Genomic DNA, 61,310 nt, shown 5'->3' with positions numbered 1-61,310 from the left:
TTTAAGAGGCAGACAGCGAACCTGGGTTCAGTATTAGTTTCAAATTGCACCTTCCATCCTCTAAGTAATCTCTAGCCTCCACCACCCTCTCTGTGATGCAGTGCTGACTGCATCCTAAGAGGCAGGCCCTACACTGGTCTGAGGCAAATGGTGGCTTGGCTCATATGTCCTTAAGGCTTCTAGTCCTTCTCTATTCCTTACTCCTTTCTGTGTTCTACTCCTGCTCCACCCCTGCCCCACTTCTTTGGCACCTGGTGCTATTAGGCTGTCAGATTCAACTACCTGAGCCTAGTCTTCCATTATTGCAGTGGTTCTCAACCTTCCTAATGCCGCGAACCATTAATACAGTTCCTCATGTTGTGACCCCCAACCATAAAATTATTTTCGTTGCTACTTCATAACTGTAATTTTGCTACTGTTATGAATCGTGATGTAAATATCTGATATGCAGGATGTATTTTCATTGTTACAAATTGAACATAATTAAGGCATAGTGAGTAATCACAAAAACAATATGTAATTATATGTGTGTTTTCTGATGGTCTTAGGCGACCCCTGTGAAAGGGTCGTTCGACCCCCAAAGGGGTTGCGACCCACAGGTTGAGAACCGCTGCATTATTGGGAGAAGGTCACCTGCAGGAAAGTTTCAAAAAGAAAAGCACATTTTCCCATGATATGTAATTGATATTTCTAGAAATAAATTCTGGAAACAGAGTAAATGTTTATCACTTCGTTAATAAAAAGTGCTTCATCCTGTTAAATGCGAGACAACAGGTCCTAAGTGGAGCCAATGATACTGTTAGGGGCAGAAAGAGAATATTGGGGACAAGCTATTATAAGAAATATTAACCATGCTATGTTAACTGTGATTGTTTTGTTCTAATTAAAGAGAGCACATTCTAGCCTGGGTGAAAGTTGCACAAGGGACCTGGGAGCTCACCTGGAAATGCAGCCCATGCTCTCCATCCAGGAGCTGCCTATTATCATGGAAAGATTAACAACCTTGGTGCAGAAACCACAGGCCCTTTGCATACCTGCAGGCCTTTGTTAACCCCTAGCCTGCATTACCTATAAACTGTCCATTTTGCATCCCATTCTTATCCCTTTTTGCCTACTTCCCCTTGTAATCTTTGTTCTTCCACTGAATATAAGCAGTTGACTTACGATGGGGGGCAGAACAATTTTTGTGGATGACCTGCTGCTCTCCCTTATTGCCGGCAATATTGGAATAAACGCTCATATATGATTCAACCCTGTGTCTGCTAAATTGGCTCAACTAGTGACAGGCAGCCTGGACCCATTAATTGTTTGGTACTATACTCATTTCCACATCACCAAGCTGAGACATAATTACAGTTTCTGCACTCCCAGAAACAGAATCTTCAAACAGTCAACCAGGAATCTCGAATCAGCACTACTTAGGTAACCTGGCTATTAGACACCTGCCAGCCCCCCAAAGAAAGTAATCTTGCATATCCAGTCCCCTTTTTGTGTGTAATAAAACTTCCATGTTCCCGCTCCCTTCTGCCTTAGAAAATCTTTCATTTTCTACAGCTCCTCTTTTTTATCTGCCAGATTGGATGCTGCCAGATGTGAATCGATTTTTGCTCAGATAAACTGTTAACATTTTTATATGCCTCAGTTTATGTTTTTAACAATCCTTTTTCAGTCCGTCATTAACAAGAATGAACTAGCTTTATATTGTGAAGGTGTTATCAGTGGAAGTGGGATGCTTGGGTATGGCTGGAATAAGAATTTCTGGAGGTCCCCATGGGAGGATGAGATATTGTAGGAAGCGATATTTCTGTGGAACTACACCCCTGAGTTTCCAAGGTCCCAAACCCCCCTTGTCCCACAAAGGAAGAAGCGTAGCTTCAGCTTCAAGCAGGGCTAGAATCAGAGCCAGTGTCCAGAGTTCCCTTTCCATGTCTGCACCCTCTATTACAGCATCAGGCTAGCTTAGCTTGTGTTCCCCGCTGCAGTCCATAGTCCATGTGGGGTCCTCATGGCCATGGGCCATGCAGCAATGGAGGGAACATGGGCAGGAGCAACGCCAAAGGAACCAGAGAGCCAAGAGTGAGCCAAGAGCGTAGAGCCAAGAGAGAGAACCCCTTTGTTTGGGAGATTTTGCATCCCATTCTTATCCCTTTTTGCCTACTTCCCCTTGTAATCTTCCCCAGATTTTCACGGGTTTGCAATGGCCCTGACCCCTCCAGCCAACTATCTTTGCTCCCAGATGTGACTGACAGACACCCTCCCTTTATTGCACATGCACCCCAACTTTTTTGTACATGCACCCATCTTCCCTTTGTTGGACCCCTTCTCCCAGTGATGAGTGGGAAATGGGCCAGTGGTTCTTTGGGGAGTGTAAAGTTGCAGCTTCCTGAAACTGCGCAAATGACATGCCTATAATGTCTCATCTCTCTTTTGCCCCTTTCCTGTTATTAATAACTAACTAATTACAAGGTACTAAAGGGCCCAAAATTCTACCACCCTGAAACTGCTGTTTTGGGATATTGATTTTGGGCTGTTTATTAGACTCAGAAAGAACCTTGGACCCTTCCTTCTTTTCTGTTGAAGAGATTCAGAGAAACTGACCTCATAGCTTTAATTACGGTAAACTAGAGGCTTCAAGGAGGTGCCTGCTGGCTAAGTACCCACTGTTTCTGAGTCACTCAGCAAGGATTGTCCCGCTCTTCTCACTTGTGAAATCCAATACTTCATTTCCCCTTTTTTCCTCCTTTGTCCAAAATGTCATAGCTAATGGTGCCTCACTGTCTTGGGGAAATTACAGATTTATCATGTCTATGTGATTTCCCCATGCACATGTATTAAACTTTGATTTTCTCCTGCTAATTTATTTCTGTTAATTTGGTTATTAGCCCAGCTAGAAGAACATAGAAGGTGGGAGAAAGCTATTAATATTTTTTACGCTGCACAATTGGAAGTCTTGAGGAATTTTCAAGATCTGTTATTAAGCGAGAAAAACTAAATTTAAGAAAGTACACACACGCGTGCGTGCATACACACACACACACACACACACACACACGGTGACCAATTTTCCCTAGATGCATGCGTATCTGTATAAAGTTAAATGAGCATAAAGAAAAGTGTGGGAAGATACATTTCAAGCTATTAATTAATACAGTTAACTTGTGTTGGTGGCAAAAGCGGCACCAGTTGTTAGCTGTGATTGGACCTGGGTTCAGATCTTGAATTCTGGCTAAGAGAAGGATTCAGAGCCAAGACTCAAATTATAGAGAAAGTTTATTTAGAAAATCACAGAGGTAGGACAAATGAGACAGCTAGGAGTGAGCTCAGGAAACAAGTTACAGGGGCAAAAGATGGGTCCTTGAGCTTAGGAGAAAGAAAGCAAAGTACACTTTAAGATTTGAGCAAGAGTGTTCTAGAGAGGGAGAACACACTGGGTGCTTGGTCGGAGGGGTTTTATCTGGAGGTCTCTGGGAAGGATCTTAATAGAATATTCATCAGCTTTCGGGTGTGTCCTTGTGGTCTCCACTGACTGGTCAGTGCCAGGTCAGGGGGTCATTTGTCAATGCAGCTGTCCTGATGTCAGTCATGACATCACTTGTCCTGTTTTATTGCTTTTTGGAGCCTGCAGCTTTGAAACACAACTGAGATGTACTTGATGAACGTCATTGTGATGAGGGTTTAACGCTTAAGGGCTGATCTCTGACTTCCTTGTTTTGGTCCCCCTCTAAGAGGGCGGAGGGTCTAACTCACATAACTAGCAAAATGCCAAAGGAGAAAAAGGCCCTGGAAAGGTCTGAACCACATAACCAGACATATGAAAGGTCAGGGCTCTAAACTACATGACCAGTGATATTCAAGGGGAGGAGAGTTCACCCTGGAGACCAAGGCTTTCCACCCTGGTAACCTTCTGTACCTGGCCTCTTGTCCTTGCTCTGCTCTTCTTTGTTTAACTGCCTACTGTACTTGGTATGAAATGAGAGCCTTGAGGAAAAGCAATGAAAAAAAACTTCGCAAAAAAAAAAATGATTCAGGTTAGCCATAGCATGTGTACTATTTTAATTTTAATTCTCTGGGGGCTAAGAAAAACTAATAGTTTCCTCAGACCTTCTCAGTTCTTTTAGCTGGGCTAATCAAATTTCAGAGACAGATTGACAGGAGAAAATAAAAATTGTAATACATGTGCATAGGGAATTCACATCAACATGAATATCCATCCCAAAGACAGTGAAGCAACATTGGGTATATAAGACATTATGGTCCAGGGAGAAAAAGCGGGGGGCAAGGGGGAGAGTGTGGGGAGACTGTAAGTGAGAATGGGCAGTTTACAGAAGTTGAGGAAGAGCAGAATAAATTTAGCAGGAAAGTTCTTTCTAGGCAACTGAGAAACAAGGGACACAGGGTTATCTAAGGGGCCTGCGCACTGCTGGGGTGAAGATTCTTAAGGTGATTAAGCCAAGGCTCCTTTCCTGAAGCGGGTTTTTCTGTCTATATCTCTTGGGCAGAACAAGCAGGGAGGGCTGAAGGTTCTTTCTGAGTCTTTTCTTTCTTAATACGCAGCTTGAAATCAATATCCCAAAAAGCAGCTTTCAGGTAGAAAATCTTGGTTCCCTTCTGTCCCACTTGTATAAATTATATATTCTGTGTGGCTGCATGTCTCTGTGTGTATATATGTACATAGTGGATAAAAACGGGCCACATACTCAACCTGAGAAGCTCAGGGAAGGCCGGCATGATGGCCCTACCAACTCAGAGACCAAAACCATGCAAGATGCTCTGAACATAGAAATTCCTAACTAAGAGCAAATCTTGATGGGTAGTCACAACCTAGGCCTGTAACTTCCTTGACAAAGACCAATCTTTATGAGAGCACAGAAACCCTCATTGTTATCTTGTTTCCTACACACCATCCCTATGTGTTGTAAATGTTAATTATTAGCTATCCAGTATCCACCAATGTAAAAGAAGTTGTATCTCCCCACTTCACTCCTTATTCAGTCCTGCAGACTTCCCAGCTTTGCTTTCTCCCGCCCCCTTAATCTACCACTAATGGATTTCATGTAACCCTCTTTACATCTCCTCCTTTGATTCTAATGTATAAAATAACCTGTAAAACTGCCATTCTCCGGAACATTTTCTCAATCTGTTGAGATTTTGCTTCCTGGTAATTGTCAATTTGGTTCAAATAAACTCATATATATGTTCTCCAGGTTTGGACATTTCTTACATCAACACATATGTACACATACTAGTATATCTGTGTATATATAAATCTAGGTTTTCCCATATGTTTTCTGCCTTTTATATTATGGTTAGACCTCGCTCAAAACTAAAGTGATAAAATTATTTTATCCTTATTTTCTCGGGGGAGGGGGGGCTTTATTTCATTTTACACTTATATTTTTAGTCCATCTGGAGTTTATTCCCATATAAGTTGTAAGGTGTGTGTGTGTGTGGGGAGGGGGTAGTAAAATATTATTTTTGAACAACTAGCCAGCCAGTAGACTGTGAAAATAAAATGTCCTCTAATGTTTTAAAAGAAATAGTAGTGTGTTAGCAGGCTTGGTTAGTGGCACATTAGTGCAAGCATGGACTTAGAATGTGACTGTGGCACCCGAAGGGGGTAGTTCAAGCTCTTCTGCAGGCAGCAATGGTAGAACAGGGCCAGTGGCCTGTCTGTGCCTGCAGCTGCTCTGAGCCATGACAATAACTGCTGTTCACAGTGGCTCTGCAATTTCTGAATTTGCCAAGATGGGAAGAAGTTTACAGATTTTTATTAGATTTTCAAAAAATAGCCCTCTCCTTTGGCTTTCGCAATCCCCTCTCTTAGAAATCTGGAGACACAGACACACGCTTCCTTGACTGCAGAGTGGCACTACCCAGGACCTATCTCAGGGGCCTCTCTCTATGAACAAGCAGCGTATCTGAAGTGAAGGTGCTTGTGCCTTCCAACACCTCTGGCTCACTGTCTTCCCAGGTGGACTTCTCGGAAGTGGGCAGCAGCTGCCCTCACCCCACCCTTTGTTTGATTCTTTTTTTTTCTTTTATAGACTTTATTTCCCTCCTATAAGTATGTGCATTTCTTGAGCTTATCCAGGGAGAGGAACATTGAAAGTGACTCTCTGATGGGAGCATTTCAGACATTGTGGTACCAGCTTTTGGTAGGATCTTCTGACTCCTCAGATCCAGTGAAAGAATGGGTTCTTCATGGAGAATCAGAAAGGCAGGTGAGGAGACACAGCCATCTCTCTTCATAATCAACAGAGTGGTGGTGAGGAGCCTGTACCCTGAATTTAAGAATTTGGCTTCGGTGATTATAGGGCTCACAAATCCAAACTCTGTAGGGCAGTTCTACAGGCTAGAAATTCAGGAAGAGTTGATGTTGCAGTATTGAGTCTGAATTTTGCCAGGCATTGGGTTGACATGCAGGTAGGGTTTTGCCTAAAACTGGGTGCCAGGGCCTTAGGTCCCCACATGAGTGACCACAGACCACATCTTCCCAACAGAAGTCAGAGCCATCTCCCAGCTCTCTGAAGTCCTTGACACCAAAACCTCCTCCATGACCATCCTATCTGGTTTGGCTCAGAGGATAGAGCGCCAGCCTGCGACCTGAAGGGAACCAGGTTTGATTCCTCAAGGGCACTTACCTCGGTTGCAGGATCCTTCCCATCTAGGACCTGATCAGGTTGCGTGCAAGAGTCAGCCAATTGATGTGTTTCTCTCATATCGCTATTTCTGTCTATCTCTGGTAGTAGCCCTCTTCCTGGTACAAGTACTCTTTCTAATAGAAATTTACTTTATAAGTTTAGATTTATCCTACAAATGGAGAAATTTGTACTTTTTATACAATTAAGGGGAAGTTAAGAGCATTTCCTGAGTCTGATGGTTTTGATTGCCTTCAGCTCAAACTAACCCACATACCAAAGTGGCATATTTTGGGGTGGCATGTTTTTAACTCATTTAATAGTAATAATAAGCTTTTCCTTATTGCAAAATTACCTCTCCTTCTCAGCATATAAAGAAATACATTCTACATATATTAAAGAAGTAGCTATAACACTTTAAAAATCATAGAAGAAACTGATAATATTTTAATAATCCTGGGGGGCAGAGAAGCCTTCTGAAGTATGACACAATACCCAGAATCAAAAAAAGAAAAGGTTGAGAGATTTAATTAGGTAAAAGCAAAATGCTGCAGTATGACAAAAGGTATCAGAAAAATGTTATTAAAAAGCAACAATCAAGCAGAAAATATTGGCAATGTAAGAAAATCAGAAAATAATTGCTTCCCATTGCACTAATTAAATTATAACAGAGACAATGCTTCTTAATCACTAGGAGGGTATATCTATTTGTCATCTATCTTAATATCTTCATTTTCCCTCATTTAGTAACATAATTTGTATCCATTTACATATTCTTAAGTATGTTTCTGGAATGTAATTGTTAGCACCCCCCAGAGTTCCACTGTGCGGACTGGGGTATGTGAGCTGCAGTTGCTGCAGTGGCAGTGCTTTGGAGGAAGTAAGCTGAACAGCTTCTCAGTGACCCTCCCTCATCCTTCCTCCACTCTGTGACACTAGCTCCTTTACATTGGACAAACATTTATGAAGTGGTAGAGCCAAATTATTAGCCTACGTGGTATACTGGTGTCTCTTGATCTAGTACTGCTTACTTCTCTTAGTTCAGTTTTAACAAAACCTTTCTCCTTTTTCTTCTTTTTAAAGCAGATGGAAAAACATGCCATAATATGAAACCAGTAAATGTGTGAAAACTTTATGACTGATTTTCTCAAATAAGCAGCTTTCACAATAAGTATATATGTCATCCCTCTTGTCAATAGATATTTTCATAAACGAACAGGAAACTGAGTTTGACATGTAATCAAATATACTAACCCCTCTTCTGATACCTTTACATAATACTTCAATTTACAGAGATTAGCAGATAAAAATAATTTTAAGAGTAGTTTCTTATTTGTAGATTTTGTGAAAGTCTTTTTTATTATAGCAAATATTAAAATTTATTAAACAAATAAAATGAATTAAAATTATTTTATTTGAGTTTATTTCAAATTAGAGCCTGGTGCACAAAAATTTGTGCACTCGGCATCGGGGGTGGGGGTGGGGGTGGGGTCCCTCAGCCCGGCCTGTGCCCTCTCGCAGTCTGGGACCCCTTGGGAGATAACGACCTGCTGGCTTAGGCCTGCTCCCGGGTGGCAGAGGGCATGCCCAGTCCCTAGGTGCAGCCCCAGGTCGGGCTAAGAGCTGGGCTGATTGGGGAGTTGGGGCACCGCCCCCTGTCATGCACAGAGCAGGGCAGATCGAGAGGTTGCGGCGCCACCCCCTGTCACGCACAAAGCAGGGCCAATCGGGGTTGGGGTGCTGCCCCCTGTCACTCACAGAGCAGGGCCCATCAGGGGGGTTGGGGCTCCATACCCTGTCATGCACAGAGCAGGGTCGATCAGGGGGTTGGGGAGCTCCCCCCTGTCACTCACAGAGTAGGGCCAATAGGGGAGTTGGGGCACCGCCCCCTGTCAAACACAGAGCAGGCCGGATCAGGGGGTTGGGGCGCCGCACCCTGTCACACTCAGGGCATGGCCGATGGGGAGGTAATGGCTCTACCCCGTCACACACAGAGCAGGGCCCATAGGGGGCCGGGGGGTTGGGGCGCTGCACTCTGTCACACACAGAGCCGCAGGGCGATCAGGGGTTTTGGGCGCTGCCCCCTGTCACGCTGATCCCAGTGCCGGGAGGCCTTGCAGCTCCGCTGATCCCGGTGCTGGGTGGCATATTACCCTTTTACTATATAGGATAGAGGCCTGGTGCATGGGTGGGAGCCAGCTGGTTTGCCCTGAAGGGTGTCCTGGATCAGGAAAGGGGTCCCGCTTGGGTGCCTGGCCAGCCTGGGTGAAGGGCTGATGGCTGTTTGCAGCTGGTCACACCCCCTTTAGCGTGGGGGTCCCCATTGGGGTGCCTGGCCAGTCTGGGTGAGGGGCTGAGGGTTGTTTTCAGGCTGGCGGGTGACTGAAGCACCCAACTCCTTTTTTCTTTTTTTTTTATTCTGGGTCAGCTTTAGCTCTGAGGCTTGGCTCCACCCCTGAGGACTCGGCTGCTGAAAGCAGGTATCTCGTTTGTTTGGGTTCTATAATCTAAAAACTGTTTCAACTCCAGCTCTGAGATCCTGGCTGGCTGAAAGCAGGTTTCTGGGGTTTTGTTTAGCTTCTATATTTGTAACAATGTTTCAGACTGCAAGCTCAGAAGCCAGCAGCTGCAGGTGGGGAACGTTGGCTTCCTCCGTCACTGAAGCAAGCAAGCCTCCTGTTCTCTTCAAGCTGCCTGGCTGCCGGCCGCCATCTTGGCTGGCAGTTAATTTGCATATTGCCCTGATTAGCCAATGGGAAGGGTAGCAGAGATACGGCTAATTACCATGTTTCTCTTTTATTAGATAGGATAATTTTTTCAAATAAAATGTTAAAATTTTTACATTTGTAACATGTTAATTGAAAAACAATTAGGTTGATTTAATGAAATTAAAATGCATTTTAAAACAATATTTTAACATTTTCATAAGTTTATGGCATAGTAATAAATTCTTGTGATTAAAAAGTAATTTTCTCTGCAGAGGTTCCTCTTGTCTATCCTTCATGATTTTTACATTGCATATACAATGTGCACTCTTTACTTTTCATGTGAAATAAAATAATGCATTTTAAGAGAGTTTTAATTCTGTGAAAAGGTTCAATCATCTAAAGAATGCACATTTAGATGTGGCCCCTCTAACAAATAGTCAGAAATAACGTGCTAAAATAGATGTGTTTATAAATGAGTCCTTGTTCAGAACAGAACCTTTTTCGAATTTAGCGAAGACATTTGGATAACATTACTCATTTCAGCTCTTTTCCCAATGGCAAAGAGAATGACTTTGGGCAGCTCCGTTTTTAATATACTGCCAATCACCAGAGGCAATGCCTGACAATTAGGAAATCTCATTGCTTTTGACTCAGAAAAGGAAAGGCATACTTTCCAGTTTATAAATATTTGGCTTATTATTGCATGGGAAACAAACAGATTTTGTGAGGCAATATTATTTATGTCAAATACATTCTTCTAGTAGGTTGGTAAACAGACATCTTCTGTCTACAGATCAGTGATAGTTATAGCAGACCTCTCTTAGGTACAGGCAGCTGTTAAGCTGTAATTGTACCTACAACTAATTCAAGCACTGACTTGGGCATTTACATTTGTTCTTAACCTTAGTCCAGAGAGAAATCACTCACTCCATCATGAATTTCCCTTCAATGAAGTCTAGCCTCCCTGGAGAAAGCCTGCCATGGAAGGTGTGGCCTTCTCAAACATCAGTGCATAGAGACTGCTTTGTGCAGACATGATCATTGATGCACAACAAATAAAATTAATGCAACTAACCCAAATTATTATTTATTTCTGGCACTGGAATTCCCTTCCCAGAAGTAGAAACCCTAATTCTATAAAGTATGAGAAGTACACCATTTCAAAGCAAAACTCACAATGTACACAAAGCATTGCTTTAGATGAAAGATCGCAGCTGCAGAGGGGAAATGATAGCTAGTTGCCATGGTTACCAAGGCTCTGATTCAGGCACCATATGCCCCCTGGTGTTCTCAGCCTGAAAAAGCAGGTCTGTGGTGTCCTAGTTTGGAGATGGAGGTTTTTTTGTTTGTTTGTGGTGTGTTTTTTTGTGTGTGTTTTTTGGCTGTTTTTTCTTTATTGATTAAGGTATTAAATATGTGTCCTTATCAGCCCATTGCCCTCCTACCTCCCCTCCCCCACTCATGTTGTCACCCCCCTGGTGTCTGTGTCCATTGGTTAGACTTATATGCATACATATAAGTCCTTTGGTTGATCTCTCCCCCTTACCCCCGCCCTCCCTTACCTTCCCTCGTTAGATGGTCTGATTGATGCTTCGTAGTTTCCCAGGGGAACAGTACTGGCCTTAGGTGTGAGGCAGTATTTGTACTGGTTTACCTGGTGATAGAAAGAAGATTATAGAGCTACAGCCTTATTAGTTGGGGAAAGGAAACAGACATCTTTCTCCCCTTTTAAAAATTATTATTTTTCTCCATAGAAACACTGCTATATGAGCATTCATTCTCAAAGATCATTCTTTATCCTGCTTCTAGTCAAATATGCTACCCAAATATGTTAGGTCATGCAATATTACAATATCAACAAACTCAAAATGTTGGGTACAGTGATTCAGAATTTTATATTATACCAATGCTCAGGCATCCAGAATCTTTAGTACCCTTATCTCCCTCTAAAAGTACTATATGGCAAGTAACAGCAGTATGACTTTATTTTAATGTTGAATTGTGTCCAAATTTAAATAGATATTACAAATCTATACTAATTTTTATACTGTTCCACAATGGAAGATAGAGATTCTGGGTACTTGCCTTGGGATCCTTGAGAATGTTCATAGTCATTTGGTTGTTGTCATTATGCAGAGGTAAGTAAATACACAGCATATTGTATATGATAATATCATAAAAATTTTAGCCCTTACTGTATTTTGGGGGACTCCATGTTTGATTTTTATAATTATGGTAAAGATACCAATGAGCTTTACATATTGCTAGTGATTCAACTTTGAAATAAACACTTTATGTTAACCTTCTCTCCAGTTTTGAGAAATATTAAAAAATGATGACTGATTTCATACTAATGACTTTGCCGTTCAAAATTATAGTATACTAGAGGCCCGGTGCACAAAAATTTGTGCACTCCGGGGGGAGAAGGGGTCCCTCAGCCCGGCCTGTGCCCTCTCGCAGTCTGGGACCCCTCGGGGATAATGACCTGCTGGCTTAGGCCTGCTCCCGGGTGGCAGAGGGCAGGCCCAATCCCTAGGTGCAGCCCCTGGTCGGACTCAGAGCAGGGCCAATTGGGGAGTTGGGGCACCATCCCCTGTCATGCACAGAGCAGGGCGGACCGGGAGGTTGCAATGCCACCCCTAGTCATGCGCAGAGCAGGGCCGATCAGGGGGTTGGAGCGCTGCCCCCTGTCACACACAGAGCAGGGCCGATCAGGGGGGTTGGGGAGCTCCCCCCTGTCACGCACAGAGCAGGGCCAATCAGGGGGTTGAGGATCTCCCCCCTGTCACTCACAGGGTAGGGCCGATAGGGGAGTTGGGGCACCGCCCCCTGTCACACACAGAGCAGGGTGGATTAGGAGGTTAGAGCGCCGCCCTCTATCACCCACAGAGCAGGGTCGATCAGGGGGTTGGGGCGCCACCACTGTCACACTCAGGGCAGGGCCGATGGGGAGGTTATGGCTCTACCCCGTCACACACAGAGCAGGGCCCATGTGTGTGTGTGTGGGGGGGGGGGGCGGTTGGGGCGCCGCACCCTGTCTCACACAGAGCAGGGCCGATCAGGGGGTTGGGGCGCCTTCCCCTGTCATGAACAGAGCAGGGCGGATAGGGAGGTTGTGGCCCCGCCCCCTGTCACACACAGAGCCACAGGGCGATCAGCGGGTTTGGTCGCTGCCCCCTGTCACGCTGCTCCAGGGGCCAGGAGGCCTCACAGCTCCGCTGATACCGGTGCTGGGTGGCATATTACCCTTTTACTATATAGAATAGAGGCCTGGTGCATGGGTGGGGGCCGGCTGGTTTGCCCTGAAGGGTGTCCTGGATCAGGGTGGGGGTCCCCACTGGGGTGCCTGGCCAGCCTGGATGTGAGGATGATAGCTGTTTGCAGCTGGTCACACCCCCTTCAGGGTGGGGGTCTCCACTGGGGTGCCTGGGCAGTCTGGGTGAGGGGCTGAGGGCCGTTTTCAGGCTGGCGGGTGACTGAAGCTCCCAACCTGTCCTTTTTTTCTTTTTTTTTTTTATTCTGGGCCAGCTTTAGCTCTGAGGCTTGGCTCCAGCTCTGAGGCCTCGGCTGCTGAAAGCAGGTATCTGGTTTGTTTGGGTTCTATAATGGTAACACTGTTGTGGTCCTGCTAACTCCAGCTCTGAGATCCCGGCTGGCTGAAAGCAGGGATCTGCATTTGTTCTATAATTGAAACAATGTTGCAGTCCTGCTGGCTGAAGCCTGGCTGGCTGAAAGCAGGTTTCTGAGGTTTTGTTTAGCTTCTATATTTGTAACAATGTTTCTTAAACTGCAAGCTCAGAGGCCGGCTAGGCAGGTGGGGAACGTTGGCTTCCTCTGTCACTGAAGCAAGCAAGCCTCCTGTTCACTTCAAGCTGCCTGGCTGCCGGCCGCCATCTTGGCTGGCAGTTAATTTGCATATCATCCTGATTGGCCAATGGGAAGGGTAGCGGAGGTACGGCTAATTACCATGTTTCTCTATTATTACATAGGATGTTATTTTGCTGTCATTTTTAACAGTGCTGTGAAAAATAATTATCCACATTAAATAAACAAGCTGGTTAAAATATATGAAAATAATTGTTACCCTTGACAACTATTCTAGTATTGTGTCACAGGTTTCAATATTGTGCAGTTAAAAATAAATCTGATCTAGAGATTTCTATAATACAGATGGGGCAAAATAGGTTTACAGTTGTGAGTACACAAAACAGAGTTTATTCTTGTATTATTATTTAATAAATGTTTTATTATTATTATTATTTTTTTAATATATTTTATTGATTTTTTACAGAGAGGAAGGGAGAGAGATAGTCAGAAACATCGATGAGAGAGAAACATCGATCAGCTGCCTCCTGCACATCCCCCACTAGGGATGTGCCCGCAACCCAGGTACATGCCCTTGACCGGAATCGAACCTGGGACCTTTCAGTCCGCAGACCGACGCTCTATCCATTGAGCTAAACCGGTTTTGGCAATGTTTTATTATTTTTAAAAAAATATATTTTATTGATTTTTTACCAAGAGGAAAGGAGAGAGATAGAGGGTTAGAAACATCGATGAGAGAGAAACATTGATCAGCTGCCCCCTACACCTCTCCCACTGGGGATGTGCCCACAACCCAGGTACATGCCCTTGACCAGAATCGAACCTGGGACCCTTCAGTCTGCAGGCCGATGCTCTATCCACTGAGCCAAACCAGTTTTGGCTGTTTTATTATTTTTCATACAAACAACTGTAAATGTACTTTTAACCCACACTGTATTTAGTATTTTTAAATTTGGTGTTCATCAAGACAGTTTCATTGTTCTAATAATTGACTTCGTAATAAATAAATGTTACAAATTTGAATCTGTAAACTGCATTATGTCCATTGATATATTTGGGGTCCCAAATGCAATTTTTTTTGCCAAATGCGTTCTGGTGCTAAAAACAAGTCTGAGAATCACAGACTTGATAACGTCAGGCCCTTAGTCAAATACCTTTTTGAAGAGAATTGACATGGTCTCAGTAGACAGATCAATTGAAGGAATTTCAGGTAATTGAGCCTCCCTTCTGATCCAGGTAGAAGTACCAGTAGTTTTAATCACCCCCAAAAGAAAATCCATTAGGATTCACTTCCCATTTCCCCCAATCTCCCAACCACCAATGTACTTTCTGTCTTTGTGAATTTGCCAATTCTGGCTATTTCCTATACTAGTAAATGGAATCACATAATATATGGTCTTTTGGGAGTAGCTTCTAAGCATAATGTTTTTGTTTTTAAATATATTTTTATTGATTTCAGAGAGGAAGGGAAGGGGAGAAAGAGATAGAAACATCAATGATGAGAGAGAATCATTGATTGACTGCCTCCTCAAGCCCACAATCCAGGCATGTGCCCTGACTAGGAATAGAAACACGACCTCCTGGTTCATAGGTTGATGCTCAACCACTGCGCTACTCCAGCTGGGCACTTTAAGTCTTCTAAAAAGGAGCCTAAATGGGTTAGTTTTCCATTAAATGCAACAAGATAAGATTATGACATTAGGAATAAGCACATTTTAATTTATTCAAGAAAGACTTGCCCTGCCTGGTGTGGCTTGATTAGAGTGTTGTTCCATGTACTGAAGGGTCTTGGTTGTACTCCTGGTCAGGGCACATATCCAGGTTGCAGATTCCATCCCTGGTCAGGACGCATGTGGGAAGCAACTGATAGATGTTTCTTTCTCACATCCATGTTTCTCTCTCATATCCATCCATCTCTCTCTCTCTCTCTCTCTCTCTCTCTCTCTCTCTCTCTCTCTCTCTCAAGAAAGGCTTGTGTTAGCAGGGTTTATTGACACTTTGGCCCAGAAGATAACTCTTTGTTGTGGGAACTGTCCTATGTAGGATGTTTCGCAGCATTCCTGCGTTCCTGGCCTCTACCTAATGTCAGTATGACCTCCCCCACCTCCCACTAGTTATGGAAACCAAAAACATCTCCAGACATTGCCAAATGTACCCCAGGGGAGGGTGGGACAAAATGGCCCCTGTTAAGAACCACTATTTAAAGATTGAACCACTCACCCAAAAAGGCTGTTCTAATATTAGATGATAAAAGTTTATAACATAGAATTGTAAGTCCATCATATCCAACTCAGTACTTTAAAGTAGAATGTGTCTTGTCACAATCCCAGGAAATACTAAAAACATTGATGCTATCTGAGTTCCGCATGGTTAAAAGAATATAAAAGCTAGGGGGGAAAAATGCTCTAACACTAGAAATTAAAATAGGACAGCAACGCTTGTAAATAAGTATTAATCAAAGAAGAAAGCAAAACCAAAATTGAGAATGTCTAGAAAATAACAAAATTTGTTTGTAAAACAGTGCTCAGAAGAAAATTTATTATAATCAAGGTATAATATTCTTAAGAAAAAACAAAGCAAACAAACAAAAATCAGTGGGATAGATATTCAAACTAAAGTTAGAAGTCTATAGAAAAACTAAGAAAAATAGACAAGAAATAAGTAAAATAAAACAAGATATTAATGAATTAGGAAGCAGAAAAACAGTAGAATTAATCAATGATTCCCCCCCCACCACCACCACCTCTTGGGAAATTTGTTGTAAGTGAAATCCAGAAACAAGCAAAAATGACTTACTAAACCACTAATTAATTAACAGGAAAAACAACACATAGACATACAAAATAGGAATGAAAAGGGGGAAATAACCACAGGTTTAGGAAAATTAAAGTAATCACAAAAGTACACGCATATAGGAGAGCTTAGAGACTTTTGTTTACTGATATAGCCCAACTGCCTAGGATAGAGCCTAGCAGAGTGGCACACAAAAAAACTTGTTGACTAAATGAACAAATATATTTACATTTCCTAAACTATATGATATTGATACATTTCAATAAGATAAATTTGAAAAATTGATCCTAGATGAGACAGAAAGTGTACAGGCTCCCCATGGACAGAAGTGGAATTCTCAGGTAAATTCCATCAACACTTTAAAGAACAAATAATTTAAATTTAATTTGTTCTGGAGTGGAGAGAGCGAAAGAGAATCTTGCGCTCTCTTTTTAAAAATGGAATGAGCACAATTTGATCATAAAGAAAACTACAGAATAGTTTTATATATAAATATTAATACAAAAATGCTCAGCAGAGCATTATCAAATAGCAGCACAGTTAAAAAATATGTGCAATTATTTCTGTGTGCTCCTGGTAAGGCTGTTCCTCCCTGACCTCTATGTGGCCTTCAGCAGGTCTTAAAGGGAAGTCTGCCCAGCCCCCAGTCTTCTGGCAACTTTATCTCTTCCTGACCACGCCCACATACTCGTAAAGATCCCACATAGCGTTGAATGAAGATTTGCCAAAAGCTAGATTGACCCTACATAGTCCATGTATTTGCTATTCCCTGCCACCATACTCTGCATCTCAGCTCTCAAGCTGGTTAAAACCCCAGTGCCCAGGAGGAGATTATGATAAAAGTGATTATTCTTCCCAACCCCATGGATTTGGTACATTGAGGTAGAAATGTGAAGTCTACAGTTCAGATCCAGGGAGAGTTCACATTCAAGGACCAGGGCTCCACAAGGCATCCAGATTTAGTTACTAGTCTACAACTATCAGAAATTGAAGCACCAGCAGGAGCCTGAAATTGCTAGGGACTTCCAGAGAAATACCAACCCTGAGAAATGATTTTGCTCATCTTTTATTAATTCCCAGAAGTGTGGTCATAAAGTGTGCACATCTCAAAGTGTTGAAGGCTGCAGGCATGGGATCATTGTCCATGTCCCTCTCACGGCCCCTCCCACTGCCCTCAGTGTCATTGTCTATGGAAGATAGTGCCCAAGCGAGGTCCCCTAGGAGAATAGCCAGGACTAGGCAGATCAAGAAACATTCTGTGGGCTGGAGCTGGAAGTCCTTGCTGCTCATGTCCCTGTGTTTTGTGGATCAATGAGCACCATATACTTTTGGCCTCTTCCCCTTTTCCAGGCAGCTAGTCACTGTTGACATACCTTACTCCACAGCTCATCAGAGGCCTCATATTAGACTGGAGTTTGCTTTGGGTTAATAAACATCTCTGGGATTACAAAAGTCCCCAGGAGGGTCAAAAGTATTGGTCAACAATGCCTGAGCTCAGCAAAGCTTTGACTAAGTCAGGTAATTTTTATCGTTGAGTTCAGTTGGAGAGGCTGGAAATCATGACAGAGGGATGGTGTGTTAGTTTGCTAGGGCTGCTGTAATAAGTGCCACAAACCGAGAGACATACACAACAGAAATTTCTTTATTTTAAAATATGTTTTATTGATTTTTTTAGAGATAAATGTGGGGGGGGGGGGGCGGTGGCGAGAGGCAATCCTGGCCATGTGTCCTGACCAGGAATCAGACCGGCAATCTTTTGGTGCACTGGATGATGCTCAACCAACTGAGTCACATCAGCCAGGAATTGAACCAGCAACCTTTTGGTGCACAAGATGATGCTCAACTGAGCCATACATAACAAAAATTTATTATCTCACAGTTCTGGAGGCCAGACGTCCGGCAAAGTTGATTCTTTCTAAGGGCTCTGAGGGAGAATCTGGTCCATGCCTCTTACTGAGTTTCTTGTAGGTTGCTGTAAATCTCTGAGGTTCCTTTATTGTAAAAGCATCACCCAGATCTCTGCCTTTATCTGCAGGCATTCTTCCTGTTTGAGTATCTGTGTCCAGATTTCCCCTTTTTATAAGGATACCAGTCCCATATTGGATTAAGGTCCACCCTAACAACCTCATCATAACTATTTACATCTGTAGTGACCTTACTTTGAAATAAGGTCACATTCTGAGGTGCTGGGAAGCTAGGACTTCAACATATAACTTTTGGGGGTGCAGTTCACCCCAAAATAAATGGGAAGCTTGAGAAGAGTGAGGGTAGAGGGAGAAGTGACATGCAGAAGCTCATATCAGACCTTCAGTCTTTCCTGACTTTCCTGTTTTCTGTCCCCGGGATCTGTTATGACTGAGGATCCCCCACTTCCAATCTTTAGGAATTTATATTTTTTCCCTGAGTAATAGTGGGGATCTTTTTCCAATGCCTGTTTTTAAAAAATGGTTTGAGCCCTGGCTAGCGTGGCTTAGTTGGTTGAGCTTCGTCCCTTGAACAAGAGGTCGTCAGTTTGATTCTCTGTTGGGGCACATGCTTAGGTTGCAGGCTCTATCCCAAATTAGGGTGCATGTAGGAGGCAGCTGATCGATGTTTCATTCTCACATTGATGTTTCTCTCTCTCTCTCTCTCTCTCTCTCTCTCTCTCTCTCTCTCTCCCTCCCTCCCTCCCTCCCTCCCTCCCTCCCTCCCTCCCTCCCTCCTTCCCTGCCTCCCTCTCTCCCTCCCTCTCCCTTCCTCTCTAGAAATCAATGTTAAAACATGATATGATATGTGTAGTCCCTTCCCCACCCCAGACCCCTCAAAATACTTTGAAGTGATTTGACAGTAGAGATCAGGATTCAAATTTCTGTTCTTTTATTTTCATTTCTATTCTCCTTTTTCTTCCCTCTCTTCCCAGTGCTAAATGTGCAATAGGAACTTGATCACGGTTTTTTCAATTGAATTGAATTCATATGATTAGCTCCCTACCCCCATAACAAAATGGAGATCCATGTGGTGGAGCAAATCATCATAGTTTATTAATTTTTGAGAACAAAATATTTTCTAATGCACAGCACTATAAGTATTAATATTGGAAATAGTGGCAATAATGAGTAAAGATCAATTTTTAAAAAAAGGATAATTTCTCAGAAGTGTATATTTTCAGGTCATTGATAATTATCTATAAGCAACTGGTTTGGACAAATACTTTTTAAAGACCTCTCTTGCTCTGTGAAAGTGACCTAATGTTAATGAATAAAATATATTGATTTAGTTGAATTGAAATAGATATATTTCTATTGCAGAATTCTAATAATCTTCTTATTCCATTACAAAAATTTAGAGTAAAATTACCAGTGATCTTTGGAACTTGCTATGTTGAAATTTACATAATTATCCCAATAACATTGTAAAAGTCTTATGTATAATAATTTTAGAAAGCCTTTTTCAATATTCTGAAAGCCTGCTTTTCAAATGCCTTCTTTTAAAATTGTTGTCTTTGGACCATCTCATAATACAGGGTTTTATTTGTGTATGTGGATAGTCTCAAGCCATTTTGCATAATGGTGGTTGTATGATACATGGGAACAAGAGTGATAGGCAGTAAGTGTGGATCACCAGTTATGTGGAAGCTGAGGCCCTTTAAAGCATGCAAGAGAAAACTAGCAGTTATCCATCCAGAAAGCTGGGTAAAATGAATAAAAGATGATGGAAATACACAACCACCAAATCATTATGGCTTTGCTGACAATTTAATTATTTAATTCCAAACTATTATTTTCAACAGATTTAAACATTTTTTTCTTCAACATAGCTAAGTCAAAGTCACTTCTCTTATACAGAAGTTAAGCCCATCACCACTTCATCTGAGGATAGTAAAACCCTTTTCACTTCCACGTGTGGGGGAATCACCCAGCCAAAGGTCATGGTACACACGCAGGGAAAAATAAGTGCAGGAGCTCTCTGAAGTCAGTATTCATCATGGAATGGGTATTCAGGATGATCAGACCACCTGCCAAAACAAGGGAAAAACTTTCATTCCAAAGTCACACAGCTGTGTGTATTACTAGCATCTTCTGACAATTTCAGCGACCACTCCCTCCCTCTGTTAATCATTCCTTGGGTTTCTTACCCACCTCCTCCCAGTTTTCATCAAGCCAGCACTTTTACTAAAGCCCTGGAGGTTTCAGTGTGTGTGTTTGGGCATGGAGGGGGCTGGTTGCCTCTACACCAACATTTTGCTCAGAACAAAAACACAGGAGGTGAGTGAAGCCTGCCTCTTTCCAACTCCTCCCTCCCTTCTGCTGTCCTGATAGAGGAACCACATAGGCCTTCTCTTCACAGCTCTGTCACCAGTCAAGGTCACCCTCTTCTCCGAACAGTGCTTCCTCGCCCTTCTCACTAGGCCTCCTGAGAGTTGATAGTTTGAGATATAGAAGGTGATGACCAGCAAAGGAAGTTTCTGCGATAATGATGACAGTGATGATGATGAACCTATCTCTTAAATAGCAATGGTGAAACAGTCTTTAAAAGGATTGGAGTGTGTGTGTGTGTGTGTGTGTGTGTGTGTGTGTGTGTGTGGCGCCTGTCATGGAGCACATCTAAGACTCAGTTCTCTACAAGTACTATGAGCTTTCAGTTAAAATATACAGCCCTAGCCGGCTTGGGTCAGTGGATAGAGCGTCATCCTGCGGACTGAAGGGTCCCAGGTTCGATTCCGGCCAAGGGCACATGCCTGGGCTGCGGGCTCGTTCCCCAGTAGGGGGTGTGCAGGAGGCAGCCAATCAATGATTCTCTCTCATCATTGATGTTTCTACCTCTCTCTCCTTCTCCCTTCCTCTCTGAAATCAATAAAGAAATATATTAAAATATATATATATATATACATGGACATGGGCACAGACAATAGAGTAGTGATAGCCTGGGATGGGGCCTGGGGGCACGCTGGAAGTAGTTAATGGGGGCAAAAGGGGACATATGTAATACTTTCAACAATAAAGATTTAATTTAAAAAATTAAAATATAAATTAAAATAAAATATAAATTAAAACAGAAAAAGGCTGTGAAATCTAGTCAAGGATTAACTGGATAAAAAACAAAAAGGAATCATGGCCCAAAGTGCCTAAATAATCTTTTTTTTTAACTCATGAGGCCTAATTTTTGTTTCTCAATAATTTTTCTATTCCTGGTGTGATGAATTACTTTTTCATTGTTTCTAGAATTCAGTATTAAGTACATCAAATATCAAACAAAATAATATTACAAACTAACTGTCTGAAAAAGAAGTCAGTACATTGGTGAATTGACTATATCCTACTATCTCTTAATTTAATGATATTTATTCAATAGAAATCATTTATCTTCATATCTATATGTTTTTTACTTCTGAGTTTGTTTTCACTCTTTCATTCTTGAGATTAGGTGGTACTTTTTGATGTTGATAATGTTTTCTCCTGGAAAATTCACATTAGGAAGTTGTTTTATTCATTCAGAAATGGATTCAGAAATTTGATATTCACACAGTCACAACAGTTTCTGACTCTTGAAATAAAGTGGGGCCCAAAGTGTCCAAACTAAAGGAACTATTTTAATGAGCATTTATCAATGCTCACTCAAAGAGAGGATTGAAAAAGATGACTATCCAGGTGATCTGAAGAACTGGAAATACTAATAAAGAATGATTAAGAAGAAAAATTTGCGTGTATGTATATATACAACATGTGTGTGTGTGTTCTCTTTTTATTTTCAAGGCCCTATAATATCTGGAGAATAAAGGGCTACCTCATGAATTAGCTGAATTTGGCAACATTTGTAGAAGTGAAGGAATTTTATTTGTGGATGGATGGAGCTAGAATGGTGGAGCTAGAAGCTTCAAATCTTATAGGTGAGCATTCATCTAAAACTAATTTCTTGAGGTGAAGGGATTAGTCAAAGAACATATATACATAGCCCATAGATATAGACAACAGTGTGGTGATGGCCAGAGGGGGCAGGGAGTCTGGAGCTGGGTGGAAGTGGGTAAAGGAGGGATAGGGACATCTGTAATAGTGTCAACAATAAATAAAATAAAATAAAATAAATAAAACTAGTTTCTTGGCTCTCAACTTGATGCTCTTTCTACTACATTCCCATGTCTCTGTCCCAGGAATTGTTTTTTGTTGATAACTTTGCTCTAATTCCTGCATTACTTTGATTTTTGTAAAGAAATACAAATGGTATTTGAATAATTGTGGTGCAATTGGATTAATTGGAATCATATTATTTGTACACTATGACTAAATATTCTTAAGGTCTTTAGCCTGCCATGCCTTAACCTGTCATGAGATGTGATATAAATGCCAGAAATCTTCTTTTAAATAAAAATGTAGATTTACAGGAAGTTCTTAGAATGAATGTAATTTACCCAGACCAATTTAGTATTCAGAATATGCTGCCCGGTGGCCTTTAGCCTCGAGCTTTTTTTGGTGACACTTGACAATCTAACACCACTGGGTGGTACTTGATTAAGGATCCCCCAGAACTCACAAGAGCAGATCCACTAAGCGGACATCTTTATTCAAGGCTTCGATGCTCTTCATTTCTTCTTCAGTGAGAGAAAAGTCAAAGATCTGAAATAACAGAAATAAAAGACAGAAATTTATAATGATAGAAAATGGGTCAAGCTTGGGATCAGGGAGTGTGGACAGCAGTTGGAATCCTTCAAAGATTTATGAACATCTCTGCAAATGTCTTAAGAGGAGTTGGATTAGCTCTGGGGGTCCACCTAATGGAAGTGGAGCAGAAATTCTCTTTTACGCTTTGTCTTAAAACAATTCTGCTGGGGATATCTTGCAAGAAATTCCAAATGCTTCAAAACAATGTATGTTCAGGACATTTGAAATTCCAAGATTGAAGAATTCTTATTATTTCTGGACAAGATGCTGAACTTTCGATTCTGGACTAGAGCCTATGTACACTTGAAAAATAAACCCTTGTCTCTGAATTTGCTTTTGTACTTTTAAAAAACTTTTAATTTGCTTTGTTTTGTCCTCAATCATTTCTCTTATCATTAAAAATATATATTTTTATTGATTTCAGAGAGGAATGGTGACAGAGACAGAAAGATCAATGATGAGAGAGAAGCATTGATTGGCTGCCTCCTGCACACCCCCTACTGGGGATCAAGCCCACAATCCCAGGCGTGTGCCCTAACCAGGAATTGAGCCATGACCTCCTGGTTCATAGGTCAATGCTCAACCACTGAGCAATACTGGCCAGCCTGAACAGTAACATTTTGAATACATGCACACATTTGTTTTAGGTACTTCAAAATTTGCTGTTGTTTTAAAAAAATTTTTTTGATGAGTCTACACATTAGTCATTTAGTGACTCTCTTTTTCTCGTTAGATGGCTGAAACAGTGTCAAAGACTTTTTACTATGAGGTATTTTTGTTAAGTGTTAAAATACTGTCAGCAATTGATATAACTAACTGTCTAGCATTCTTTCCTCTCTTGAGCCCACTGTTGACATCTGTTCAGAAAAACAATAAATTTATTTCAAAATATGACAGTGTACCCAGTCACTCAAGAACTCTGATGGAGATGTACAGTGATATTAATGTTTTCAGGCCTGCTAACACAACATCCATTCTGCAGCTTATGGGTCCAGGAGTAATTTTGACTTTCAAATCTTTTTATTTAAGAAATATATTTCAGCCCTAGCTGGTTTTGCTCAGTGGGTAGAGCGTCAGCTTGCAGACTGAAGGGCCCCAGGTTTGATTTCGGTTAGGGCACATGTCAAGATTGCTGGCTTGATCCCCAGTGTGGAGCATGCAGGAGACAGCTTATCAATGATTCCCTCTCATCATTGATGTTTCTCTCTCCCTCTCCTTTCCTCTCTGAAACCAATAAAAATACATTTTAAAAAATAAATATATCTTATAAGGCAATAGCTGCCATCAGTAGGAATTCTTCTGATGGATCTGGGCAAAGTAAATAGAAAACCTTCTGGAAGGATTCACCATTCTAGATGCCATTAAGAACAGTCCTGATTCATGAGAAGAGGTTGAAATATCAACATTAACAGGAGTTTGGAAGAAGATGATTCCAGCCCCCACTGATAACTTTGAGGGGTTCAAGACTTCAGTGGAGGAAGCAATCACAAATGTGGTGGAAATAGCAAGAGAACTAGAATCAGAAGTGGAACCTGAAGATGTGATTGAATTGCTGCAATCTTATGATAAAACTTGAATGAACGAGGAGTTGCTTCTTATGGGTGAGCAAAGAAAGTGGTTTCTTGAGAGGAAACTTACTCCTGGTGAATATGCTGTCAATTTTGTTGAAATGGCAACAAAGGATTTAGACTATTACATAAAGTTAGTTCATAAAGGCGGGCCTGAGAGGATTAACTCCAATTGGAAAGAAGGTCTATGGTAAAAAGCTATCAAACAACATAACATGTGACAGAGAAATTGTTTTTGAAAGGAAGAGTTAACCATTATGGCAAATATCTTATGTTAAGAAATTGCCACAGCCACCCCACCCTTCAGCAACTACCAGTAGCCCATCAACATTGAGGCAAGGTCCTCCACCAACAAAAAGATTGTGACTCGCTGAAAGCGCCAATGATAGTTAGCACTTTTTAGCAATAAAGTATTTTTAAATTAAAGTATGTACACTTTTTAGACATAATGCTACTGCACACTTAATAGACTGCAGTATAGTGTAAACAAAACTTTTATATGTTCTGGGAAAGCAAAGCATTTGTGTGACTTTATTGCAATTCATGCTTTATTGTGGTGGTCTGGAATAGTACCTACAATACTGTATTTCTGAAGTATGGGTATAATACAATCAGCAAAGCAACCCCCAAAGTGCTAGCAATAGTCTCAAATTCAACTAAAATTAAACGCCAATATGGGCAGAGTGGGTCAGGGAGCTGGTATAAAATAAAATGTGAAGGTATTACAAGTTTCTTACTAATCTGAACAGAAAATTCTTTAAATAAAAATATCCTACTTTTTACATTTTTCAGAAGCAGTTCTCTTACCTGAAAGTTTTCTTTGATCCTTTTAGGGTTAAAGCTTTTAGGAATGACAACTATCCTTCGCTGGATATTGAAACGCAAAGCAACCTGAGCTGCAGTCTTATTGTACTTTTTCCCCAATGAGTTTAGAAGTTCATCCTTTAACAAAGGTGGGATAGATACATTCACCCTTGAAAAAATAAAAACATGCATGATAATTAGCTAGATCAGTGAGAACCAGTGGTTAATCAATCCTCCTCCTCCTCTGTCTTCCCATTCACCTGGTAACCTACCAGGACATTTCAGGTCACCTGTAAGCAATTTCTGTGGTTGCTGAGTCCTCAATGAAGAGTTGTTCTTAGTGTGGGAAGATCAAGAGAGGCAAATTTATATTGCTGCCTTTTTGAGAAAGTAAATATTTTTTGATGTGTCTTACAGAGAGGGCTGGGCTGAAAGAAGGCATATGTGAGAAGGCAGGTAGCCTGAAGTGGAGTAAGTAGAGGTACGACTCGTGGAATCATATTAGAGTAGAAAAATTTCTACTTTGGTCTGTGGGTAAAGGGGGGATAGGGATATCTGTAATAGTGCACTGGACCTCTAGTATAGAATAATCAATTCTTATAACATCTAAGTGAGGAAGGTTTTGTTAGCTCAATTTGGATGTATGGAGAATGACCTGAAGAGTTTAAGTAACTTTCTTAAGATTACACAGCACAATAGAGTCATTTCAATCAAATAATTCACATTAGCTTTATACTCTATATCAAAGGCAACACTTCCTGAAGGGATGTACCCATACTTACCACAATGGATTCCTAGAGGTCCCCAAAGGGCTATATGCAACAATGACAATGTCATGCTGTTGGCAAAATTCCAGGAGTTTTCTCTGGGTGAAATATGGATGGCATTCCACCTATGTGGTTGAATTGGAGAGCAGAGCACAAAATTAAGGCCTTGTAGATTAATGCAATTTTACATAGTTTTAAAAAAAATCCTGAAATAAAATTCATTTAAAAGCATTATGGATAGTGAGACAAATTCTAAATATTTTTCCTAACAAAGAAACTTAACACTGTTTAAATACTAGTGAGGTTAATTACAATAAGATTAGTGAGGGCACCATCTGTGGGTTAATTCTAAAATAATTGAGAAACAAATTCAATTTTGTGTACCTATCATAGTTTCAAACTTGAACAGAATCAGTTATTTATAATAAACATCCTAGAAAATGCAATTTCCATAATAAACAGTCTCAATGTTCAGATTACAGTCTTAGTAAGTAGAAGTGACATGTCACAGAAGCCCTCTGTCTCTCACGATCAAACATCCTATCTAATAAAAGAGTAATATGCAAATTGACCATCACTCCAACACACAAGATGGCCATCACAAGTGGCCAGCAGGGGAGGGCAGTTGTGGGTGATCAGGCCAGCAGGGGAGGACAGTTGGGAGGGACCAGTCCTGAAAGGGAGGGCAGTTGGGAGCGACCAGGCCTGCAGGGGAAGGCAGTTGGGGGCGACCGGGCTGGCAGGGGAGTGGTTAGGGGGCAATCAGGCAGGCAGGCAGGTGAGTGGTTGGAAGTTGTCAATGAGACAAATTAGAGAAAAGGGGGCTTTGGAAACAGTTTCAGGGAGTTAGCCCAGGTTGAACTGCCTCTGGCTATTGCTCCCCTGATTGCAAGTCTCATGTGGTGCCTTGGAGTTTAGGAGATGCATGCCTGAGAGGGAAGAAGAGGGCAAAGGGAAATGCTCTGGTATGCTCTTCAAGATGTTTTGGCTCTTTAAGATGTTGCCTGCATTTCCAGCCATCTCTGGCAGGCAGATAGGAGCCCTGCTGCTTTTCATAGCCAGATGTTTTGTGGGCACCTTTCTCAGTTCTGATTCTCTGGGCTGGGGGTCCCAGCTTAGTGTTTCGATCCCAGAGTTCTCAGTGGGAACTCCCCACAGCTGAGATAGCTCTTCAGACCTTCAGCTGTTGTCTGTGGGAACCCAGCCAGCCCTTTTGCACCTCCGCACTTCCTACCAGTCTCTATGAGGTCTCCCCTTTGGTCCTTGGTTATCAGGGTTTTCTCCCGCTTGTCTTCAGTTGATTTTTCAGGGTGGTTTTTCTGTATTTTAGTTGTATTTCCAGTTTGGTCCTGGGAGAGTGTCAGTGCACCTTTTACTTACTCTGCCACCATTTTTTTTAAGTCAATACAAAAGTTTATTTAATCAAAGTTCAATGTGAAAATGGACAGGACTCTGTTTTTATATTGTAGTAAAACAGGTGCTGTGGAGAGGGAATGTGTGGAAGCAGTTGATTTCTCTGGTAACTACATCCATTCTTCATACTCGTTCCAAGGCTTCTAACATGATGATACTATTTCCTCGTATGAACCACCATTCCAATACTGTTCTGTTGTGCACCAGTTGCCATCTCCACACATTCATCTATCACAAGATTCATAAAGGGATCAAATCCCCACAACATTCCTTGGACATGTCTGCCACCATTTAATTTCAATGATAACTTCTTGTCTTGATAACTAATTTTTTTTAACTTGGGAGGGTGAGCTTTGCTTATAGTGTTCAAGCGAGCTCAAAGATACTTCCCTCTGCCGCCATTTTTAATCTCTCATTTTTATTAGACTTTTAATATACAAGCATGTAAACTTTTTCTATTATATTTAAAAATATAATTATGTATATTTTCTTGCTCTTTGCTTCTGATATTTTCAAATTTAACTTTTTTATACTACTAAATTTAACATTTTCTGTATAAATTGTCCATGGCTTCCATTTCTGTCCATAGCTTCAGAAAACTGAAATTCTTGTGTAGTCTTACAATGACTTCCTTTTTCTCTTTAACTCAAGACCATAAGGACATTCCTTTTGGAGTATGACATGAGGCAAAGAGCTATATTGTTTCCACATAACTAGTCATTTCCCCCACACCATTTACTAAAAAATCCATCCTTTGGCCATTAGTTTGTGCTACTTTATTTTACATCAAGTTTTTATTATACTTGGGCCTGCCTGATTGTTATTTTCTAATTATCTGTATTATTGGTTCTTGGACTAATCTTACATTATTGTAAATACTCTATATGTCTTAATATCTGGCAAGTCTTGTTCCTCTCATTATTTTTCTTCAAAATTTTTGGGGGGTTATTTTTGTTTTGATTTAATCTTTCAAAACTTTTTTTAGCCCGGCTGGAGTGGTTGAAAATCAACCTATGAATCAGGAGATCACAGTTTGATTCCCGGTCAGGGCACATGCCCAGGTTGCAGGCTTAATCCCCAGTGTGGGGCTTGCAGGAGGCAGCTGATGAATGATTCTCTCTCATCATTGATGTTCTCTCTCTCTCTCTCTCTCTCTCTCTCTCTCTCTCTCTGTCTCTCTCTCTCCCCCTTCCTCTCTAAATCAATAAAAATATATTTTAAAAGAGACATAAGTTGAAAGAAGTTAAAAGACTTACCCAAGGTCTTACATAGAGTGACCACAAAACTTTCTGACACCTAACCCAGGGTTCTTCATGTTAAGTAACTATTGGAATCCTTTGCCACGTCCCACCCTCTTGTTGGACTGTACCTGGTTGGAGACTGGCTTATATTTGAGTCCTGGTTTGTTTAGTATTAGTTCCAGCTGTCTGCGGTTAAAATTGGATACACCAAGAGATTTCACCAAGCCAGCATCTTTGCAAGCTTCCAAAGCCTGTAGAGTAAATGCCATTGAATCAAGACAGAAGCCTCAAAACAAGCAAGAATGAATGTTTAGAGGGTTAATATAAATTCTTTAAAAAGGAAAGTCCATGTGTATGTCAATAGTCATTCTGTGAAGAAAAAAAAGTGGGGGAGACAAGCAGGAATCATGAGTTTGAGGAGCATTTTATAACATATCTCCCCCCTTTATTGTATATAACGATCTTATTTCTTGAAATTTGTTGAGGCTTTCTTTATGTTATGGTACCGAATCAAGTTTTGTAAGTGTCTGATATGTGTACAAATGTGTATTCTCCTATTTTGGGATGCAAATCTCTCTCCTCTCTCTGTCTCTGTCTCTGACTCTCTCTCATATATATATGAATGTCTACACACACATTAATATATAACATTAGGTCTAGCTTTTCCTGGCATCTCAATAATTTAAAGGAATATGTCAGAAATCTCCCACTATAATAGTGGATTTATAATGTCTTCATGTATTCCTTTTTAAATGTTTTCCAAATTTTTGCTTTATATATTTTGCAGATATTTTATTGGGTACATATTTGTTTAAAATTGATATATCTCGCCCAGCTGGCGTGGCTCAGTGGTTGAGCCTGGACCTATAGACCAGGAGATCACAGTTTGATTCCTGATCAGGGCATATGCTGGGGTTGTGGACTTGATCCCCACTAGGGGGCTGCAGGAGGCAGCTGATCAATGATTCTCTCTTATCATTGATGTTTCTCTCTCTCTTTCCCTCTCCCTCTCCGTTCCTTTCTGAAATCATTAAAAATATATTGAAAAGTAACATTCTAGAAAAAAAGGAATAGTAAATTAGTATATCTTCTTGGTAAATTTAATCTTTTATCATGATGTGGGATCTTTCCATTCCTAATAATGCCTTTGATTTTTAAGACTATGTTGTCTGCCAGCCTGTGTGGCTCAGTGGTTGAGCACTGACCTATGAACCATGGTTTGATTCCCAGTCAGGTCACATGCCCAGATTGTGGGCTCAGTCCCACATAGGGGACATGCAGGAGGCAGCCAATCAATGAATCTCTCTCATTATCGATTTTTCTCTCTCTCTCTCCCTCTCTCTTCCTCTCTCTGAAATCAATTTAAAAATAAATATGTTCTAGGGTAAGGATTAAAAAAATAAAATTAAAATACTATGTTGTCAGATATTAATATAACTATACAACTTTTTCTGGTAAGTATTAGACTGTTAAGATTTCCCCCATCCTTTAAATTTTAACTTTCACATGTCTTTATGCTTAGATGTGTCTAATTCTAATATGTAAATTTTGGTATTTAGTAGGTGAATTTAGTTCATATTTATTGCAACTATAAATATATTTGTACTGTTTCTACCATCTTAATTTCTTATTTCAGTTTTTCTCACTTTTATGTTTCTTTTAAATACTTTCTTACTTTTAAAAATTTTATATCTATATCTTTCCTTTAATAAAGACAAGAACTTACATGCTCCCATATTCCTTGATTTACCCTGCCCCTAACATCTATGATGTTAATAGTCTATGCAGAATTTAACTTCCTATTATTATAGGTATGTTTTTCTCTTTTTATTTAGTATTAGGTAGTTTTATAGATAATAATAACTATATCAATTTTGATTTGATCACTTTCACTTTGTACACTTCTTAGAGCATCTTTAAAATTTTTGCTCCTCTTATTTAGTAACTAGAGGCCCAGTGCATGAAATTCATATGTGGGTACAGTCCCTAGGCCTGTGATCAGAGCCATCTTCCCAGTCTGCCTGAAGCCGGCCCCAACCCCTGCTGCCACCCACCCCCAGTTCCCCATTCACCATCAGGTAATCAGAGCCTGATGGCTGGGGGAAGGGACCGAGAGGTTGGCTGTTCCTGCCCACTTGCTGGCCACACCCCTGCTGTGGGTTGCTCTCTGTGTGTGGAGTGACTGATGGGGTGGGGGCCTTGGCCTGGCACCACCTGTGTCCCCCACCACCCACCCCCAGTTCCCTGTTCACCATTGGGGAGATGGAGCCTGCCAGCCAGGGAAAGGGACCAAGAGGTAGTCAGTGCACCTAATAGTGAGCGGTCAAGTGGTTGTTCTGGTCATTCTGCCATTAGAGTCAATTTGCAGATTACCCTTTTATTATATAGGATAGAGCCCTGGTGCATGGGTGGGGGCTGGCCATCCTGCCCTGATGGGGGCCCTGGATCAGGGTGAGGGTCCAGGCTGAGGGGCGGGGCCGGCTGGAGCGAGGGGCCACGGTTGTTCTGGTCTCTGGTCATTCGCTGTTTTAGTCACTAGGCTTTTATTATATAGGATAGTTTTCAATGTTTGTCTTTATGTGGCAAAATTTCTGAGCAGTGTGTAGATTAGAAAATATTTTTATTATACATCATTTTTATCTTACAGTTTGACTGAATATAAAGTTCCAGTTCAATGTTCTTTATTCTTCAATACTTTGAAAATACTATTCTTTTATCTCTTTTACACCCTTTGCTGCTGATTATAAAACAGAACAAATCAATACAAAACTGATACCAATCTCATTATACATTACTGATTCTTTTACTATCTTTCCCTTTTCAAATTTCTTAGTTTATGTTTTATGTATTTTTGGAGTTCTGTTATTAGATACATAGAGGTTTAGGATTTATTACTTTTTTATTATAAAACTAAAGGAAGATTCCTGCAAGAATAGGGCTTCGCTCCCATCTCTGCCCCTCCTACCCCACGCATCTCTGCCCCTCCTACCCTGCCCTTCTCTGCTGCTCCTACCCTGCCAGTCTCTGCCACTTCTCTCCCACCCTTCTCTGCTGCTTCTCTCCCGCCCGTCTCCGCTACCTCGGCTCCGTTGCTTGGCTTCCTTCTACAGTGTCTTCAGTCTTAGCTCCCAGCCGGTATATGCAAATTAGCCACCATCTTCGTTGGCAGTTAATTTGCATATTGCTCTGATTAGCCAATGGTGGACATAGCAAAGGTACAGTCAATTTGCATCTTTGTCTATTATTAGATAGGACTAGAGGCCCCGTGCACAAAAATTTGTGCACTTGGGGGGGGGGTCCCTCAGCTCAGCCTGTACCCTCTCGCAGTCTGGGTCCCCTCAGGGGATGACCACCTGCTGGCTTAGGCCCGCTCCCCGGGTGATTGGGCCTAAGCTGGCAGTCAGACATCCTTCTGGAAGCCCAGGAGCCCTTGGGGGATGTTCACTTGCCAGTGGGGAGCAGGCCTAAGTGTAGTCGGACATACTTAGCACTACTGCGGAGGCGGGAGAGGCTCCCACCACCACCACTGTACTGGCAGCCATCAGCCTGGCTTGTGGCTAAGCAGATGGGGGAGCACACTGACCACCAGGGGGCAGCTCCTGCATTGAGCGTCTGCCCCCTGGTGGTCAGTGTGTGTCATAGTGACTAGTTATTCCCAATCATTCTGCTATTAGGGTCAATTTGCATATTACCCTTTTATTATATAGGATAGCGGCCTGGTGCATGGTCGGGGCCGGTTGGTTTGCCCTGAAGGGTGTCCCGGATCAGGGTGGGGGTCCTGCTGGGGTGCCTGGCCAGCCTGGGTGAGGGGCTGAGGGCCGTTTTCAGGCTGGCCAAGGCCCCAGAGGGGACCCTCACCTTATGAGGGTATAGGCAGCCTGGGTGAGGGGCTGAGGGCCGTTTTCAGACTGGCCACACCCTCTTCAGGGTGGGGATGGGTCCTCCTGGGGTGCCTGGCCAGCCTGGGTGAGTGGCTGATGGTTGTTTGCAGGCTGACCAAGCCCCCCCCAGTGGGGACCCTCACACCATGAGGGTGTGGTCATCTTGGGTGAGGGGCTGATGGTTATTTATAGGCTGGCCACAGCCCCAGCCACCCAAGCTCTCAGTGGAGACTGGCTGTAAGCAGGTATCTGGGATTTATTTATCTTCTATAATTGAAACTTTGTTGCCTTGAGCGGAGGCCACAGCTGGCCAGGGCAGGTGGGAAGCTTGGCTTCCTCCATCACTGGGGCAACCAAGCCTCCTGCTTGCTCCAGCTCAGTGGCTGCCGGGTGCCATGTTGGTTGGGTTAATTGGCATATATTTGCTATGATTGGCTGGTGGGCGTGGCTTGGGGCATAGCAGAGGTGCAGTCAATTTGCATGTTTCTCTTCTATTAGATTAGAGAAACTTCTTTAACCCTGGTAATACTCTGCTCCAAAATCTTTGTTGATATTAAAATAGCTACTCCCACTTTCTTTTTATTTCAGTTAGCCTAGTATATTTTTCCCTGTTCTTTTCTTTTTTTTAACCTTTGACTTTAAACATGTTTATATGTTTTTATTTAAAATGGGTTTCTTGTATATAATATATAATGGGGTTTTGCTTTTTGTCCATTCTGACAACCTTTGCCTTTTAACTGTATTGTTTCAACTATGTATATATACTGTAACTATTGATACCACTGAGTTTAAATTTCCCATTTTGGTATTTGTTGGTACTTCCCTACCTATTCATTTTCCTTCTTTTTTTCTTTTCCTGCCTTCTCTTTGATTATCTTTTATTATTCTATTTTGTCTCATTTATTGATTTATTTGCTATGCTCTGCAAGCATTAACATTTTCTCTTTATATTTGATATTCTTAAATTTCTCTAAAGTGTATCTAGGTATGGGTTTCCTTCTCTTTCCTCTTTGGTAGTCTATGCCTGTTCAATATCTCTGTTTTTTTTTCTCCTTCAAATATTTCCTTTTCCTTTTTTTTTCTTTCTTGTTTTTCTATTATGAGTAGTGAAATTCTAATTGTATCCTATACATCTCTTAGCTTTTCTTTCATATTTAATTTTTTCTTGTCTATTCCTACTTCATATTGGGAGATTTCCTCATTCTGATCTTTCAATTTGATCCCATTTTCCTTATTTATATCCATTTCACTTTTATCCCATCTATTGCATTGTGTTTTATTTTTCCCAATTATTACTTGCTTAATGCTTGTTTTTAAAAATGTCTTCTTTCACATTGCTAGTATCTTTTCTTATCTCCTTTAATATATTATTTGGCTAATTTAAAAGTTCTTGGTCCTCTGTTCTGTTTATGTTGGGATCTGTAATTGAGATATGTTATTTCCTTATGAAATAAATACCTTGTTATTTTGAGCTATGAGCTATTTTCTCCTGGGGATACTGGCTACCCTGTCAGGCAGACTCTTAGACAGAAACACCAAATCTACTCAGCTCCAATGACAACACGAGTGAGTATATGTTCTCTCAGGTAGAGAGCCCCAGGGACCAGAAAACTAGTGGCTGCCTCCTCACCCCTCAAAACAACTCCAGCCTTCAGGTCTTCAACTGTTACCTAGAGGGGAACACCCATTAGAAAGAGATACTGTACTCGTTAGAGTATATTCTCTGGGAGAATAAAGGCTGCATCTCTTCCTACTAAATGAAACAGGAATAATCAGATCACAATTCAAAAATGTGGTCTTTTAAAATAAAAGAATAAAAGGGCCATTTGAACTTACCTCCCAAGTGGCACACAGATTTGAATTGTGATATAACCAATTGCCATACTCATCTTTAGGATAAAATTCATCTCCAGGCTAAAAAAGAAAAAAACAAACAAAAAAGGATAATTCCTTTTATTTATATTTGGGAATTAAAATGATGGAATTTGAATTGTCTTTATGCCAATATACCCTAGCCCTGGGAAAGCAATAAAAGTTTAATTATTTGTTAGTATGTTTATATAATTATATAATACATTATATTTGTATATATTTCTCACCTTTGTGGGACTGTCCAGAAATTCTTTCATTTTTCTAAAATATGTGACACATTAATCCCATTTTCCTACACTGGCATTCATTTTCTCTTTATTTATCAACAGATTATCCTTATTCTTAATCCATGAACTTTCTCCTAATGACAGAATTACTCATCAAAAAAGAGTAGAGGTTGAGAATTAGGACTCTGAGACTCAGTGTTTTGACAGTTGAGGACAGCGCGGTGTGTTACTTCTCAGTTCTGGTGGACTTGCTCACTGGTTTTTTTCTTTTCATTTTGGGGCCCTCCAGGAGTTCAGCAATTTTTTTTCCTACTTCACACATTAGTGTCAACTTTCCTTCTCTTGTTTTTGGGTGATCCTTTCCCAACTAAGGCTAACTGCTGTGGAACATTATCTTTCAGATTTCTCTTTTTTGGCTGTATCTAAACATGGGATCCATTTCTTATGGACTTGAAAATGGAATACAGTGGGGCCTTGACTTACGAGTTTAATTCGTTCTGTGACAGAGCTCGTAACTCAAATTACTCGTATGTCAAATCATTAAAGTGACGAGTGAGACACGTGATGCTGGGCTGATGTTGTGGCATTCACTGTGACGTTCGTTGCGCCAACTAGCGGTGGGGTATCTGAAGCTGGCTCGTAACCCAAATTTTAGCTTGCAACTCAAAGCAAAAAATCCTCTGAGAGACGGCTTGTATCTTGAAAAACTCGTTAGTCGGGACATTCGTAAGTCAAGGCCCCACTGTAGAGAGAAATGAAAGATGATTCCTAGGCTCCTGGGGTGGATGGTGGTAATCATTTCCTGAGTTTGGGTTAGCAATCAAGAGTTTTTTATGAACATTTTGAGTTTGAAATGATCAAACGTTCAAGTGGCTATTTGAAGAGGCAGTTGAACAGAGAAATCTCAGAAAGAGGCTCAGAAAGAGGTCATGGCTATAGACAATAGTTGGTAGCCCTTACATATAAAATAATAATCAATCCTTGCAACTATATTAGGTCACTTATAGACACAGTGTGGCTCAGTAAGACAAGAATATTGAGAGTAGAGGTACTATTCTGGACATAACAACATTTGGAGGTTTTCAGAGAAGCTACCAAAGAATCAAGAGAGGGTGGTATTATAGAAGTCACAAGAAGAAAATGTATACTGGAGATAGTAGACAACTGTGTTGAAAGGTATCAAATAATATGAGGATACAGTGTCTATTGGGTATGGTTGTCAGCATACAAGTCTTTGTAGACCTTGATAATAGTAATTTTTATTGAAAATCGAGCAATTGGACAAAATTTATTATTATTATTATACTAGAGGCCCGGTGCACAAAAATTTGTGCACTGGGGGGGGGGGGGTCTCTGGAGAGGGGGTCTCTCAGCCCGGCCTGTGCCCTCTCGCAGTCTAGTACCCCTCAGGAGATAACGACCTGCTGGCTTAGGCCTGTTCCCGGGTGGCAGAGGGCAGGCCCAATCCCTAGGTGCCTACCCTGTAGCCCCTGGTCGGGCTCAGAGCAGAGCTGATTGGGGAGTTGGGGCGCTGCCCCGTCATGCACAGAGCAGGGCAGATCGGGAGGTTGCGATGCCACCCTCAGTCATGTTCAGGGTAGGGCCGATTGGGGGGTTGGGGCACAGCCCCCTGTCACACTCAAGGCAGGGTTGATGGGGAGGTTGCGGCGCCAACCCCTGTCACGCACAGAGCAGGGCCGATCAGGGGGTTGGGGCTCTGATCCCTGTCACTCACAAAGCAGGGCCCATCAAGGGGGTTGGGGCTCAGTACCCTGTCACGCACAGAGCAGGGTCAATCAGGGGGTTGGGGAGCTCCCCCCTGTCATGCACAGAGCAGGGCCCATCAGGGGGTTGGGGAGCTCCCCCCTGTCACTCACAGAGTAGGGCCAATAGGGGAGTTGGGGCACCGCCCCCTGTCACACACAGAGCATGGCGGATCAGGGGGTTGGGGTGCTGCACCCTGTCACACACAGAGCCGCAGGGCAATCAGGGGGTTGGGGAGCTCCCCCCTATCAGCCACAGAGCAGGGCTGATCAGGGAGTTGGGGCGCCTTCCCCTGTCACAAACAGAGCAGGGATGATAGGGAGGTTGTGGCCTCGCCCCCTGTCACACACAGAGCCGCAGGGCAATCAGGGGGTTTGGGCGCTGCCCCCTGTCACACTGATCCCAGTGCCGGGAGGCCTCGCGGCTCCACTGATCCTGGTGCTGGGTGGCATATTACCCTTTTACTATATAGGATAGAGGCCTGGTGCACGGGTGGGGGCCGGCTGGTTTGCCCTGAAGGGTGTCCTGGATCAGGGTGGGGGTCCCCACTGGGGTTCCTGGCCAGCCTGGGTGAGGGGATGATGGCTGTTTGCAGCTGGTCACACACCCTTCAGGGTGGGGGTCCCCACTGGGGTGCCTGGCCAGTCTGGGTGAGGGGCTGAGGGCTGTTTTCAGGATGGCGGGTGACTGAAGCTCCCAACTGCTCCTTTTTTTCTTTTTCTTTTTTATTCTGGGCCAGCTTTAGCTCTGAGGCTTGGCTCCAACTCTTAGGCCTCAGCTGCTGAAAGCAGGTATCTGGTTTGTTTGGGTTCTGTAATCAAAACACTGTTTCAATTCCAGCTCTGAGATCCCGGCTGGCTGAAAGCAAGTTTCTGGGGTTTTGTTTAGCTTCTATATTTGTAACAATGTTTCTAACTGCAAGCTCAGAGGCCGGCAGCGGCAGGCAGGTAACGTTGGAGTCCTCCGTCACTGAAGCAAGCAAGCCTCATGTTCGCTTCAAGCTGCCTGGCCGCTGGCCGCCATCTTGGCTGGCAGTTAATTCGCATATCACCCTGATTAGCCAATGGGAAGGGTAGTGGAGGTATGGCTAATTACCATGTTTCTCTTTTATTAGATAGGATATATGAGAGAAGGAAGAGGGAGAGAGAGATAGAAACATTAATGATGAGAGAGAATGATTGATAGGCTGCAGGAAGCTGAATGATTGATAGGACTGAACTATATGTTCAGTCCACAGGCTGATGTTCTATCCACTGAGCCAAACCAGCTAAGGCAAAATTCATTATATTAAAAAAACCTTTTTTTTTTTCTTCCACTATCTCACCTGAATAAAACTTTCCCCTGGTGATATCACTTCCTTTAGCAAACACAATTTTGGCTCCATTTCTTCCTGTCTCACTTAGAGCAGGAAAAAGGGTCCTTATTCCTCAATGCCACATAATCATTCATGTTAATTACCCTTTCTGTTTCTGCTTCCCAAGCTCTTTGAAATTCTCAACACTATGGCCCACATTTCCACTTCAGTCTCCCTCCACATTTCTTGCCTTTTGCATTTTCCAATTTTACTTCTGTTTGCAATGGTTTTATGCCTCTATCATACACTGTGTTAAATACTTTTTACTTTCCAAGACTTTAATTAAGTCCTATCATCCCTGAACCCATGTTAGCTATTCCTCTTAAGCATGTTCCTCTTTTTTTTTTTTTTAAATATATTTTATTGATTTTTTACAGAGAGGAAGGGAGAGAGATAGAGAGTTAGAAACATCGATGAGAGAGAAACATCGATCAGCTGCCTCCTGCACATCTCCTACTGGGGATGTGCCCGCAACCCAGGTACATGCCCTTGACCGGAATCGAACCTGGGACCTCTCAGTCCACAGACCGACGCTCTATCCACTGAGCCAAACCGGTTTCGGCAAGCATGTTCCTCTTGAGCTTCCATTGTGCCTCCTTTACTCACCCCTCATCTGAATCATTCCATGGTCTTTCTCCCTCCACTCCTGCTCATACTGGAGACAGTATTAGAAGACTAATTCAACCCTCTAAAAATCTATGCTATTGATTCTCATTCCTATTCATCAGTATCTTCATTTATTTTTAAAAATGCCATTCCTCATTAAAAAAAAAAAAAAGGCAGAAGGGACTGTATATTGTCAGGAAACAAATATTGGAATGGCATCAGGGGATTTAGAATCTTATCCCAATTCTGATGGATTTTAAACCTGAGTTAGCTGTTTCATTGCCTGGGGCCTCAACTTTCTCTTTTGTGAAATGAAGATATTCTATATATTGGAATATCTATTTCCACTGGATCATTTCATAATATTATTTTTTATTATCTATGAAATGTCAGGCATTGTGTCAGTAATTTCATATTATAATTTTAATGACTCCTCACAACACTAGGCAAGTGAGTTATTATTGTCTCAATTTACCAATAATAAAATTGAAAGAAAGTTCAGGAATATCAAAGATACTATGCTACGCCAAAACCGGTTTGGCTCAGTGGATAGAGCGTCGGCCTGCGGACTGAAAGGTCCCGGGTTCGATTCCGGTCAAGGACATGTACCTGGGTTGCGGGCACATCCCCAGTGGGAGGTGTGCAGGAGGCAGCTGATCGATGTTTCTCTCTCATCGATGTTTCTAACTCTCTATCTCTCTCCCTTCCTCTCTGTAAAAAATCAATAAAATATATTAAAAAATAATAATAAAAAAAAAGATACTATGCTAATAATAGTAGGTAATAAAGCTGAAAGTCCCTCTTCTGCGTGACTCCAAAATCCATTGGACCATGTTTAGGTGATGTGTAAAGGGGTCAGGTAATAACCTGACCAAGTCATCTGGCTCACATGTGACAGAGCTGGGATTCAAACAAGGCACCCTGGTTCTGGAGCTCATGCTTCGTATCACCATGCGTGCTAAGTGACCTCTGATTAATGAGTGCAGTGGCAATCTGTTATTTTGCTTTCTACCATTCTTATGCCTTCTTCTATAGAAGAGCTCATTCTACAGTTCCAACTCTTGGCCAAAGATGTCAGTCAGCCATGTCCTTACACAAAGATTAGTCAGCAAAAGTTACATGACCCAAGCTAGGCTGATCCATGCTTCTCTGTGAGGTTTAATGTGTAGTCTCTCTTCCTCTGAATTCTTGAGTTGTATTGTGAAGTGGTCTTGGCATGTCAATGGGCATTTTGCCATCATATAGAAAGAAATTTTTGAGAATTAAGCCACCAGAACACAGGAATAGAGAAAGGGCCAGAGTGTAGATACATAGATTGAACTTCTGGATCCAGCCCTTTGGAATTAGATATGCCTTGGAATTCTCAGTTCCCTTTTTTGCTAATGTCAATTTGAGTTGGGTTTCTGCCATTTATAACAAGAGTTCTGACTAAAACAAAGGTGTTGGGTATGGTAAGTAATGAACAAAGAGTGTGGAATTGGCTAGGTCAGTATGGGATTGTGGATAGTGAGGATTCTCCAGCTGAGAATTGGATATTCTTGCTATGCAATAGCATGGCATCTTGTTAAATTGTTGCCTTGTTGTGTCTTGAGACTCTGACAATGGGCATACTAAGATTGGAGCTTTAGGGCACTTAGTAGGAAAACATTGGGTGTTAGTTTGTTGGCCATTTTTGCAGTCTTCAGTCAGGTACTGAAGAAATATAAATGTGTTTATTGCTACTTAGCTTGTAAGATGAGTGGTAAGATCATATTTTGCTAAAATAGGTACTTTCTGCTTCTAGATGCCTCCCCAAATGGCAGAAGTTCAGCTCTGAGCCTTTGAGAGTTAGAAAGTCTGTGTCAGCCAGGACAGGAAGGTAAGAATCCTAGAGGGAAATAAAATTGGACTTTGGGAGAATCCTTGTCCATTTCTCTCTGAAGACAAGATCTCAGGCCAGTGATGCCACACCCAACAAAGGAGCACCATCCAATGAGATGCAGACTGGGTGCGAAGAACGCGTGACCTGTGCCTCCCTGTTTTGTATTATTTCAAGCCAGATGGGGGCAGTAAACTGAGGACTGAGCAGATGAGCAGAACAAGGAGGTTCTTTACTCAGATGCAGAAACCACAGCCAAGGATTAGATGTAAGAAAGCTACCCTATAAGATTTCTAGTTTTTATTACTCTTTAATGGAGCTGACTGAATGTAAATTTACTGAAAGCCTAGGAAAGTGTTAAGGGATATTGTCTGTCCATGAAATCCCAAACTTGACCATTAAAAGCCTTTGACTAACCATTGTGAAGGCCATTGTGAAGCCTGCAAACTCCTATCAAGGATGCAAAAGGGGAATCTTTCCCAAAGTCCCTCTTGCATGTGACCACAGAGGAGAGTCATCAAGGAAAGAGCTGCCAGAGAACAGAACAGGGGCATCCAGGTTGCTTGTGTGAAGGCAATCTGGGCACCTCAATGACCAGTTTCATTTTCAGTCTCTCCTTTCTCAGAGACATTTTAAAGCAGTTACTTCTCTTCAGCAGTGTATATGGGATGTGTTGGTGGTGGTTAAATTAACACAGAGTCCATAAATTGAGAAAGTTTAAAGAAGAAGTGCATTTGAATTAGAGGAATAGCTATCACCCTGATCTTGTTGCTGACCCCCTCTCCCCCAAAACCTGACCGTTCTTTGGGTTATGTCCCTTTGGAGCGGTGGAAGGTGAGTAAGTTTTCAGTTGTATACATTACTTTGCATTATGCCGTGCAGGATCATTTTCATGACTATGTGAATGGGAAGAAGGGTGTGTCTGGATGCTGGAAAGGTAAAATTGGACTACTGTTTGGGGACTACTTGATGGTTTGATGGACAGCTTAAACTACAGTTGTAAAGACATGCTATAATAAAAAGTGCATTGGATTAGGAATCAAGAACCATGGGATCCAAGCCTAAGTCTGCTACACATAACCTTCCTGGGCGTTTGTTAGGCTAGGTCAGTGCTGTCTGACCTATGGTAACAAAACGATAACATTCTGTGGTGCTAAGTAATGAACTAGTTTCGTGCACATGGCTGCTGGCTTGTGGCTGCCAAAGAGCAGAGACAAACCTTTAGGTGTCTGAACTCACCTTCAGAGCCATGGGCATTTCAATGATGTAAAGATCAACATAATCTAGCTGGAGGGCCTTGAGTGTCTTCTCCAGGTATGGACGGACCCTCTCTGGTTCAAAATGGGTAGACCACAGCTGAAAGAATAAAAAGGGGATAGTGAACTAACATTCACGCTATTAAAAATAATAATAATAATGTAGTTCTTTATTCTTTTTCCCATATATTTTTTTATTGAAATGAGAGGAAGTGAGAGGGGGAGAGGGATAGAAACATCAACGATGAGAGAGCATCATTATTTGGCCGAGTCTTGCATGCCCCCTACTGGGGATTGAGCTTGCAATCCAGGCATGTGCCCTTGACGGAATCAAACCATGAAAATATTCTGAAATTAGGCAGAGAAAAGTGACATCAGGTCCATCATTAATATGAGGGGATGGAGGGTGAAAGAAAGCTCTCACCTTTCCGCAGTAGAAAATATCCTCTCTCTTCACCCTTCCTTCTGCTATCTTCTCTCTGATGGCCTCCCCCACTTCGTCCTCATTCCGGTAGATGTAGGCCCCATCAATGTGCCGGTACCCAACATCGAGGGCCATCTTAACTGATGTCTTACAGCTCCCCTTAGAGGTCTGAAGTAACAAAGGGTTGAGGTTTGGGAGAAAAGGAATCAGTCCTTAGTTCAATCATTATTAATGAAGACGCTTTGCTGTACATTGTTTTAGAGTGAAAATGACAAATTCCCAATTCCATGCTGTTGTGATTGGAAGATGGTATCTAGAGGCTGGAGAAACTGACCTTCTAGGCAGCATTCCATTCTCAGTGGGAGACTCCATCCACCCCAGCTCTGCCCTTAGTGTTGTGGTTTCAGAAATGTAACTTGATCAATGTGACCAGTGACAAGATATTTCATGGTTTCCATGCTATAGGAAGGCACAGTTCATTGACATCGGTTCAGTTATAAATCAAAGGTTTGGGTGAATAAACTGAGATATAGCCACAGAATGGAAAACTAAAAGGTAGTAAAAAGGAATGAACTATTGATAGACACAGCAACATGGATGAATATCAAATAAGTATACTGTAGAAAAGAAGCAAGACAAAAAAGAATACTTTATGATTTCATTCATATAAAATGCTAGAAAATAAAAAGTAATCTCTAGTGAGATTCAGATCAGTGATTGCCTGGGGTGGGGGTTGTGGACATGGGATTACATGGGATCACAAAGAAACACAAGGAAACTTGGCGGTAATGAATACATTCACCATCTTGATTGTGATGATAGCTTCATGGGTGCATACATGTGCCAGATGCATCTGATTGTATACTTTAAATATGTGCAGTTTTTTTGTACGTCAATTATGCCTCAATAAAGATGGGGGGGAAAGGTTGTTGAGCAGCATCCTAGATTTTTCAATATATATATACTTATCAATTTGGTAGCCAAAACTTTGTTCATTTTATTAATCTGCATGAAGCAAAGAATGAGAATATCCTCTCCCCTGTACATTGACAGTAATGAAACAAAACAAACAAAAAACACCTGAAAAATTCTTGACACTTGAGTTATAAATTATCCATCTTTCAGATTCCACATAAATTACTGTTCTTTAGTTATGAAGACATTTTATTTATTTTTATTGAAGTGACATTGGTTAATAACATTATATAAATTTCAGGTGAATAACCTTGTAATTTGGTACCTGTATACTCTATTGTGTGTTTACCACCAAAAGTCTAGTTTCCTTTTGTTATGATATATTTGACCCCCTTTCCTCATCTTCCTCTCCCCCAACCACCTCCCTTCTGGTAACCAACCATTCTATTGTCTGTATGTATGAGTTTGTTTTTGTTTTGTTAGTTCATTACTTTTTTTGTTTTATATTCTACATATGAGTGGTTTTGGGCCTTTTCTGTCTGACTTATTTCACTTAGCATAATACCCGCAAGATTCATTCATGTTGTGACAAATGGCAATATTTCATCTTTTTTATGGCTGAGGAATATTCCTTCATGTTTATTTACAATGTCTTCTTTAGCTATTTATTCACTAGTAGACACTTAGGTTGTTTCCAGCCTTGGCTATTGTAAATAATGATGCAGTTAACATAGGGGCCTATCTATCTATCTATCTATCTACACTAATAAAAGAGAAACATGGTAATTGGCGTACGACCGCTACCCTTCCCATTGGCTAATCAGGGCAATATGCAAATTAACTGTCAGCCAAGATGGCGGCCTGCAGCCAGGCAGCTTGAAACTAACATGAGGCTTGCTTGCTTCAGTAATGGAGGACTCCAACGTTCCCCGCCGGCTGCTGCAGGCCTCTGAGCCTGCAGTTTCAAACATTGTAACAAATATAGACGCCCAGAAACTAGCTTTTAGCTGCTGGGATCTCAGAGCTGGAGTTGATACAGAGTTTCAAGAACCGAAACAAACCAGATACCTGCTTTCAGGAGCAGAGGCCTAAGAGCTGGAGCCTCAGAGCTAAAGCTGGCCCAGAATAAAAAAAGAAAAAAAGAAAAAAAGAAGCAGTTGGGAGCTTCAGTCCCAGCCTGAAAACAGCCCTCATCCCCTCATCCAGGCTGGCCAGGAACCCCAGTGGGGACCCCCACCCTGATCCAGGACACCCTTCAGGGCAAACCAGCCGGCCCCCACCCATGCACCAGGCCTCTATTCTATATAGTAAAAGGGTAATATGCCTCCCAGCACTGGGATCAGCGGAGCTGAGAGGCCTACTGGCACCGGGATCAGTGTGACGGGGCAGCGCCCAAACTCCCTGATTGCCCTGTGGCTCTGTGTGTGACAGGGGGCAGGGCCACAACCTCCCTATCGGCCCTGCTCTGTTCATGACAGGGGAAGGCGCCCCAACCCCCTGATCGCCCCTGCTCTGTGGGTGATAGAGGGCGGCGCCCCAACCCCTCCCCCCCCCCCACGGGCCCTGCTCTGTGTATGATGGGGTAGAGCCATAACCTCCCCATCGGCCCTGCCCTGAGTGTGAGAGTGGCGGCGCCCTAACCCCCTGATCAGCCCTGCTCTGTGGGTGATAGAGGGCGGTGCCCCAACCCCCTGATCCACCCTGCTCTGTGTGTGACAGGGGGCGGTGCCCCAACTCCCCTATTGGCCCTACTCTGTGAGTGATGGGGGAGCTCCTCAACCCCCTGATGGGCCCTGCTCTGTGCGTGACAGGGGGGAGCTCCCCAACCCCCTGATGGGCCCTGCTCTGTGTGTGACAGGGAGCAGCGCCCCAACCCCCTGATTGGCCCTGCTCTGTGCGTGACGAGGTGGCGCCACAACCTCCCCATCGACCCTGCCTTGAATGTGACAGGGGGCGGTGCCCCATCCCCCCAATCGGCCCTACCCTGAGCGTGACTGAGGGTGGCATCGCAACCTCCCAATCCGCCCTGCTCTGTGCATGACGGGGTGGCGCCCCAACTCCCCAATCGACCCTGCTCTGAGCCCAACCAGGGGCTGCACCTAGGGATTGGGCCTGCCCTCTGCCACCCGGGAGCAGGCCTAAGCCAGCAGGTCGTTATCTCCCAAGGGGTCCCAGACTGCGAGAGGGCACAGGCTGGGCTGAGGGACCCCTCCCCTCCCCCCCGAGTGCACAAATTTTTGTGCACCGGGCCTCTAGTATTTTAATATTCTTTGAATAAATACCCAAAAGAGGAATTGCTGAGTCATATGGTATTTCTATTCTTAATAGAATATTTAATGTCAACTGTAATTGAAAAAAGTCTCTATATTTAGTTCCATTTTTTTTTAATGAGAAACATAATTCTTGATGGAGAGTTCTTTGAAGATAAACACATATCCTCATCAAATAAAATTTTCAAATCATTTTTTAGGTTTTGTGTGTGGGAGAGGTTTAATCCTATTTGTTGATTTTTACTGATCTCAAATTAAGATGATCATTCTGATCTCTTTCACAAACGTTGAGAAGTACTTGTGCTTGCTTCTAGAATTTCAGTGTTCTCACCAAATGGTCAACAAATCATATCAGACCTGTGAAATCTGACTCACAGCTATTGATTTGTTGTAAAATGAGTGAGGCAAGAAATCTCATGTATTTCTAGTGGGTTTTTAGTCTGGGGCTGAAATACAAGGTCTTAGGAGCATTAATTGTATTTCCCCCCTACACCCCTATTTTAGCAGAAAGTTAGCATTATTGAGAAAATAAGTGATATGAAAAATGAACAAAGTGGCTGCACAGATGGTATTAGACAAAGGATTCATAGTAACAAATATCAAGTAGTTGGAGAAAGAAACACACCTTCTAGATAGAACCTCTTTGATTGACTATATAATTAATAGGGCTTGAACAGAAATTGAAGCCAAAAAGAACCCCAAACTGTAAAATGAGATATTATGAAAGACAGCACAGAAATAAACTCATGCCTTTATGAGTCAATTAGTATTTCACAAAGGAGGCAAGAACATACAATAGTCTATACAATAAATGGTGTTGGGGAAACTGGGACAAATACGTGCAAAAAAAATGAAACTAGACCACTAACTTACACTACACATAAGAATAAACTCCAAATAGATTAAACCATAAACTCAAAACCATAAAAATCCTAGAAGAAAACATAGGGAGGAAAATCTAAGACATTTCTCATGGCAATATTTTTTTCTGATATATCTCCTTGGGCAAGGGAAACAAAAGGAAAAATAAATAAGATTACATCAAACTAAAAGTTTTTGCCCAGCAAAGGAAACCTTCAACAGAATGAAAAGATAACACTCTGGATGGGAGAACATATTCACCAGTGATACATCTGATCATCTGATATATCTGATAAGGGGTGATATATCTAAATTTTATAAAAAACAGAAAACTCAACACCAAAAAGCAATCCAATTAAAAAATTGGCAGAAGACCTGAATAGACACTTCTCCAAAGAGGATGTACAGATAGCCAAGAGCTATATGAAAAGACAGATGCTCCACACAACTAATCATCAAAGAAATGCAAATTAAAACCACAATGAGATATCACCTCACATCTGTCAGCGTGGCTATCATCAATAAGAATCAACTTTCATCCTCCAGGATATAACATATATTCTAGGGCAACATCTTTTGTATGGTGTTGTGCCCCCAATAAGTACAATATGTGAGTCTGAAAACCCTGTAGGGGTGATTCATCTTAGCATCACTCCCTTTTACCTGCTTGGAAAATGTGTGCTTCCCATTCCTAAATTTTAGGCTCTGAGGATCTAAAGGTCCTATTTCCCAGGTGAAACCAGCCTCCTTATTGTAAGGGAAAGAGTTGCCATATTGGAGGGGTAAGATACCTTATCATCACAAGGGGGTAGGTGAACCAATGATATACTCATTACCAGTTGTGATTGTTAATGGACAAGGCAGCAGCCATAACTTGAGAGGGTAGTTGACTAGGGATTCAGACAACTCAGGGATGAGGATTTGGGACATAACACTAGGTAAGTCTCCCAGATTAGCAGAGATATTGGCTAAGGATACAGGGAACTTAGAATGGGTATTCTGGGAGGAAGAGAATAAGTAGAAGTTACAATTGAAGACAGCTTTAGTGGCAAGAGCTGTATTCATCCTGCTAACCTACCTCTTTTAAATTTTTCCCAGGAAACAGACCAAACAGAATTCTGGAAAAGCTGTTCCCAGGGGTGAACTTAGCATATAAAAGCAGTAGGTGCAATTGACAGCAGAGGTAGAACATGGCGTAATGAACCCCATTTTCTCAGTCCTCAGAAGTGTTGGCTGCTCATTACTCACATCTGTTTCCCTCTATGGATGACCCAGGGTATAAAGGCCTGATGCCCTTACCTGAACTCAGCACAACTCTGTGGCACCATTCCCATTCCAGAACTCCCTGTGGCATTGATGAGCAACTGCATCGCAGTACAACTGTCCCCACTGCACACACCCTTACAGGTCTGGTCTCTGAGAGTACTCTCCAACAAGCCTCCTGCGTGCAGATCTCCTTCTCAGAGGCTGTTCCCAGATTTCCCAATTTAACACTTGGGTAGAGAAGGATTTCTTAAACAAGCCACAGAAAGTACTAATGGTAAATTAAAAGAGTGCTAAAGGTGAGCACATTAAAATTGGGAATGGAAATTATATGACTGCTTTGGAAATGATCTCTATTGACATTATCTGCTAGAAATGAAGATACTGATACTCATTGGCCTAGCATTTCCACTCCTAACAATATACCTTAGAACAGTGGTTCTCAACCTTGGCTGCACATTAGAATCACCTGGGAATCTTTTTAAAATCCTGATTTCTGGGCCTCATCCTCCGGAAATTCTGTTTCTTTGTTATGGGGTGGGGCCACAACATTAGTAACAAAGAAACAGAATTTCTGGAGGATGAGGCCCAGAAATCAGGATTTTAAAAAGATTCCCAGGTGATTCTAATGTGCAGCCAAGGTTGAGAACCACTGCCTTAGAAGAACTCGCATGCAGGTCAAGTAAGATCTGTGTGAGATCCTTTGCAGCAATATTGCCTGTAACGTCCCAAACTGGAAGCAATACAAATGCCCACCAACAGTAAAATTGATCCCGGTAAGTTATAATTAAATATCATACAGCAATAAATATTGCCAAAGACATGATTAATAACATGGGTGAATCTTATAGCATATTTAGAAAAAGAGGCAAGGCAAACAATAATGCATTCAGTATGTTTCCATTCATAGAAAGTCCCCAAATTATCAAAATTAAAATGTATTGTTAGAAATGCATATTAAAATCGCACCACCCTTAGATAAGAGTAAGAATAATTGCCATAAAAGTTATGAGAGCAATTACCTCTTGAGAAAGAGAGTGTTTTGGATTAGGAAGGGCACAAGAGAGCTTCTGGGGCTTGGGAAATTCTAATTTTGAATCTGGGTGGTGATTACACAGATGATAGTTTTAAAAGTATTTGTCCCTCTCTAAATGCATTTATAATTCAAAAATTTAAATGATAATGAAAAGGTGGTTGATAAAAAGGAGGGGGGGATTTAAAAACTTTAGATCCAAAGAACGTAGTATCCTTGGCCTGAAACATCATTTTTTAATCTTAAACATAGTACTATTCACTCTCTCTTTTGCCTGAATCCAATTGGTTGCCAAGCTTTGTAGAGTTTATTCTAATGATTTGTAGCCTTCAGCCAAGTTACTTCTTTCCTAGGTTTCAGCCAAATTATTATCCTCCTAGCCAGCAACCGAGTTGAAGTCATTATTTTTTGCCTGATTTATTATAGAAACCCTTTCACTTGATCTCTATGTATTCCATATCTTCTCATTTTAATGTATTTTAACTTATATTTTTCTTCCTGATATTGTTTCATGACTCTGTGCTTCGTCCATCTCCCCCCCCCCCTCCCTCCGCCCCAACCACATTTTGTAGCTTGTTGGGCAGCACTCATTGCTTCCGGAGAGGAATGACATCACATGCAGAAGTCAGTTCTTGGTGTTTGATTTCTAAAAGCCAAGGCTGCCATTGGCAGGAATGTGAGTGTGAAGGGTCCAGGTCCTGGAAAGCACTAGGATACACCCTACCCTGTAAGTAAAAATAAAACACCAACTGATTTTTTTTCTTTGTTCCTTGACCCTTAAAATATTAGACCATATAGCATTTTACAAAAATATAAATAAGCTGCCATTAGTTAAAAATTGCTTACAGTATTCTCTGTAAATAAACATTTATTGAACTGAATGATAAGGTGCCTGGGGAGGGAGAGGGAAGGTAAAGGGAAAAGCCCACGTGCCTGGAGGGAGAGCGCCTGACAGAGATTCTTTGACCGATCCAACGCTAAGCAGGCTCCTTGAACTCTTTTCCAACATGGACTTCCATGCTCATCTCTGTGTTGGCCAATTTGACCAAAATCCTGCTGAGTCACTTTAGTAACACTCCTCATCCTCCCCCATTCACCAATGATTCTGGCCACCCAGCGTTGTCTTCAGCAAGAATCCTGTTGGGTCGGTTTAGCTAGAATCGCCTTCTTACCCTTGGTGTTTCCTCTTAGTCATTTTCTATTCACTAATCCCCATCCTTCTCCTTGGCTATAGATTTCCACTTGCCCGTGCTGTGTTCAGAGTTGAGCCCACTGTCTCCTACTGCAAAATTCCATCACAGTAGTCTCTATATCCATCAAAACAGTCCCTCTCCTGAATCTACTCTTTCTTACCATGCTTTAACAAGTGTCATTGAATAATTATGTTCCTTTAACAACTTTCCCAGTATAAAAAAATAATAATTGACATAAGAACAAGGCTCTGCCTTTCCCTGGTGAAACAGGGTTCCCTGGATTGAGAGGGAGAGGAGAATTAAATGAACATTGAGGAGAACCCAATGCATATATATAGGATGGCATAATTCTGCGGAGTTCTGAGCTGGGTGCCCCCTCCTCTAGCCCAGAGGCAGGATGGACTTGATGTTTCAGGTTGGTACTCATTAAGGGCTTGGACTTCATGTGCCTTTGCCTCATATACAAAGCTTTTGGCTCACTCTCCAGAATGTGAACACTATTTGCAGTTACAGAAATCTCAGCCAGGGCCACTCAGGAAGAACTACTGGATCAATTATGACCCAATCCACCTTCCTAAGGCCACTCCTTCTCCTTAGCTTCACATTTCTTGAGCCACCCCATAACTAGATTTTTTCATTGTTACTTTTATCTTTGAACATGTGTTATCTCTCTTAAAATGCTTCAGCTTTGTCTTATATTTTAGTTATATGTGTATATATTTTTGCTGCCTTAGTCATCCATGTACAGATTTTAAATTCCTTATTCCTTTTCGTTATGTACAAAAATGTCTCACATGTGGTAGGCACACAATAAATATTTATTGAATTGAATTATTGTCCATTGTCCAAAATATTTACCATTGGTCCTGGATTTGTATTACTTGCACACCTGATAATAATTCTTGAGCTTTACTTGGAGTTTTTTTTAATTAATATTAGCTATTAACTCCATGAGCTGATATTGATAAAAAGTGAATTAATTTCTTCCCCACCATAATTGCTCAGTGGTTGAACATCAACCTATGAACCAGAAGGTCACAGTTGGATTCCCAGGCAGGGGATATGCCTGGCTTGCAGGCTCAATCCCCAGTGCGGGGTATGCAGGAGGCAGCTGATCAATGATTCTCTCTCATCATTGATGTTTCTATCTCTTTTTCCTTCTCGGTTCCTCTCAGAAATCAATAAAAATATATATTTTTTAAAATGTGAATTAATTTCTATCAAAGCCAAAAAAAAGGAACAAGACTCAAGACTCTTGCCTATCAGACTTACCCAAATGGAGCTATGGGGAGAGAGACAGAAATAAGAGATTTGTTGGCGGCTATTATAGATGATTTTACCCCTGCATAAAAGCATTCATCCCTGTATGAAAGCATTTTGGGAAGCTTTCACAGAGAAAAGTTACATAGATAATTTGTACACTTTAGTTTTTTTCATTAGTGATCATCAGATGAGGTAATGCACAGACTGCCTAGTGCCACTACACACTGGTTCACCCTAAATTCTCTAATCCACAGGCATGAAACACCCTTATAAGAAAGTTGGTCATATGAGAGAGAGAAAAAATATTTGTAAGTCAGGAGAAGCCGGGCTGGTAAGCCTCACACAGCTCCATAAAACTGTCTTCCCACAGTTCCTACCTCTATCTGTTCCAGTGAAATCTAAACCAGGCAAAAGCGGGAGGAGACAGTGTAGATCTTCCTTATTTTAGCCTCCCATCTCTGCTCTGACCCCATCTATCCCTGAAGACAAGCCCACATCTTTGCTGGGTTCCCTGCTGCCCTCTAACTTCTGTATCACAACTGAACAGGATCCCAGGACAAATATTGACTGGCTTGACTTTGTACACAAAGCATGAATGAGTTCCAGTTAAAGAATTACCTCAACCCAGCCTTCATTTTGTATCTCTTGTGGAATGAAAGGTTTAGAAAAGGCTCTCAGGCATGTTTAATGGAGAAGACTAAATTTTTTCATCACCTCCAGGAATAAGACTGATTTTGAAGTTAAATCTAACTTAGTACTTTCATGTCAGGGTGACTGACTTGGGGACAAGTGGTTCTAAGCCTCCACTTCATCAGCCCTGGGTAGATGATAAAGGAGTTTTCATTTGTTTGGCTTGGAACAGAAAGCCATGAGCCTGCTCTGTCTGAGATACTCCATTCTCCCCACTCCCATCTTGCCCATTAATCCCAGCTCTACCATTTCCCCTTCCCCAAATCTTTTGGATACATCTTGTGTGTTTTTCTTCACATTAGAGTTTTTGTGAGACATACCATTAACTCTCTCTATTATTTTAAAACTGATAATATTTCTGATCACAAATGTGGTTTGTGCACACACGATCTTCATTTCTAGTAGTATCCCTCTTATGTCATATTCTTTAATTGATATATGTCATATCTTGTGAAGTAACTTACAGGTCTTTTTGGGAAATGGCACATGACTGCTTTTGAATGTCTCGAACTCATACCATTTATATATCCTAGGATAGATATTTCAGGGCATATATTTCTAGACACTTTCATATTTAGAAATATACACAGAAAGTCATAGTTAGAAATATGCAGCTTCATTGATAAAAGAAATATTCATAACAGGCAATATTGTATAGGAATTAGACAGAGCATAGAATCTGACCCCAAACTTCATTGGTTCAAGTCCCTATTCTGTTCCTTTGCATTATAAATTTGGGGCAATTTATTTAATCTTTCAGTTTTCTCATCTGTAACATTGGGTAATCTGGTATTTCATTCATAATGTTGTGAGAATTAAATTAGAAAATGCATCTAATGTGAAGCACTTCCTGGCACATGCTTTAGTGTTCATAAAGTTTTAGCTATTACTATTGCATCCATTTGCATCTTCATGCTCTCTGCTCACATACATACGCATCCCCTTTCACAAACATTCCCTAATTTGACAAGCATCAGTTGAACACCCATTACCTACTAGACACTATGCTGGGAATACAGACCTAAACAAGACATAGCCTCTTTCCTAATGGATTTCAGTTTTGTGGGAAATATTGCAGAGAAACAATGATTAAAATATAGTATGATTAGTGCTACAATGGAGTTGAGCATAAGGGACTATGTGAACATGCAGGAGGGGCAAGCAGTGGTGGTTGGGACATGGGGGGTGGGGCTGCTGGGTGAGAAAAGTGAAGGGATTAAGAAGTGCTAATCAGCAGTTATAAAATAGTCACAGGGTTATAGAGTACAGCATAGGGAATATAGTCAATAATCTAATATAATAAAAAACTAATACGCAAATCAACCGAGCAGTGGAACGACTGGTGCTATGACATGCACTGACCACCAGGGGGCAGACACTCAACGCAGGAGCTGCCCCCTGGTGGTCAGTGTGCTCCCACAGGGGGAGTGCCTCTCAGGCAGAAGCTGGGTTCATGGTTGGTGAACGCAAATGCAGTGGCAGTGGCAGTAGCCTCTCCCACCTCCAAGGCAGCACTAAGGGTGTCTGACTGCCTAAGCTGTCAGTTGGACATCCCCCGAGGGCTCCTGGACTGCAAGAGGGCGCAGGCTGGCCTAGGGACCCCCCCCCTTCCCCGCCCCCAGTGCATGAATTTCATGCACCGGGCCTCTAGTATTGTAATAACTATATATGGTGCCAGATGGGTACTTGAAATATCAGGGAATCACTTTGTAAAGTGTATGATTATGGAACCACTATGCTGTATACCTGAAAGTAATACAAAATAATATTGGATGTAAACTGTAATTGAAAAAGAAAATTAAAACAAACAAAATTTAACCATTCCCTTTCTTGTGTTTTCAGAGAGATCCTTTTTGTATTTTTAGGATACCATTTACTCTCATCTTCATTGTCCAATAGTTAATTATTAAAAAGTGTACTTCTTACCCTGGCCAATGTGGTTGGGTGTCATCCCGTGTGCCAGAGGTCACAGATTCAATTACCAGTCAGGGCACATGCCAGTAGGGACATACAAGAGGCAACTGATTGATGTTTCTCTCTTGTTATTGATGTTTCTATCTCTCCTTCTCCCTTCCTCTCTCTCTAAAATCAATAAAAACATATTTAAAAAATAAAAAGTGTGTTTCTCCTGTTAGATTGTTAATCCCCAGGCAGCAAGACTATTCTCTTCATATTTGAAGATTCTGGAGTTTAGTGCTTCATACATGGTAGATTTTAACTGGATGTACTTTAGACTGAACTAAATGTGCTCAAATACGAACTTAAAAAAATCACAGGCCATAAACTCAGTAATTCCACGTGCCTGAGATCAATAAAATAATAAACATCAGATGAATTTTAGTAAAGAAAGCAGAAAGGTCCCATTCTCTAATCCAAGACCATTTTAAATCACAAAATGATTTAGTTTAATGTTTGGCTCAATACTCATTCAGCCAAACAATAGCCCTTGGAAGTTGCTTTCATTATTACAAAAAGTGAATCAATGAGATCTATTCAAAATGAATTGCAGATTATACTTTATAAAAGTTTCTTATTTGAAAACAAAACAACACGAAAAGAGAGATAAACTTACCAGTTTAGGCTCTGAGTAAGTACCAAGCCCAATGATAGGAATGCTGTTTCCATCACTTAGAAGTATGCGGTGATTTGCTGCTGTGAGGTCCATCTTGGAGAGCCTAGGATGGCAGTATTCTAGGAGTGATTCGGAACACTTTTGGACAGGTGTCCTGGGGCCTATTTAATCAAAGAAAGGAGGGCTAGAGGGAGGAGCAGTGGGAGGGAAGAGAGATTGACAGATCTATTTCTCAACCTGTTTTCTTCTAGGTTGTTATGGAAATACTGAGATTGTCCTTTGAACTTTATTCGAGATATAAGAATAACTCAATTGAGAGTTTATGCTTACTCCACTGCAAAGAAAAGATTGAACAACAACAACAACCAAGGAAAGGAATCGAGTGGGGTTCTGTTAGGGTGCTTTTGTTGCCAACTAACAGGTCTATCTCAAATTCTCTTAGAATATAAAGGAAATTTATTGGTTCATATTTCTGAAAACGTCAACATTAGGACTAGCTTAAGGCGAGACTAGAGTTGTTCCTTTCCCAGAACCTCCCTGGAGATTCTGAGGCAGCAGGATTGGGCAGGGGTCTGGATTGCTACCACCTAGGTCAGTGGTTCTCAACCTTCCTAATGCCGCGACCCTTTAATACAGTTCCTCATGTTGTGGTGACCCCCAATGTCATTGTTACCAATTGAACATAATTAAAGCATAGTGATCAATCACAAAAACAGTATGTAATTATATATGTGTTTTCTGATGGTCTTAGGTGACCCCTGTGAAAGGGTCGTTCGACCCCCAGGTTGAGAACCGCTGACCTAGGTAAACTTGGAAACATTGGGCCAGAGGAACAAAGGAAAAGGCAGGAAATACTTTCACACCCTCTGCCTCCTGGCTGTCTCCGCTGACTCTCCCCTTATCATTGAAAGACAGTAATCAGCCCTTGAAGTGACTCAACTCCAGCTTCAGGGCCACTAAAACAGAGCTTACCTCCTCCATTTGTACTGATGGACATTTGTACTGCTTCTAAATCTTGGCTATTGTAAATAGCACTGCAATTAACACAACCTGTCTTCTAACCATGGAGGGATTGAGCAAAAAAGAAAAAAAAGAGAAAGAACTCATGGACACAGACAATAGTGTGGTGATTGCAGGGGAAGGGGGTGGAAAAGGGGATGGGACCGGGGTGGGAGTGGGGGAGGAGAATAAACAGTGATGGGGGAAAAAAAGAATACAAACTGGAAACAGCACGAAAGTCCATCAATGGGTGGATCGATAAACAAGTTGTGGCACCTTCATATAAAGGAATATGTTTTGTTGCTCCTCAGCAGCACAAAGGAACCAATTCTTTATGCAACAGCATCAATGCATCTCAAAATCATCATGCTTAAGAAAAAGACACAAAAGAGCACACAAATTGTAATTCCATGAAAAGACAAATCTCATTTACAGTGATAGGACACTGGTCAGTGATTGTCTGAGGGCTGGGATGGAAGGTTGGAATTCACTGGGAAGGGACACAAGGAACCTTTTGAGATGATGGAAATGTCTCCTGTATCTAATTGTGGTGGTGGGATTTATTTTGCCAAATATTATCTAACTATACTCTTACATGTGTACATTTTATTGTATGTAAATTATATCCCCATATAGTTTATTTAAAAATGTATTACTTGTACTTTTAACCTCTTCTCAGAGGTTTAACTTGAACTCCATTTACCACTCTCCTGAGTTTTATATCATTGCTATCATGTATTTTATACATATTTTAATAGCTCCCACTTTTTTTTTTTCAGTCAATGATTATTGAGATATACCCAGATGGTTGATTTTGGGAAGCTCATTTCTTCCCTCCCTTTCTTCCTTCCTTCCCACCCTTCTTTCCCTTTCCTGACTTACCTAGCATTGATTGAGTTATTTCAGTTTATTTCTTTTTCCTGGCAGTGGTTGCTGACCTCTAGGTCCAACCTCATGAAAGGCTGGGTGTTTATCTTTGTTTTGGCTTTATATTACATTTAGCAAGTAAACATGAGATTGATCTGTGATGAAACTGAACCAATTCCAGAACTCTGGGGCCAAAGTGAATCAATGTACTTTTGAAGGCTCTTTCCATAAAACCTGCTGAAAATTGCAATATTGTAGGAGAAGAAAATGCATTATTGCATAAGATCCAGGGCAATCTGATTATTCATTGATGTACTAGTATCTGTCTCTCCTAGACAATGAGCTTTTGGAGGTGAGGTACTAGCACATCATAATGTAATAAAGGCTGAAAAAGTGTTAAAATTCAATTTGCATGGATGGTGTAGCCTCTAGATAATGAAGCCAAGAACTTCAGAGTTGGAATAAACTTTGTAAAGATACTGCAGTATTAACAGAGTAACACAGTATTGATGTCCTAACTACACTATTTGTTTAATGGTTTGGCACCTTTGAGGAGGAAATTAGTCTTGCAAGGTGGTCAGGCCATGAAAACTGTGAACAATGCACTGCCCTGGGGTGGGCGTGGGGGGCGGGGAAGGTCGTTATTGCTGGCCCCAGGACAGATCATGGGATATGACCTGGGAACCCTCAACACCTGGGGGCCTTCCTGTAAGCCCATGAAAAGGGGGGGGGGGGGGAGGGGCGGAACCATATCTGCAAAACAAAGACCCCAGCGGGAGATACATAGACAGGCTCTCTGCGTGTTTCTTCACTCTGATTTGGAAATTATTCCCAGAGTCCACTAGTGTTAGTAAACGGGGTCCCTCCCTTTTTCTAGGAAGCGTCCTTGGTATTTCTTTGCTCCTCTGTAACATCCTTATTACAGTTGAGCATCGACACATGAACTTATTTAAGTTTGTTGGAGTCTTTCATTTATTTTTTGGTTATTTAATATTATTTAGGTAGGTGCAAGTGTGACTGTAGATTTCAGGCACCAATTAATACTTTGGTACTGTTTTTGTTTGTTTTTTGCATATGGCTAGATTGGCAAATATCAAGATGACACGTATCTTTGACAATAAAATGCAATTAATTTACACTGAGAAAATTTAAATTCTTTCCCTGTTGATTCTGTTATTTAATACTAAAGTAATTTGTAAAGCCATTATGTGGCTTTTTATCATCATGTCTTCCACAAGTCAGTTTTTCACAAAGAAACAAAGTTTTAATAACCACTTTATATGGATTGCTGTGTGAAATAAAACTCCAAATTACTATATCTTAGAACTTTGGAGTCTCTTACAAATGTATTAGGAAAGTCTCTTTTTAAAATTCTTTATTGTTTTAAGGTCTTACATATGTCTCCTCCCCCCCCCCCCCCCATTGAGGTTTAAGGTATTACATATGTCTCCTTCTCTCCCCAGCCACTCCCCGCTACCCTCACGCACATGCCCTCACCCCCATAGTGTCTGTCTATTGGTTATGCTTATATGCATGCATACAAGTCCTTTGGTTGATCTCTTACCCTGCTACCCCTGCCCTCCCTTCCCTCTGAGGTTTGATGGTCTGCTCGATGCTCCTCTGTCTCTGGATCTATTTTTGTTCACCAGTTTATGTTGTTCATTATATTTCACAAAGGAGTGAGATCATGAGATATTTATCTTTCTCCGACTAGCTTATTTCGCTTAGCATAATGCGCTCCACTGCCATAGACCAATTCCAGCATATCATAATTTCAAGAGTTTCATCAAAATGTTGATGAGACTTGGGGACTCAACAGGGTTGAGTCACACATGTAGTCACCTGTTGGGAATGGCTAAAGGCATTTCCCCAATCCTGAATAGGAAACTGATTGTGGCTGCCAGACAGTTAAAAGGCATCTTAATCTACATGTTATTGCCTCCTACTAGCCAAACACCTGAACATCCCTAGGCTATTCCCCAAACTGATAATGCCTCTGTACCCTTTGAAACCTTACCCTTTGAAGTGTATTATCTCCACCTTGCCTTAGGACAAATTGTGTTAATAAAAGCAAGGGTCCTAGACAAGGAGGGACTCTTCAGTTCCTTTAGCTGAAGGTCCTCTGACCCCCAATCCCTTTCAAAATTATATCTCTTCTCCGGACTCTTTATTAGTCTTTGGATTTCTATGTCATCTACCCGCAGCCCCTTTTCCAGATTCCTGAACCCTTCTTGATGCTGGGACATGAACCCTGGCATAAATGGATGCCCGAAGTGGGACTTTCTGAACCCTGGCAAGGCCAACAATACTCCACGTCCATCCATGCTGTTGTGAATGGTAAGCTTTCTTTTTTTCTTCTTTTTTTTACAGCAGCATAGTATTTCATTGTGTAGATGTACCACCATTTTTTAATCCACTCATCTGCTGATGGGGCACTTAGGCTGTTTCCAAATCTTAGCTATTGTAAATTGTGCTGATATGAACATAGGGGTGCATATGTCCTTTCGGATTGGTGTTTCTGATTTCTTGGGATATATTCCTAGAAGTGGGATTACTGAGTCAAATGGGAGTTCCATTTTTTATTTTTTTTTCAAATTCTCAAATTGATGGCACTACTATTTAATTCAAGAAAGGAATACATTAAGAGAGAGGGGTAATCTGGTGAAATAATTGCTTGGCCATTAGGGGAAAACTCTAGATTTCACTGAAAGAACCCTATTAAGTAACCCACTTGTGAAGATCAAGTATTTATCGATACCGTCTTTCTGTGTTAGTCTTTGGGGGTGTCCTTGGACGGCCAAGGAGATCTTTCACATGACCGTGTCCCCAGCCCTCATAGAGGGAGCCCTGGAGCCCGCACTCACCCCGCAGACCTTCATCGATCCTGGGACGTCCTGAGTGCTTGGATCCCGGAGGAAAGGGCAGAGGGCACAGGGGTGCGGACCCGCAGCTGCATGGAGGTGACACCCATGCTGAGCGGGCAGAGTGGGAACCTGTGGGGGCGAGTGAGGACTGTCCGTGTCCGCAGTTTTAGTCTGGACGCTGCAGGTTGGGAAGTCAGGCATCTGAGCCATGTTTGTCTAAGTTTCAAAAGGCCAAGTTGGCCTAAGATGACATGAGTCGGTCACAGTGTTTATATCGCTGGAGTGGCCCTAGAAGTCGGGGTGCTGCCTGCCAGGCTGTGATGTGGTGACTGTCCCAGGAGCAGCAGCGCAGGGCCTGCTCAAACCTGGACAAGGGTTCTCAGAGCTCCTCGGATTTCACACAGCTTCTCCCCAGACAGAACCTTTCTGCTCATGGGCCCAGGAACCCCAGGACTTGAACAAGTCCTAGGCTCTGGCCATTAGAAAGAGGCGGGTAGTGCAGCATTTTTCATTTTTCTTTGTCTCAGGTGCATTTTCTGTATTTTGTGTGTTTTTTATTATTTTTAATTTTTTAATTATTTATTGCTTAAAGTATTACAAGGAGTATTACATATGTCTCCTTTTTTCCCCCGTCCTTGACAATACCCTGGCCTCCCCTACCCCCCAGTGTCTTATGTCCATTGGTTATGCTTATATGCATGCATACAAGTCCTTCGGTTGATCTCTTACCCCCTCCCTCCTGCCCCCCAACCCTCCCGGCCTTCCCGCTGTAGTTTGACAGTCTGTTCGAGGCAGCTCTGCCTCTGTATCTATTTTTGTTCATAAGTTTATAATGGTCTTTATTATCCATAAATGAGTGAGATCATGTGGTATTTTTCCTTCATTGACTGGCTTATTTCACTCAGCATAATGCTCTCCAGTTCCATCCGTGCTCGCAAATGGTAAGAATTCCTTCTTTTTTACAGCAGCATAGAATTCCATCGTGTAGATGTACCACAGTTTTCTAATCCATTCATCTGCTGATGGGCATTTAGGCTGTTTCCAGATCTTAGCTATGGTGAATTGTGCTGCTATGAACATAGGGATGCATATATCCTTTCTGATTGGTGTTTCTGTTTTCTTGGGATATATTCCTCGAAGTGGGATTACTGAATCAAATAGGAGTTCCATTTTTAATTTTTTGAGGAAACTCCATACTGTTCTCCACAGTGGCTGCACCAGTCTGCATTCCCACCAGCAGTGCACAAGTGTTCCTTTTTCTCCACATCCTCCCCAGCACTTGTCATTTGTTAATATGTTGATGATAGCCATTCTGACAAGTGTGAGATGGTACCTCATTGTCTTTTTGATTTGCATCTCTCGGATGATTAGTGACTTTGAACATGTTTTCATATATCTCTTGGCCTTCTGTATGTTCACTTTTGAAAAGTGTCTATTACGGTGCTTTACCAATTTTTTATTGGATTATCTTCCTTTTTTAAAGACGTATGAGTTCCTTATAAATTATGGAGATTAGACCCTTCTCAGAGATAATATTGGCAAACATGTTCTCGCATGCAGTGGGCTTTCTTATTGTTTTGTTGATGTTTTCTTTTGCAGTGCAGAAGCTTTTTATTTGATGTAGTCCCATTTGTTTATTTTCTCTTTAGTTTCCATTGCCCTAGGAGCTATATCAGTGAAGATATTGCTATGACATATGTCTGAGATTTTGCAGCCTATGAATTCTTCTAAGATTTTTATGGTTTACTATCTTACATTTAAGTCCTTTATCCATTTTGAGTTTCTTTGTTGTAAGTTGGTGGTCTAATTTCATTTTTTGCATGTATCTGTCCAATTTTCCCAACACTATTTATTGAAGAGACTGTCTGGACTCCATTGTATGTATGCTCTTATCTCCTTTGTCAAATATTAATTGAGCCTAATGGCTCGGGTCGATTTCTGGGTTCTCTGTTCTATTCCATGGTCTATGTATATGTCTGTTCTTGTGCCAGTACCAGGCAGTTTTGAGAATAGTGACATTGTAATATATAGTTTGATATCTGGTATTGTGATCCCTCCAACATTGTTCTTCTTTGTCAGGATTGCTGCAGCTATCCGGTATCTTTTTTTTATTCCAGATGATTTTTTGGAGAGTTTGTTCTAGGTCTTTGAAGCATGCTGTTGGTATTTTAATGGGGATTGCATTGAATCTATAGATGCTTTGGATAGTATGGACATTTTAATGACATTGGTTCTACCAATCCATGAACACAGTATATTCTCCCATTTGTTTATGTCTTCCTGTATCTCTTTTTCAGTGTCCTGTAGTTTTCTGAGTATAGGCCTTTTACCTCCTTAATTAAGTTTATTCCTAGGTATCTTAATTTTTTTGTTGCAATGGTAAATGCAATTGTTTTTTTAGTTTCTCTTTCTGTGAATTCATTATTGTTGTATAAAAAAGCCATATATTTCTGGGTATTAATTTTGTATCCTGCTACATTGCTGCATTCATCTATTAGTTCTAATAGTTTTTTGATATCGTATTTAGGGTTTTCTTTTTTAAAAAATTAAATCTTTATTGTTCAGATTATTACAGTTGTTCCTCTTTTTTTCCCCCCCATAGCTCCCCTCCACTCAGTTCCCACCCCACCCTCTGCCCTTACCCACCCCCCTGCCCACTGTCCTCATCCATAGGTATATGATTTTTTTCCAGTCTCTTCCTGCACCCCTCATTTCCTTTTTTCCCCCAAGAATTGTCAGTCCACTCCCTTTCTATGCCCCTGATTCTATTATATTCACCAGTTTATTCTGCCCATCAGATTATTTATTCACTTGATTTTTAGATTCACATGTTGATAGATGTGTATTTGTTGTTCATAATTTGTATCTTTACCTTTTTCTTCTTCT

General features: G+C 41.6%; 1 protein-coding gene and 1 pseudogene across 3 annotated transcripts; both read right to left on the bottom strand.

Moving 5' to 3' along the window:
* Nucleotides 1-19,915: 19,915 nt before the first annotated feature.
* Nucleotides 19,916-53,787, bottom strand: LOC308526863 (aldo-keto reductase family 1 member D1; the record flags this gene model as incomplete). 2 transcript variants are annotated; one of them, XM_081102112.1, is made up of 9 exons in its annotated part: nucleotides 19,916-19,958; nucleotides 22,472-22,554; nucleotides 24,975-25,140; nucleotides 25,754-25,863; nucleotides 28,521-28,643; nucleotides 34,110-34,187; nucleotides 41,194-41,310; nucleotides 41,635-41,802; nucleotides 53,695-53,787. In XM_081102112.1, 9 exons carry the CDS (start codon nucleotides 53,785-53,787, stop codon nucleotides 19,916-19,918), a joined length of 981 nt encoding a protein of 326 aa, XP_080958238.1. The 2 variants fall into 2 exon arrangements, with proteins under 2 accessions (XP_080958238.1, XP_080958239.1); XM_081102113.1 differs by lacking the exon at nucleotides 28,521-28,643.
* LOC308527266 (small nuclear ribonucleoprotein G-like) lies at nucleotides 27,275-28,466 on the bottom strand (annotated as a pseudogene). Its single transcript has 2 exons — nucleotides 28,453-28,466; nucleotides 27,275-27,507 (listed from the first exon to the last, which is right to left on the bottom strand). The product of its transcript is annotated as a small nuclear ribonucleoprotein G-like (transcript).
* Nucleotides 53,788-61,310: the final 7,523 nt, after the last annotated feature.

This window comes from Myotis nattereri, assembly GCF_964212035.1.
Source record: "Myotis nattereri genome assembly, chromosome: 11".
In the NCBI taxonomy this organism is placed as follows: Eukaryota; Metazoa; Chordata; class Mammalia; order Chiroptera; family Vespertilionidae; genus Myotis; species Myotis nattereri.
The sequence above is the reverse complement of the archived record's forward strand: the minus strand, read 5'-3'. Positions and strand labels throughout refer to the sequence as shown.